This window comes from Nomascus leucogenys, chromosome 13, assembly GCF_006542625.1.
Source record: "Nomascus leucogenys isolate Asia chromosome 13, Asia_NLE_v1, whole genome shotgun sequence".
Lineage (NCBI taxonomy): Eukaryota > Metazoa > Chordata > Mammalia > Primates > Hylobatidae > Nomascus > Nomascus leucogenys.
Window position 1 is genome coordinate 14,989,518 of NC_044393.1, and position 59,022 is coordinate 15,048,539.

General features: G+C 42.6%; 1 protein-coding gene and 1 long non-coding RNA gene across 2 annotated transcripts; one reads left to right on the forward strand and one right to left on the reverse strand.

The window, feature by feature from the left end:
* Positions 1-1,155: 1,155 nt before the first annotated feature.
* On the reverse strand, positions 1,156-51,661 carry CSE1L (chromosome segregation 1 like). The gene is made up of 25 exons (XM_003252910.4): positions 51,468-51,661; positions 39,118-39,213; positions 34,311-34,453; positions 31,381-31,482; positions 31,164-31,309; positions 30,416-30,506; positions 28,897-29,004; positions 27,421-27,513; positions 25,283-25,450; positions 25,047-25,176; positions 22,942-23,007; positions 22,264-22,466; positions 20,733-20,817; positions 19,188-19,249; positions 13,415-13,551; positions 12,187-12,290; positions 9,176-9,273; positions 7,875-8,025; positions 7,526-7,734; positions 6,429-6,526; positions 6,246-6,331; positions 5,138-5,219; positions 3,805-3,951; positions 3,121-3,352; positions 1,156-1,743 (listed from the first exon to the last, which is right to left on the reverse strand). The coding sequence occupies exons 2-25, from the start codon at positions 39,200-39,202 to the stop codon at positions 1,654-1,656; spliced, it is 2,916 nt and encodes a 971-aa protein (XP_003252958.1). The 5' UTR covers positions 39,203-39,213; positions 51,468-51,661; the 3' UTR covers positions 1,156-1,653.
* Positions 51,662-51,754: 93 nt separating this feature from the next.
* LOC105740685 lies at positions 51,755-57,741 on the forward strand. The gene is made up of 3 exons (XR_001116759.2): positions 51,755-52,031; positions 54,837-55,059; positions 57,592-57,741. It is a non-coding gene; the product is annotated as an uncharacterized LOC105740685 (long non-coding RNA).
* The last annotated feature ends 1,281 nt before the right edge of the window (positions 57,742-59,022 follow it).

Here is a 59,022-nt window from a genome sequence, read left to right on the forward strand (position 1 = left end):
TTAGCCAGGCATGGTGATGTGTGCCTGTAATCCCAGCTACTCAGGAGGCTGAGGCAGGAGAATCGCTTGAACCTGGGAAGCGGAGGTTGCAGTCAGCTGAGATTGTGCCACTGCACTCCAGCCTGGGCAAGAGTGAGACTCCATCTCAAAAAAAAAAAAAAAAAAAATCAAAAAAATAAGAAAAACCATTCAAGTGCCTAAGATTAAAAAAGTTATTGCCACGTGCGGTGGCTCATGCCTGTAATCCCAGCACTTTGGGAGGCCAAGGCGGGCAGATTTTGAAGTCAGGAGTTCAAGACCAGCCTGACAAATATGGTGAAACCCCATCTCTACTAAAAATACAAAAATTAGCTGGGTGTGGTGGCGGACGCCTGTAATCCCAGCTACTCGAGAGGCTGAGGCAGGAGAATTGCTCAAACCCAGGAGGTGGAGGTTGCAGTGAGCTGAGATTGTGCCACTGCACTCCAGCCTGGTCAACAGAACAAGACTCTGTCTTGGGGGTTAAAAAAAAAAAAAAAAAAAAAAAAAAGATATCGATAACTCCTGTGACAAATCACTTGAGCTGGGAAGACAAAAGTTCCAGTTTAACTACACTGAATGGACAATGAACAATTCCAGCATAAACTGTGCCTCACAAAATTTAGATATTCTGATTCTTCATTCCTCAGAAACGAATGCTATACAATTCCATAGGCCAGGCCAAGGGAGGGAGCCAGTGCAACCAACCTCACCAGGCATCCTTTGCCGGATCCACCACCGGACTTCACGGTTCTAAGGTGTCAGGGTTTGAAAAGTTCCAAGTAACCTCCACTCTCCAGGGAAGAGCAGAGATGAAAGAGATCAAAACATCCAGTCTCAAGTACTCTCGACCTACACCCCATTAAGCGAGGCAGAGCATTTCTCCCAGAGGAGCCACCTACCCAAAACTCACACTGCCACCTAGGAACTGCTATAGAAAATGGTAGTAATTAAGCCCCAAATCTGTATTAATGTCCCCTTCCCCCATATAAAAAAAAAAGACTAAATAATCTGAGTTTACATGATTTAGAAATTAGGATTTTATAGAGTCCAGGAAAGGAAAAGGAAGAAATTTAAAGAAATTCTTCATTTTTATAAAAGCATGAGAGAGCACCGAAAACCTGTCCTTAAGATGTCTTAGGTACATATTTTAGGATTTTTATTGCTGATTACAGATGTGAAACTATGAAATGTGCACTGCTTGGCAAGTAACACAAGTAATTCTTATTCACATTTCCAATAAAAGCGTAAGCAGACAAAAAATACAAAGGACGAGAAATACAAATAGCAACAGCTTCAAAACAAAAGGATTTAGTAAAAAAGTCTCCACAGTGTCCGTCAAAATTTAAGACTATCCAAACCGTGCAAATGCTCAACGCAAACCAACGCCACACACTGAACTATTAATACTTGCCCCTTGAAGTTGCAAACTAGAAGCCACCCACATAAATGTATGATCACACAAACCAACTAATTTGCTCAAAGTTCAGGTTAAAGCAACATTTAATATCCTTTACAAGATGGAATTTGTGACAAGTTCAAAAAGAAAACTTGCTTTGTTTTAATGCAGCTGTGCTCAGAAGTCAGTGATTTCCTAGGAAACCATCTGGGTTTAGCCAATTAGAAAAATGCAGTTTAAATCAGTGTCACACTGGCTGCCTGAAGGTACCCTTGGAGATACTGGAGCGCTTCTGCATTCAGGCTGGTGCTCACCATTGATGGAACCTACGAGAGATGGGAAACACACACTGGCTGTTGGAGATCTTGGTGCACCAATACAAACCCCATCTTCTACGGGAGAGCTGCCACAGCTCTGGGAAGAGCAGCCAGTCATTAATCACCATCCAAAGATTCTCCAGAAACTCAACTGCTTTTATACCTTCAAAAATAGGTCTAACGAATAGATCCATAAGGAATTACTATTATTAGGTGTGATGGTGGTATTGTGGTTAAAAGTCCTTACTGGTTAATGATGTAGAATAAGGTACTTACGGGTGAAACGTATGATGTCTAAGACTTGCTCAATACAGAGAATAAAAGGAGAAACAAATGAAACAAAACTGGCAAGATATTGGTAATTATTGAAGCTGGGCACATGCAGGCTTCATTATGCTCTTTCTATATATGTTTGAAAGTCTCCGTAATAATACAATGAAAAAATATATATACATATATATACACACACCACACACATACACATTTTTTAAGAAACAGGACCTCGCTCTGTTGCCCAGGCTGGACTGCAGTGGCACCATAATAGCTCACTGCAGCCCTGGCCTCCCAAAGCACTAGGACTACAGGCATAAACCACTGTGTCTGGCTTGAAAAATATATATTTTATCAGGTAACATGTAAGAACTCTATAATAAGTGCTGACAAAATGCAACTATACATTTATTATTAGGTTTATGCCATGATCTATTAATTTCTGAGTATGCTGCAATTAAAAAAAAAAAAACTGTGGCCAGGCTCACACTTGTAATCCCAGCACTTTGGGAGGCTGAGGGAGGAGGATGGCTTGAGCCCAGGAGTTGGAGACCAACCTGGACAACATAGGGAGACCCTGTCTCCACAAAAAAATAAAAAATTAGCTGGGTATAGTGGGTCCTAGCTACTTGGAAGGCTGAGGCAGGAGGATCACTTGAACCTGGGAGGTTGAGGCTGCAGTGAGCCATAATCGTACCACTGCATTCCAGCCTGGATAAGAGTGAGACCCTGTCTAACAAAATAAATAAATAAATATAAAAATAAAAAAATGCTACCACATTTTAATAGTAGATGGATTACTTCGATCTGGGAAATAAACTCTATAATAAGTGCTGACAAAATGCAACTACACAGCCATTAATACATTTCTATTGAAGGGATTTTTCCTCCTTTGTTCTCACTCCTAAATCCATTCACTTAAAATATATTTGTAGTACATAATACAAGAAAAAAAGGGCTCAGTGTTTTTAATTAAAGAAAATAAGCTTGCTGTAACTCAATGAGATTTAGTTTTATTACGCCCACCAATGAAAACAGACACCAGAACAAATACTATCCTTTTGCCCTCCCATTAAAGTCTCCATTTATCACAGAGTTCTTTGACAACACACTTACCCTTCCTGGACAGGCGGTAGACAACTTGTGAAGTGACTGTGCCAGGTGAATTTTGGGGTTGTTCACCATTTGACCTACAGGATCATGCTCTTTTTTCCCAGCAAATGCCAACTGTGAGAAGGCAGTCTGATATCCTGGTGTATCTTCTATGTCAATAAAATGTTCCTCATCTGGAATGGTATCATCTTCGGGTAACTCAAAAAGGCCAATCAAAGACTGTAATAATGGAGTCCTGGATTGGAAGAAAGCAAGAGATAAAAAGATCAAGAAAATACTCGGAAGACTTAAAAGCAACAATTGCTCAGAGACACAAAATTACAGACTCATAGTCTCAAGAATAAAAGGGGATCTTTGAAATTAAGATGGTTCTTTTCTTGGCTTATTCAGTTCTTCCCCTTAAAGATATGTCAGTTTAGTTGGGCTTCTGTCATAAAATTGTCTTAGAGATCACCTAGATCAGACTCTTAAAGGGGTCCATGAATCCCCCTGAAAAAGAACCAGGAAACAAGATCATTCTAGGCCCAGAAGGATCCAGAAATCATGTCTTGGATCTGATGGTTGCTTGTGGAGAAGCTGAGATCAGACCAAAATTCTCTTGGCCCCCAAGAGAATAAGCTTTGTTAATTTTGCAGTCATATGGGAAAGAAGCTATAACTTACAAAAACATTAAAATGAAGTACTTACCACAGCTTGGTATACTCAGTGTCCATCATTGGGGGACATTCTGTTAGTAATTTGGTTATGCCAACCGCACAGATCTTTTTCTCTACATTTCCAGATACTTTCTGAATTTCAGGAATAATAATTTTTTCCAAAACCATTCCAAACATTCTATTAAAGCAAAATAAATCAACTCAGTATTAGATTACCACTATAATGAAATAGTAAAATGCTTAGATGTTATTTAGTTACTTCTTATAATAAATTACTAAATAACAAGACTGCTGTTTTTGATCAGCTGAAGAGACTGAAAGTCAAAACATAAAAAAACCCCATCACACCCTCTACCCTGTAGCCAAATACCATAATCTCTTTTTTTTTTTTTTTTTTGAGACGGAGTTTCGCTCTTGTTGCCCAGGCTGGAGTGTTCTTTATCTTATCGTTGTAATTGTTTTATTCCCTACTAATGGGAAATGCCACCTAAATACATTCTTTGCATATATACCAGATAAGTCAAAAACAAAGTTAATTTATTGGTCCTAAGTATTTCTCATTTGAAAAATTCTGCTGTGTTTGCATTAGCAGCACATATACTAAAATTGGAACGATAGGAGAAGATTAGCATGATTTTTTTAAAAAAGGGGGAAGGAAAATTCTGCTGTTAGGTTTTTTTAAATTATACTTTAAGTTCTAGGGTACATGTGCACAACGTGCAGGTTTGTTACATATGTATACGTGTGCCAAGTTGGTTTGCTGTACCCATTAACTCGTCATTTACATTAGGTATTTCTCCTAATGCTATCCCTCCCTCTGCCCTCCCTCCCCCTGCCCCCCACCCCACGACAGGCCCCGGAGTGTGATGTTCCCCGCCCTGTGTCCAAGTGTTCTCATTGTTCAATTCCCACCTATGAGTGAGAACATGTGGTGTTTTCTGCTTTTAGTTTTAATAAGGCAGGCTCCTGGAGACAACACTGACCATTTAACATAATATAGAACACTGGCTGTGGAGAATGCCAGTGTGTAGAGTACAGGGTCCTCTAATCTAGAGGATTAGAAAAATGATTCCAGGGTGTTTTTTCTTTTTTTGAGATGGAGTCTCACTATATTGCCCAGGCTGGTCTCAAACTCCTGAGCTTTCTCCCTCCTCAGCCTCCTGGAGTGTTGGGATTACGGGCATGAGCCACCACGCTGGGCCAGGATTACTTTTTCTTTACACCCAATACCTAAGAATATTTTGAAAACCATAGACACTATCTGCATACCAAGAACCACAACATCATCTATAAGACAGAGATACTGATTTGTACTAAAAAAAAGTCAGAACATTTTCTTCCTTTAAAAAATAATAAAAACTTACTTTGGTTGTATGCCATCAAATATTTCTTGTAGTGCTAGTGCCCCATATTTTATGCAATACAAATTAATAAAGACTAAAAAACCTGTTGAAAGAAGATGCAGAATATCAGCATAGAGAACTCACGCACTGAACTGGTAACTGATAAGTCTGCAAAATAAACCTATGCATAATCATTAACATCCAAAGGCTGTGGTATCAATACTTGCCTTCTAGTAAATAGAAAACTTGTCTTTCTATCATAGACCTTTACATGCTGTCTGTCTTTGATTTATATTTCCTTATAATATTCTCTCTATTGAAAAAATGTTTTGGTATCCAACCATAAACCAACCTCTGGAACACAGTATGACTGACACTAACTTAATGTTTGGAGAACACAAACATCTTAAAATATTTTCTTTTTTCTTGTGAGAAGGTTTCACTCTATCACGTAGGCTGGGTGCAGTAGCATGATCACAGCTCACGCAGCCTTAACTTCCCAGGCTCAAGTGATCCTGCCACCTCAGCCTCCTGAGTAGCTGGGACTACAGGCACACACCACCATGGTTGGCTGTTTTGTAGAGACAGGGTCTTACCATGTTGCCCAGGCTGGTCTTTAACTCCTGGGCTCAATGAATACTCCCACTTTCACCTCCCAAAGTGCTGGGATTACAGATGAGAGCCACCGCACCAGGCCCTTAAAATATTTTTTTTTTTTTTTTTTTTTGAGACAGGGTCTCACTCTATCACCTAGGATGGAGTGCAGTGGGTGTGATCTTGGTTCACTGCAGCCTCAACCTCTGGGACTTAGGTGATGCTCCCACCTCAGCCTCCCAAGCAGCTGGGACTACAGGCACATGCCACCATGCCTGGCTAATTTTTTTGTACTTTTCATAGGGACAGGGTTTCACCATGTTGCCCAGGCTGGTCTCGAACTCCTGAGCTCAAGCGATCCGCCTCCCTTGGCCACCCAAAGTGCTGCGATTACAGGCGTGAACCGCCACACGTGGCCAAGTATTTTTGCATAAAGTTTAAAATGGATAAAAAATGTATCTGCAACCATAAAGTCTAAGGGTTTTAGCTACCTTCTTTCATTACTTCTGCAGAACATCCAGATTATTTTACTTACTCTTGATAAACTTGGTTGTTTTGGAATTCTGAAGTCTCTGGAATAGCAGAATGAAGATTTGTTTCCTATATTGGTCAACTGATTCACTAAAGAATTAAAAAAAATCAACGATATAAATTTAGCACTTTTCTGAGCACCTGACAAAATTTCTAAATAAATGCAGAAAGTTCTAGTTATACTCACGGAGGCATGTGCTCTATTATACTGTTTAGAAGATAAAAACCTTGGTGGTCATTTGCTTTGGATGCAATCAGCTTCTGAAAGACACCTAGTAACCCAGGCTGTTAAGAAATGAGAGCCAACAGAAAATAGTTAACAAACAGGAATAATTATTCGAAAAGTTAAACATAATATATGTCTTAAAACAGAGTTCATACTGTAATAATCTATCCTTTTCTCTTTAATTATTTCTGAAACATATGGGGAAAAATTCCTCCCACATAGCCATTAATTTTTTTTTTTTTTTTTTGAGACGGAGTTTCACTCTTGTTGCCCAGGCTGGAGTGCAATGGGGCGATCTTGGCTCACTGCAACCTCTGCTTCCCAGGTTCAAGCGATTCTCCTGCCTCAGGCTTCTGAATAGCTGGGATTACAGATATGTGCCGCCACACCCACCTGATTTTTATTTTTAGTAGAGATGGGGTTTCGCCATGTTGGCCAGGCTGGTCTTGAACTCCTGACCTCAGGTGATCCGCCCACCTCAGCCTCCCAAAGTGCTGAGATTACAGGTGTGAGCCACCACGCCCGACCAAAGTTAAGTTCTTAAAATCAACATGTTTGGCTCTGTTTTTAAAATTTTCAATCATGGATATAAAAAAAGGATATAGAATTCTAATAAAACATACCATAACATTTTCTACTAATTATTTCCCTTATTATTATTATTATTATTATTTTTTTAAGAGACAGGGTCTAGCTCTGTTGCCCAGGATGGAGTGCAATGGTGAGATCATGGCTCACTGCAGCCTTAAACTCCTGGGCTCAAGCGACCCTCTCACCTTAGCCTCCCAAGTAGATGGGACCATAGGCATGGTCCACTGTGTCCAGCTAATTAAAAAGCTTTTTTTCCCTTTGTAGAGATAGATCTCACCACGTTGCCCAGGCTGGTCTTAAACTCCTGGGCTCAAGGGATCCTCCCACTAGAGGCTCCCAAAGTGGTGGGCTTGAGCCACTGCCCCCAGCCTTAAATTTATTTTAAATAAAAAAATTTCAAACATCTGCCATACCCAGTTTCTCCAAGCTACTTTATAAAATTACAGTTATATCAAAACCTGACTCACAATTTTGTCAGCTGCAGCACTTGCTATTGTGTTTGAACCACGTTCTAAGAATGCTTGGAGAAGCCTCACTAGAGCAGGAATATTTCCTGTTCTTTCCCAAAGCACTGGCTGAAGGAGATGAGGAAATAAGGCCATATAGGAAGACGGGATGTCATTTTTGTGTGTTTCCAGAAGCAAAGACATCACTTGAAAGACATACGGAATAAATTCTGTTGATAAAAGTAAAAACAGAGCTGTGAGCTTCAGAGGGAATGACTGACACAAAAGGCCCACATCGCTTAGGTAGGCTGCATTTTATAGCCATGTTAATTTTATTCCATTACAAAGAAAATAATTCCCGTTAACTTACCTTGCACATCATTTTGTAAGATTTCAGTAAACACCAAAAACAAAGCCTCTTCAAAATTTACAACAGCAGCAGGGTTAGCTTTGCAGGTTATTCTTATGGATAAGCATATTGCTTCAAACATGTAGTGATTAAAGTGAGGTTTGCTTGGGTTCTGAAATTAAAAAAAAAAAAAGCTAATTATACTAATAATCCACACCTAACCTTTATAAAACACATTTAAAACAGAGGCCATCTTATTTTTTAAAAATCAAAACAAAAAAACACCAATTACACCAATCTAGTGCTTGTTCATTTGAATTTTTTTTTAATGGCCCAAAGTCCACCATGAAAAAAATACTTCAGAGTTACAGAGTTGCTTATACAAACCTCAGCTCCCAGAGCTGTAAGTAACTTGTCTTAAACCCACGTGCCCTTGCAGAGAAGAAATACTAAGTCCTAGTAATGCCACTAAAGGCCTTAACTTCTGTGGGCCTCAATGTCTATGTCTACTGAGTGATGATCCCCCAAATGAGTAGTTTTTCATGTTCTTTTTAAGCAACAAAACCCCGTTTTTCTTTAAACAAGTTCTTGGAAGGCTATTAGCATACAAATCTGACTCAATCAGAACATGAGATTGTATACATATGGGAGGCGGAGACTTGGGTTCCCTTCCCTCTCCATCCCTCAAGGCCCTAAGTGGTCCAAAGACCCTTAGCCCTAACTCGGTTGAACAATAATCATTCTGTTCTCCAAAATCCCTCCAACACTTCCTATGAATTGATCTAATTCTCATAAGATCAAGAATAGCATCTAAAAAGGAATTCTGTCAGCCTTAAATGGATTTTTTATTTTCTAAAACTTAGTGTTAATAAACATGAATCTAAGTATCTGTAAAATTTTGATCAAAGAGTAAACTTTCCTTTTGAGAAATAAGAGTAAGGAAGAAAAGACAACACAAAGGATTTTAATCATCACTTCATAGAAGTCCAGACAGCCTCTTTTATATCCATTTAGTGCAAAGCCTACTTAACTCCATTTAAGGTAATTTTGGATCATCTGCACTTTCTTTTTCTACAATAAACATGTTACTTTTGTTATGAGAATGAAAATGTATTCAAGCTTCTAGCATACACTTAAAGGTGACTGCTATTATGTCTCCAATCTAACAGCATGCCCACACTTTCAGAAAAGTCCATTAGCAGCTGGTCAGTAAGAATTCACAGACCTTCTCTAAAGCTTCACGTAATGCCAAAGAGTTCTGAGGCCCAAACAGTTTGGAGCAAATAAAAAAGGAACCCCACTTTCAAAATTGGCTCTATTACCTTACTAACAGCTAATAGCTTCTGTGTAAGCTGAGTGATGAGAGTAGGGATGTAGGGGATTATGGCTTCTTGTAGGAGAGAAAAACTTCTCATGATAGCTGTAAAATATAAAAACAGCAAAAACAAATAGAATTTAGTTAAACTTCAGAATAAGAGAGCAACTGGGGGGAAAAAAGCACACTAATTCATCAACTAAATTTTAAGATGCTTAGACAACCCCAAGATAGCTCTCTACATTTAAAAATAATCTAAATTTCCCTTCCTTTTAAAATTAGGACAGGGGTTGGCAACAAAATTTAGCTGGGAAATACTGAGTATTTCTAGAAGGCTCAAGGTTTAAAAAATAATTAACTAACGAGGTTGACTAAGAGGAAGAAACAGTGAGCTGACATGAATGGAGCAGGTGAGTCTGAGAGAGAACTGTTTGGGGTCTCTTTCTCTTAGAAATCAGTAGCAGAGGCCATGCTTGGTGGCTCACACCTGTAACCCCAGCACTTTGGGAGGCCGAGGCTGGCGGATCACTTGAGGCCAGAGTTTGAGACCAACTTGGCTAACATGGCGAAACCCATCTCCATTAAAAATAGCAAAATTAGGCCAGGTGCGGTGGCTCACGCTTGTAATCCCAGCACTTTGGGAGGCCGAGGCGGGCGGATCACGAGGTCAGGAGATCGAGACCATGGTGAAACCCTGTCTCTACTAAAAAATACAAAAAATTAGCCGGGCGTGGTGGCGGGTGCCTGTAGTCCCAGCTACCCGGAGAGGCTGAGGCAGGAAAATGGCGTGAACCCGGGAGGCGGAGCTTGCAGTGAGCCGAGATTGCGCCACTGCACTCCAGCCTGGGTGACAGAGCGAGACTCCGTCTCAAAAAAAAAAAAATAGCAAAATTAGCCAGGTATGTGGTGCACGTCTGTAGTCCCAGCTACTTGGGAGGCTGAGGCATGAGAATCACTTGAACCTGGCAAGTGGAGGCTGCAGTGAGCCAAGATCATGCCACTGCACTCCAGCCTGGGAGACAGAGCAAGACTCTCTCTCTCTCTCTCAAAAAAAAAAAGAAAAAAAAAAAAAAGAAAAAAGAAAAAAAAAGAAATCAGCATTAGAAAATGTTTAGCCCTAGCCTAAAGGAAACACGATCACAAACTACAGGAAACTGAAAGAGAAAACTGCCTATCCACCTCCCTCAAAAAAAAGGGAGATTAGGAGCCTAAAAAAATTCTAAAAATACATGTAAAGCTACAGAGAGTCCAAATTGCAAAAATATTGCTCAAAAGACCATAAATGGGTTAAAAATAGGAAGCATGGGAGAAAAATAAATTTGTCAGCTAAAAATGTATGAAAGCTCTCTTTCCACAAATAACATTTCCAAAATAAATGTTTACTAAGCAGAGCCCCAAATACATGCCAAGCACAAAGGACAGAAAGCTATCTGCTCTTGCCTCCTGAACTTTGCACGTTTCCTCCTCTACCATAGCCAAAGACTCATCCACCCTTCAACAGATTGCTACCTATCCCTTACACCTAACATTTGGTTAGGTCATATCTCAGCTCAGACATCACTTCCTAGAGAAAATCCTTCCCTGACCTGGGTTAAAAGGGTTAGAAGATAAATTGGTGCTCCTCCACTAGGCTGGCGCAGAATTATTTCATTCACTCATACAACTGTACAGAGAAGGTATTACATACTGTGTATTTTTCCATACCCTAAAAACACAGTAATGAAGATTACAGACTAGTTAGCTGCTCTCATAGAAATGGACATTAAGGCCGGGCGCAGTGGCTCACAGCTGTAATCTCAGCACTTTGGGAGGCCGAGGCGGATGGATCACCTGAGGTAGGGAGTTCAAGACCAGCCTGACCAACATGCAGAAACCCTGTCTCTACTAAAAATACAAAATTAGCTGGGCGTGGTAGCACACGCCTGTAATCCCAGCTACTCGGGAGGCTGAGGCAGGCGAATCGCTTGAACCCAGGAGAGTGAGGCTGCAGTGAGCTGAGATTGCGCCATTGCACTCCAGCCTGGGCAACAAGAGTGAAACTCTATCTCCACAAAAAAAAAAAAAAAAAAAAAAAAAAAGACATTAAACAACAGTTAATTACACAATTATACATCATTGTTGGGGGAAGGATTGTGTTGGAAACATACACCCAGATACACACATCCACTCTAGGATTTCTGATCCAGACTAGAAGGATCAGGGAGTTTCTCTGAAAAGTGCTTCCTACGACCCAATGCGCTAGGCTTTTGGGATGTGACAGTGAAAAACACTGAGACTGTCTCTAAATTCAGAGCTGGCATCAGGACACCCAACTAATGTAGTGCCTGGTGGATAGATACATCAGCCTGTGTCCTTGGCAGTATGTAAGAAGACACGATTTGTGTAGAGTCTACCACAGGCCCCACATTTCACCCCTACCTAGGTGAGCATGCAGTTAATAAATGTTGCATGATCTCTTCTTTGCCTTAAAGAAACTCAATCTAGGGAAGGAAAAAAAGGCTTTGCTACATTTTCTGTAATGAGAGGTTCCATATCAAATTAAGATTACTGTTGGCCAGGTGCAGTGGCCTCTAATCCCAGCACTTTGGGAGGCTCAGGCAGGCAGATATTTGAGGTCAGGAGTTTGAGACCAGCCTGGCCAACATGGCAAAACCCTGTCTCTACTAAAAATACAAAAATTAACCGGGCATGGTGGAGTGTGCCTGTAATCCCCAGTTACTCGGGAGGCTGAGGCAGGAGAATCGCTTGAACCCAGGAGGAAGAGGTGGCAGTGAGCTGAGATCAAGCCACTGCACTTCAGCCTGGGCAACAGAGCAAGGCTCCATCTCAAAAAAAAAAAAGATTACTGTTAATAGTAAACAAGATAATGTTTTTCATTTTGAAATATCTAAACTAACTTACTACTTGGTAAACATTATATGGTTCATAGACTGTATAACCTGAAGTATAACTCAGAGTGCTCACCCTCACAATCTGAGATTGGATACCTGTAGTCTGCACACCAAGGAAACAGCCTACCTTTCATAATATATTCATTTTCTGAAGAGCCAGGAAGTGTGAGAGCTTTGAAAAGGTTTGTTAGCAGAATCTCAACAAACGGTGCGATTTCTGCAGCTGTAAAGCTATAGATGAAAAAACAGCTTTCAGTCACTACCAACTCTTGAGCTTGTCACTGCGGATTACCCTTGGCAACCACTATGTCACCCTTCTCAGCATAAAACTGAGTCATCTCCCACCACTGACAATTGATAGACAGTTTAGGAAAATAATTTTTTTTACATGTGCTCATGTTAGGCTCCTAAGAAGGCACATCGAGAACCAAACACAACTGAACCAAAAAACCAGCTAAACCCAACAACATCTAAAGTTGAAACAGTTGTCCCTGGTTTGTATCTATTACCACTGAGAACAGAACTCAGAATCTCAGGGGCCTCTGTCATTTATTTTGTTTTTGGAGGTGGAGCAAGATTCAGAACATTTTTCTGCATAAATTCTGGGCCTGAATATAGGTACTGGCTTGACTCACCTCAAAGGATGTCCTTTCTACCCTTAACTGGCCACTGAGAGTATCTGTACTTCAAGTTCTTGATGAAGGAAAGAACCTAGAACCGTTTTCCATCTCTTACCCAAAGCTCAGTTTCAAGAAATAATACTGTTGAATAGTGGCCTGAAAGACATGCAGACCATCCATTCCTCTACGTTTCATCCTTGGTTCAGGCCAGAAGAGCTATTTTCTTGGCCCCTAGTGAATTACTTTCATTCGGTTAGGTCATATCTCAGAAGTAAGTGACATTACGCAAATAGCCACATGAAAATAACTGTTACATGATGTTGCTGAGAACACTACTACTACTATTGTACAGTATTCTCTGCTTTAACTTTTATCTCATAGACCCTGTGAAAATTTTAACTCCCCAAGTTTCCCTCTTTGCCTTGGCTGCTAAGAGACTCCAAATAAAATTTGGAGTTTCTTGAACTACTATATAGGATCCTTTGACACACATTTCTGTTTATTAACTTTATCCCAGTTATTTTCCTTGGCTCCAGTTTATTTAATTGTATTGTCATAATGCAGCTATTTTAGTAAGCAGCCTCAAATCCTTTTAGAATGAGACAGAGTATAAAGGAATAAAAAGCAGACATTTGTTTTCCTACTAGTGAAATTATGAAAACATTCAGACGTATCTTTGACCAGCACAGTACAGCCCCTACCCCAGGCTAAAAAACTTTAGAATGAAATACTCACAGAGTGGCATTGTTAGGCCCTCGCATAGTAAAGAGCCGTTCAAGAGCATGAGCTGCATAAGTATGAACAACAATACTTTCAGCTTGAAGATGATTAATCAAGAGAGGAATCGAGACTAAAAGATGTTCTTTTGGCACCTAAAAAACACAATAATACACATGCTCTAAATGCAATGATTCCATATTTGAGCAAAAGACAATTGGAAGAGAAGGGCCTGTTGATTTAAATAACAATTTGCTATTTTTAAGCTCTGTTATAATAGGAGATGATGCTGCCCAGAAATCAAAACTTTTACTTGCACATAATGGTGCAATTTCCACTTTCTAAATTCTCCTTTTGAGAGCACAAAACTATGAAGATAACATCTATGAGGATAAATCAACATACCATAAAATAATAATATCACAGAGAAGCAGACTAAGATTTCACCAAACTTAAGAATCATCACTAGCAGATATTTCTTAAAAAAGTTATTTAACCTTTTTGTGTCTCATTTTTTGTTCTCTTCCCACCCCCAAAAAGCAACAAATACAAGAACAATCTTCATTAAAAACCTCTAAATTTGAAACATTCATTAGTCTAAACTAGAAAAGCCTGCTGGGTGTGGTGGTTCATTCCTGTCTATAATCCCAGTACTCTCGGAAGCCAAGGTAGAACAATTGCTTAAGCCCAGGAGCTCAAGACCAGCCTGGGCAACATAGAGAGACCCCATCTCTATAAAAAAAAAATTAAATAAAAAATTAGCTGGGCATGGTAGTGAATTCCTGTAGTCCCAGCAACTTGAGAGGCTGAGGTAGCTGGATCGCTTTAGGCACTAAATGAATAACTCAAAAATGATGTTAGGCCGGGCACAGTGGCTCACGCCTGTAATCCCAGCACTTTGGGAGGCCCAGGCGGATGGATCACGAGGTCATGAGATCGAGACCATCCTGGCTAACATGGTGAAACCCCGTCTCTACTAAAAATACAAAAAATTAGCCAGACGTGGTGGCATGTGCCTGTAGTCCCAGCTACTCGGGAAGCTGGGGCAGAAGAATCACTTCAACCCAGGAGGCGGAGGTTGCAGTGAGCCGAGACTGCACCACCGCACTCCAGCGTGGGCAACAGAGCAAGACTCCATCTCAGAAAAAAAAAAAAAAGATGTTAGTCTCAAAAAAAAAAAAAAAAAAAAAAAGTTAAGGACAAACAGTCATGAAGTAGCTGGGTATGGTGGAGCATGCCCGTAATCCCATCAACTAGGGAGGCTAAGGCAGGAGGATCGCTTGAGTCCAGAACTTCCTGGCTGAAGTAAGCTATGATTGCACCACTGCACTCCAGCCTGGGCAACAGAGCAAGACCCCATTCTCAAAATAAAACAGAAAAGGCTGGGCGCGGTGGCTCACGCCTGTAATCCCAGCACTTTGGGAGGCCAAGGCGGGTGGATCACAATGTCAGGGGATTGAGACCATCCTGGCTAACACAGTGAAACCCCGTCTCTACTAAAAAATACAAAAAAAATTAGCCAGGCATAGTGGCGGTCGCCTGTAGTCCCAGCTACTCGCGAGGCTGAGGCAGGAGAATGGCATGAACCCAGAAGGCAAAGCTTGCAGTGAGCCAAGATCGTGCCACTGCATGACTTGATCGTGTCACTGCACTGAGGACAGAGCGAAGACTCCATCTCAAAACAAAGAAACAAATAAAAAACAGAAAAATGAAACCCATAGTATGATGTCATTTATACAAACAAAAATTTAAAACCTAGGCCAGGCGTGGTGAATCACGACTGTAATCCCAGCATTTTGGGAGGCCAAGGCGGGTGCATCACCTGAGGTGAGGAGTTCGAGACCAGCCAGGCCAAGATGGTGAAACTCTGTCTCTACCAAAAAATTGCTGGGCGTGGTGGTGGGCACCTGCAGTCTCAGCTACTTGGGAAGCTGAGGCAGGAGAATGGCTTGAACCTGGGCAACAGAGCAAGACTCCATCTAAAAAAAAAAGAATTAAAACCTACATGATACTAAATGATTTTTGCAGAAACATAGTAGTGAGAGCGTAAGAAAAGCACTTCCATGGGTGTAAAATACACTGACTTCATTACAGTAATTACCTATAGAGAGAAAGGGACTGACTGGGTAGGAAGCACCTGGAGTACCTCCACTGTATATGTATCTATAAATAAATATGGCCTGGAGTTTTAAGATTTGTGAGGATTATTTCAGTAATCATCATACTGTTTTATTCCTGCTTGTGTGTTTAAAATATTTTGCAAGACGGCACCATTGTTACTGGGCAAAGACATCAAAGGAATAAGATGAGTGTACATTTTGATTTTTTTCTCAGTACAATTAAAGTGACCTAGGCGTTAAGAATCAGAAGAAAAACTACATGTTCTCTAAAAATCAAGACCAATAATCAGATAGAAAAATGGGCAAAAGAATATGAATTCAGGGCCGGGCGTGGTGGCTCACGCTTGTAATCCCAGCACTTTGGGAGGCTGAGGCGGGCGGATCACGAGGTCAGGAGATCGAGACCACAGTGAAACCCCGTCTCTACTAAAAATACAAAAAATTAGCCGGGCGTGGTGGCGGGCGCCTGTAGTCCCAGCTACTCAGAGAGGCTGAGGCAGGAGAATGGCGTGAACCCGGGAGGCAGAGCTTGCAGTGAGCCAAGATCGTGCCACTGCACTCCAGCCTGGGCGACAGAGCAAGACTCCGTCTCAAAAAAAAAAAAAAAAAAAAAGAATATGAATTCACAGTTCACAGAAAAGAAATGAAAATGGACCCTTCAAATGGAAAGATGCTTAACTGAACTCAAAATAAAACAAATGTAAATTAAAACTGCAATGAGATACCATTTAAGATTGGCAAAATTCCAACATTCTCTAACTGGGGAAGCAGGTATTCTCTATAGTTTTTCTCAATTGATTTTTTAAAAGTAATGCAATGTGGCTGGGTGTGGTGGCACGTGCCTGGGTTCCAGCTACTCAGGAGGCTGAAAGTGGGAGGACTGCTTGAGCCCAGGAGTTCAAGGCTGCAGTGAGCTGTGGTCAAGTCACTGCACTCCAGCCTGGGCGACAGAATGAGACCCTGTTTCAAAAAATATAGAAATGGGCCAGGTGTGGTAGCTCACGCCTATAATCTCAGCACTTTCAGAGGCCGAGGCAGGGGTGGATCACCTGAGGTCAGGAGTTTGAGAGCAGCCTGGCCAACATGGTGAAACCCTGTCTCTTCTAACAACACAAAAATTAGCTGGGCATGGTGGCAGGCACCTGTAATCCCAGCTACTCAGAAGGCTGAGGCAGGAGAATCACTTGAACCTGGGAGGCGGAGGCTGCAGTGAGCCGAGATCGCACCACTGTACTCCAGCCTGGGCAACAGAGCGAGACTACCTCTCAAAAAAAGAGAGAGAAAGAAACAATAAACTAAGTAAAAAATATAAAAAATTAACCAAGTGGTGTGGCACACACCTATAGTCTTGGCTACTCAGGGAGGCTTAGGCAAAAGGGCCGCTTGAGCCTACAAGTTCAAGGCTGCAGTGAGCTATGATCATAGTAGTTCACTCTAGACTGGGCGACAGACAGTGAGACCTTGTCTCAAAAATAAATGAATAAGGCTGGGCGCAGTGGCTCACGCCTGTAATCCTAGCACTTTGGGAGGCCGAGGCAGGCGGATCGCCTGAGGTCAGGAGTTCGGGACCAGCCTGACCAACATGGAGAAACCCCGTTTCTACTAAAAATACAAAATTAGCCAGGAGTGGTGGTGGATGCCTGTAATCCCAGCTACTCAGGAGGCTGAGGCAAGAGAATCGCTTGAACTCGGGAGACACATGTTGCAGTGAGCTGAGATTGTTCCATTGCCTGGGCAACAAGAGCAAAACTCTTGTCTCCAAAAAAAAGAAGAATAAAACAAAAATAAACAAATAAATAAAATGGCAAAATTTCTATTATGTAAAGTATATCTCAATTTTTAAAATGCTATTTAAAAAATGTTGACAATGTAACGTTCTCCTTCATCTGAATCCACTGATCTGTCTTAACATCATTAAAAATGGATAACCAGGGCCAGGCGTGATGCCTGATGCCTGTAAATCCAGCTACTTGGGACGCTGAGGCAGGAGAATTTGCGTGAACCCAGGAGGCGGAGCTTGCAGTGAGGGAAAAAAAAAAAAAAAAAAAAACCAGAACAGATATTGTGTATATCCTGATAAAATGAAACAAAGTATACCTATGATGCTTTCTTGTGTCACCCCCGACCAAGGAATCTAAGTCTAATCAAGCCCCCAGATTTACCAATATAGAAATATGGGGACTAGAGGGACAGCATAAACTTCAGGAGACCCTTGAACAACACAGGTTTGAGTCTTGCTCTGTTGTCTAGGCTGGAGTGCAATGGCACGATCTTGGCTCACTGCAACCTGCGCCTCCTGGGTTCAAGTGATTCTCATGACTCAGCCTCCCGAGTAGATGGGATTACAGGCATGTGCCACCACATCCAGCTAATTTTTGTATTTTTAGTAGAGATGGGGTTTCGTCATGTTGGCCAAGGTGGTCTCGAACTCCTGACCTCAAATGATCTGCCTGCTTCAGCCTCTCAAAGTGTTGGGATTACAGGCACAAGCCACCGTGCCTGGCTGGATTTGTTTTAGACCAAATGCAAATAGAAAACACAGTATTCCTGGGATGCAAAATCTGTATGTGGAAGGCTGGCTTTTCATATATGAGGATTCCACAGGGCCAAATGTGGGACCTAAGTATGCATCAATTTTGGGATATTCAGGCGTCCTGGAACCAATATCCCTTGAATACTGAGGGATGACTGTATACCATTAGGATGCAATCAGCCAAAAGTAAAATGTGATAAAGTCTCTAAGATAAATGAGTGTTTTCTCCAACAACAAGCATAAGAAAGGGTAGAGTCCAGGTGCAGTGGCTCACGGCTGTAATCCCAGCACTTTGGGAGGCCAAGGCTGGTGGATCACCTGAGGTCAGGAGTTTGAGACCAGCCTGGCCAACATGTGGAAACCCCATCTCTACTAAAAATACAAAAAATTAGCCAGGCGTGGTGGCAGATGCCTGTAATCCCAGCTACTAGGGAGGCCGAGGCAGGAGAATCACTTGAACCTGGAAGGCAGAGGTTACAGTGAGCTGAGACCACGCCATTGCATTCTAGCCTGGATGACAGAGTGAGATCCATCTCAAAAAAATAAAAATAAATAAATAAATAAAAGGAAAGGAAGGCAGTTGGGTGCAGTGGCTCACACCTGTAGTCCCAGCACTTTGGGAGGCCGAGGTGGGCAGATCACCTGAGGTCAGGAGTTTGAGACCAGCCTGGCCAACATGGGGAAACTCCGTCTCTGCTGAAAATACAAAAAATTAGCTAGGTGTGGTGGCAGGTGCCTGTAATCCTAGCTATTCCGGAGGCTGAGACAGGAGAATCACGTGAACCCAGGAGATAGAGGTTGCAGTGAGCCAAGATGGTGCCACTGCACTCCAGCCTGGGTGACAGAATGAGACTCCATCTCAAACAAAAAGCGGGAGAGAAGGACTTCTCTGTTGTAAATTAAGAGACTTAAGGGACAATCAACTGTAAGCAATGTGTAGACATTATCTAGATCCCAATTCTATTATTGCAAAAAGACATCTGAGGAAAATTAAGCATGGTCTAAAATTCTAAGTTATAAAGAAATCACTGTTAATTTTGTTAGATGTGGATATAAAATGACTGCACAGTAGACGAGAAGGTGGTACATAATAAAACTCTTAAAGAGATTAAGTGGCGTGTAACAAAAAGCTACTTACTTGATTTCTAAAAATCATAATATATTTGATACCGTCAGCTTTAAGGACAGGAAATTCATTCACTATTAAAAAAACAGAAAGCCATCGTTACTTAAGTGGTAAGGATCATTACTTCCAAATTAGTGACATCATCAGAGTTATAAAAAAAGACAAAATGTCAAGTAATTAAAGCACAGTTAATTATATTATGATTTACTATTTAGCCATTAATTTTGGTAGGATTATAAATAATTTTATTTTTCCCCATGCCTGTTTCATGACGAAGGAACACATATTATATAATTGAGTAAAAATGAGCTGGACCATGCATCAGTGAGCATGTCTACCTACATTTCCAGAAGTGAAGCTATTCTGAATTAGAAACATGTCTCTCTAGCTGGAATTTGCTTTACATTATTCTAGTAGGTAGGGAAATAAATTAATGAAAGGAATAGATCACTAAATGTTAATAATTCTTGAAGCTAGATGACAGTCACATGGGAGCTCATTACAATATTCTCTTCACCTTTGGGTGTATATAAATTTCCTACATTAAATTTTTTTTTTAGAAAAGGAATATATCTGGATATAGATCAATATATTCATAAACATCAGAAACTATCCTTAATTTTTTTTTTTGAGACGGAGTCTCGCTCTGTATCCCAGGCTAGAGTGCAGTGGCACGATCTCAGCTCACTGCAACCCCACCACCTGCATTCAAGCGATTCTCCTGCCTCAGCCTCCCGAATAGCTGGGATTACAGGCACGCGCCACCACGCCCGGCTAGTTTTTGTATTTTTAGTAGAGACGGGATTTCACCATTTTGGCCGGGCTGGTCTCAATCTCTTGACCTCATGATCCTCCCACCTTAGCCTCCCAAAGTGCTGGGATTACAGGTGTGAGCCACTGCGTGCGGTCAAAAGATATCCTTAATATTTATCAATTTTCTAGTACTTTGAAATGTACTCCAAGTTTTAAGAATTCATCCTTCAAATAAAAAAGGAAGCCAATGTATAATTCTTATTTATACACTAGGTAGCAAAGCTGAGTTACAGTTTAGTTGTACTTATTCCTATTTTCCTCCTAATCAAGCAATATTTTCTTTATCAATAATTAATTTCACATGGATAAGATCTGAGGAAATCATTTGAGATTTTATTCAATAAAAGAAATAATAGGCAAGGCATGGAGGCTCACGCCTGCAATCCCAGCACGTTGGGAGGCCGACGCAGGTGGATCACCTGAGGTCAGGAGTTTGAGACCAGCCTGGCCAACACGGGGATACCCTGTCTCTACTAAAAATACAAAAATTAGCCGGGCATGGTGGTACGTGCCTGTAGTCCCAGCTGCTTGGGATGCTGAGGCAGGAGAATCGCTTGAACCCAGGAGGTGGGAGTTGCAGTGAGCGGAGACTGCGCCACCACACTCCAGCCTGGCTAACAGAGTAAGACACCATCTCAAAAGAAAAAAAAAAAAGAACGAAAGGGAACAAGGATAGGAAGCTGTGTTTTGAATTGCAGGTATAGTGTGGTAAGCTGTAAAGAAAGCAAGAATTTCACAACTCACCATTAGCTGATTTTAAATCAGGGAGGATGTGATTCACAAAGAACTCAGTTAGGTTTACAAGTTCATTTGCTTGTGTAATTCCATGCTGAAAAGCAAATTCATAACATGGTAAAATAACAAAATACCTGTATATATCTACCACATTAGAAATTCAGACAATTTTAGAAAACCACGTTAAAATGGAGATGAACACTTCAAAATACAAACTGCTCATGTATAAAATGAGACTGTACTGGCTGTGTACAGGAGCTCACGGCTGTAATCCCAGCACTTTGGGGGGCTGAGGCAAGTAGATGACTTGAAGTCAGGAGTTCAAGACTAGCCTGGCCAACATGGCAAAACCCCGTCTCTACTAAAAACACAAAAAATTAGCCAGGTGTAGTTGCATGCACCTGTAATTCTAGCTACTCGGGAAGCTGAGGCACGAGAATTGCTTGAACCTGGGAGGCAGAGGTTGCAGTAATCTGAGATGTTGCCATTGCATTCCAGCCTGGATGACAGAGCAAGACAACGTCTCAAAAAAAAAAAAAAAAAAAAGAGATGAACACTTCAAAACACAAACTGCTTAGGCCAGGCACGGTGGCTCACGCTTGTAATCCCAGCACTTTGGGAGGCCGAGGCAGGTGGATCACCTGAGGTCAGGAGTTCAAGCTCAGCCTGACCAACATGGAGAAACCCCGTCTCTACTAAAAATACAAAATTAGCCAGGGTGGTGGTGCATGCCTGTAATCCCAGCTACTCAGGAGGCTGAGGCAGGAGAATCGCTTAAACCCGGGAAATGGAGGTTGCAGTGAGCCAAGATCGTGCCATTGCACTCCAGCTTGGGCAACAAGAGTGAAACTCCGTCTCAAAACAAAACAAAACAACAACAACAAAACACAAACTGCTTACGTATAAAATATAAAATAAGACTATATTGTCTAGGCACGGTGGCTCACACCTGTATCCCAGCACTCTGGGAGGCTGAGGTGTGAGGGTCACACGAGGTCAGGAATTTGAGACCAGCCTGGCCCATATGGTGAAACCCTGTCTCTACTAAAAATACAAAAATTAGCCAGGTGTGGTAGTGCACACTTGTAATCCCAGTTACTTGGGAGGCTGAGGCAGGAGAGTCGTTCAAACTCAGGATGTGGAGGTTGCAGTGAGCTGAGATCGCGCCATTGCACTCCAGCCTGGTGACAAAGCGAGACTCTGTCTCAAAAATATAAAAATGTAAAATAAGACTATACTAATAGACAATAAAGAAACTTTCCTAAATTAAAGAATAGCTAAGTTTAAGTTAAGCATATTTTATACAGCAGGTCTCAGCTAAGGTAACAAGTGTGGCATCTATCAATTTTCTGGTCTATAAGAAACTTAAGTGCTCAATACATCAACATAAAGCCATCTTCAGAGATTATATAAATCTGAATCAGAATTAATAGGTTATCTGGCAGAGTAGGCTCTATTATCACAGACGTTATTTCTTTTTGACTTGTGTGGGTGTCACTGATGTCTGTTTTAGAAACAAAACCACATTAAAAATATTTACCTTCTGTGTTTGGGCTTTTGATGCCAAAGATGTCACTAGGTAGATGGCTGCATCTTTGTGTTTCCAGTTGACAGATGGATTTTTTGCGTATTCCTGCAGCATGGAATTAACATAACCAGAGAAGATTCCTGTCACAGGTCCCTCAAAAAACTTGCATAATCCTCGTACCAGATCACAAGCAGCCCTGCGTCTAGTATCAATATCTATGGAATGAAAAGAAAATATATTATGGGGGAAAAAAACCAACCACCAACAAACTGGCCCAATTTATAAGAAAACAAATTGCCTGGAATAATTTGGCTATGATTGTAAAACGAAAAAAAAAAAAGAACGAAAAACAAAGGGCCACCCAATAGCTATCAGCAACACAAACAATGAAAAAAACATTCCCCCCCACCCCAAGAAATACAAAATCAAAACGAAACTAAAGAGGTCACAGAATCACAGAATTTTGATAAATACTAACTATGTAAGAATAGACAAATGATTCAACTTTTGATATTTTCATTCAGGTCATATAAGAGCTTTTTAAGACAAGTTGAAGAAGGACAACAGTTCTCAATGAAAGCCTGCTGAAAAAACACTCTTATTCTCAATCCCACTTCTCCCATTTACTAGAAAGAGAACCTTAAAACTGGCTTGCTAAGAGACTAGTAACTAAAAAACCAAGATACACACCAGATCCTTCCAAATCTCTCCTTATGTACTCCTCAGAATTATCTTCAAATGCTTCTTCATCAGCAGCTACAAGGAGAGATATTTCAGATAACACACCAAAAGACATCACTGTACAGCTGAGAATATAGAAGAGTATGTAGAACTGCCTTGTTCTACAGCAAAGAATTCTTTCCCATCAGATGACAACTTCATATACTCTGAATCATTATCTAGAGCAGCAAATGCTACTCTGAAAGGTGAGGTATTAGGTAATTCACACAACTATGAGATAGGCTCACTTGTTCTAATGTGACAGTTTCCCCAGAACTGGATTACACCTGCAACTGTCAAAAATGTTAGGGATCAATATCAGAATGCTAACTTTTAATTTCACCAAATAAGAACATTAAAAAACCAACAACCTAATTTTAATCACTATTATTTCATTAAAGTCATTTCAACAACAAATAAGTAGAGTGGACAATGTCAGATCTGGCCGGCATGGTGGCTCGCGCATGTAACCTAGCACTTTGGGAGGCTGAAATGGGAGGATCGCTTGAGCACAGGAGTTTGAGACCAGCCTGGTCAACACAGCGAGATCTCATCTCTATTTTTATCACATAAACTAAAAAAAAAAAGTCTGTACACACACACACAGTTGTGTGATCATGTCTCACTGCAGCCTCCACCTCCTGAGCTCAAGCAAAACTCCCACCTAAGCCACTTGAGTACCTGGGACCACAGGCCCATGCCACCATACCCAACTGATTTATTTCTTGTAGAGATAAGGTTTCGCCATTTTGGCCAGGCTGGTCTTGAACTCCTGGGCTCAAGTGTTCTACCTCAGCCTCCCAAAGTGCTGGGATTAAAGGTATGGGCCACCACACCCAGCAAGAAGATTTATCGTTTAAACATATTTTTATGAAAACACAACAGGAAATGAAATCTCACACTATATTGTCCTTAATTTCCTTATTTTGTTCCAGATGTAATTTGAGAACCACTGATCTAATAACTATTTTGATATAAAACACAATCTTGGCCGGGCATGGTGGCTCATGCCTGTAATCCCAGCACTTTGGGAGGCTGAGGCAGAAGGATTGTTTGAAGCCAGGAGTTCGAGACCAGCCTGCGCAACATAGGAAGACCCCCATCTTTATAAAAAATAAAAAATTAGCTGAGCATGGTGGTGCACGTCTGTAGTCCCAGCTACTGAGGAGGCCGGGGTGGGAGGATGACTTGAGCCTGGGAAGTTGAGGTTGCAGTAAGCTATAACTGTGCTACTGCACTCCAGCATGGGTGACAGAGTGAGACCCTGTCCCCCAAACAAAAAACACAATCCCTCCCACCTTCATTACTTGTTCTTCACAACTGTTAGAACGAGGACATACATGTTATAAATATAGGCTCTTAGCACTATAGTTTAACCTTGAGCACAAACTAAGTGGGCTTCAACCTTGTATTTATAAAGTTATTATTTCTATTCTCAAGTCGATTGTTTAAAAACAGCTATTTCTGGGCGAGGTGGCTCAGAAATGCAATCCCAGCACTTTGGGAGCCTAAAGTGGGTGGACTGCTTGAGCTCAAGAGTTTGAGACTACCCTGAACAACATGGTGAAACCCTGTCTCTACCAAAAATACAAGAAACTAGCCAGGCATGGTGATGTGTGTCTCTGGTCCCAGCTACTCAGAAGGCTGAGGTAGGAGGATCACTTGAGCCTGGGAGGCTAAGGTTGCAGCTGAGCCAAGATTGCACCACTGCACTCCAGCCTGGGTGACAGAGCAAGACCCCTGTCTCGAATAGATATATAAATAAAGAAAGCCAGCTAAAAATTCATTGAAGCAATAAACGAAACAAAATCAAATTCTTTCTCTAAATAGAAATTCCAGATAGTTTATCTTCTTAGTGTAAAGGAATTTTTGAAGTCTTATTTAATATTTCCATGAGAAAATCCTCACAGGGCACAACAAAACTCATTACAGATACTACATTTTCTGTCTTGGTTTAGAAAATAAGAAATAAATGATATACAAGTTTTATCCAGTAATAAATGAATTAGACTGAATATGTTACAAAAAAACATAGACTTAGTAAATTTATACTAATATACTTTTGCCATAATTACCTCTAAATTCCATGTTAGGCACAATAACCTTTTCACAGATACTCGTCAGCGTGTTCTGGTCCTCAAATAGATTCTTATAATGAGGTCTCTCACAAACTGAAGCCAGAAATTGAATTGCATTACTTACCAACTGGAACAAAACACAAAAATATTTTTAAAAGCAAAACTCAACAGCTTATTTCTTGGGGGAGACAGGGAGAGAATGTCTTTTAATTATGTCTCCACCATCATCTTACCAAATCATATTTAACCTCTTGACCCGTTGTAACTAGTAAATTCCAGATGGCTGTAACAAAACGAGGCAGGTATCGCTGGAATTCTTCATCGTACTTTTGTGCATAGAGTGCGGCATTATCACAAATCTGGGATTTTAAGAGCTCCAATAAGCCGGCTTCCTCTTCATCCTCACATAAAAGAAAACAAAAACTCCAACATACAACTCTAATGCTAACATAAATAAGAGTAACTGAAATTCCTGAACTAGACTCTTTATCAATTAAATCCAAATCAAATCAGTTACTGTAAACTACAGCTATGCCACCATCAATCTTTTCACCAAGTCTTTCAAATAAGTTGCTGAATTACAAAATATTTCCATATTAGATTCAAACAGTATATTCTGGCTGAGTGTAGTGGCTCACACCGGTAATCCCAACCCTCTGGGAGGCTGAGGCTGGAGGATGGCTTGAGGCCAGGAATAGTTTTTTTTTTTTTTTTTTGAGATGGAGTCTCGTTCTGTTGCCCAAGCTGAGTGCAGTGGCGTGATCTCAGCTCACTGCAAGCTCTGCCTCCTGGGTTCACGCCATTCTGCTGCCTCAGCCTCCCGAGTATCTGGGACTACAGGGGCCTGCCATCGCGCCTGGCTAATTTTTGTACTTGTTTTTTTTTAGTAGAGACGGGGTTTCACCATGTTAGCCAGGATAGCCAGGATGGCCTCAGCCTCCCAAAGTGCTGGGATTACAGGTGTGGGCCACTGCACCCGGCCAAGCCCAGGAATTTTGAGTCTAGCCTGGGCAACACAGCAAGTCCCCAAAATAAAAAAAATCAGCTGGGCATGGTGGTGCACACCCATAGTCCCAGCTACTTGGGAGGGCTGAGGTGGGAGGATCACTTGAGCCCAGGGAGGTCGAAGCTGCAGTAAGCCATGATCATGCCACTGTACTCCAGCCTTGGTGACAGAGTGAGACAGGGGAAGACATCAGAGTGAGAACAAAAACCAAAGCCAAAACCAAAACTCCCTCACACTGATTACTCAAGGCATAAATAGTGATGTAAGACGACACAAGGAGCACACAGTTAACTGGGCAAAAAGGTCCTTGTAAGAATTCTATCCAAAAAATTTCCTTGTGACTTTTGTGTGAAGAAAAGTTTTGTTTTCTGAAGGAGTGTTTTTCTCTCCCATTGGACTGAAATAATTATTTTATGAGAGCTACATCTTTTAAAGTTCCTATTAATACAGTCAAACTGAGACAAAATCTGTTGTACAACGATAGTAACAATTTCTTTCTGTACCCCACTCTTAAAACCTGATTCGAATCACCAATTCTAATTTTTAGTTTATTTGGTATTTCTCTTCGGGAAGAAGGTAACAAATATATCAACAAATGAGTAGCACAGAATAAGTGTTATATGTTTAAAAGTACACAATATAAAACCCATATCAGAAATCTTTACAAATTACAATCTTTTACCATTTTCTCTCTTTCTCGAGCTGTGGATAATTTTTTCTTCTTTTGAGACGAGGTCTCCCTCTGTCTCCCAGGCTGGAGTGCAGTGGCATGGTCACAGCACATTGCAGCCTTGCCCTCCTGGGCTCAAGGTCAAGGGATCCTCACAACTAAGCCTTCTGAGTAGCTGTGACCATTAGCATGAGCCAACATGTCTGGCTAATTTTATTTTATTTTTTTGTAGCGATGGGGGTCTGCTTACATTGCCCAGGCTGGTCTTGAACTCCTGGGCTCAAGGGATCCTCCCACCTTGGCTGCCCAAAGTGCTGGGATTACAGGTGTGAACCACCATGCTTAGCCAGATGATTTTTAAAAAGGGGCTACCATTATAGAGTTTTAAGTTTTTTTAGTATCTTCAATGAAAAATAATTTTATTTCATGAAATATCCACAACGTGACTACTTTAAAGACTTACTTTCAATAATGTAATGAAACAGCCTTATCTGTATACTATGGCTTAAGCCAGGCCCATGACAAGAGTAATTCTGTATACTACACACACCAAACATGTAACATCAAATAGAATCAAATATTATTACAGTATTGAAATTTTATATTTTAACAATGCAAGAGTAAACACGTTTCCAGATTGTAGCCAAATAGCTCTTAATGAAAAAGACCACTCAGACAACATTTTAAATACTTACATCAGTTTGTAAAAGCTTATTATCCAATGTTAAGAGAGTATGAAAATTATTCATCCAAGTTTCCATATTATCTTCAAAAAATTCAGGGAGATCCTACAGAATAAACGCTGACTTGAAACTTTTGATTAAAATATTAAGAACACTATTTTTATAAGTTCCCTCACCACGTGGACAAAACATTTTTTACATAGGCTTCACAGCCTGAGCATTACCTATTCTGACAAGAATTCTCTGCTCCAGCTCCATCTGGCAGCTGCATAAAGCATTTTGACTTCTGCCTCTGTTTGTATGCTATAAATAATGCCACCTCTAGTTCTCGTCCTAATCTAAATCTTCCTTCAAGGTTCAGCTAAGACTATATGAAGACTTTCCTTACAAAGCTCAAGCTCAGTGCATACTAATACATCCCCTTTCTTTTCTGAACTACGTTTATTGTGAGATGACCACCAAGGCAGACAAACTAATTGTCTTATAGTTACTGATTTCTTGTGGCATAGTACTGCCTTCTTAATGAGGGTACAAGTCCCCTGAGGGCAGATTATGCCTCTTTCCTTGGTCTTCCTGCCGGACAAGTTATCAAGAGCTTCATTAAACCTGACTTCTCAGAATTCAAAAGGTGTAAGCAAAAACAGTAGTACTCATTTAAGTAAGAACTTCTCAAACTGCTATCCAGCTGAACACTGATGTGGGACATGTCCTTTTGGGCTGTTCATCTCCTATTCTAGCTAAAACAACCCAATTTCCTTTTGGGGAATGCTTTCCCTACCACTATGAGTTTATTCATGTTGTGAAGATAAGTCCAGGTCCCGGCTACAAACAATGAATGGGCTAGGTCCTCCTTGCATCGCAGTATAGCAACAATTTGTACCAATTAACACCCCTTTCTTGGTCCTGAATCTTGAATTAATGATTTAAGAACAGAAAGAATGATTGGAGGCCACTATCTCAGTAGCAACAGGGTAACTAGGCATTCCCTGCTATAGCCCTGTGGCTGTTTCCTCTGAAATACTATTAGTTCTTACCCTTTCAAAGTCTGGTACTTCAAGCCTTTTGTCTCCCTCATATGGCTTCCAATAAAGTCCTTTTGTGTAAGCTGGACAGCAAACCCTAACCAAAACATGATTCCCCAAATGTTAATACCCATATAAATGAACAAAAGAGGAAGGCCTCAGAAATCTAGCTTCTTAATGCCACCAGTAAAACAGTGTACACGGTGACTCTCCAAGAGTGAGTTAGGATGTGGGGTTTTGCTAACCTACTAGATATAAGAGAATACTGCTTTTTTCCATGAAACATCTCATTAGCATCTGTAGGAACTACTGTAAAACAGAACACTATAGATAAATAGGGGGAGTCAGAAAAAACCTTTTCTTTCAGAAAAATCAATGCTGGCAAAAAAGTCTTTATCAAACAGAAAGAAAACTCTATTTAAAATCAAAGAGTAAGAACCAAAAGCAAGAAATCAAATGAACTTACCTGAAAGTTTAAACTATAGAACAATTTTGAGATCAGGATCAGGGAAGAAAACAGAATCCTCAGGGCAGAGGCATCATTTGCATGGGTACTGCAGAGTTCAATAGTGGCCTTGGAAAGGAATTTAGCAACATGGTTTTAGTGCATCGTTAAACCCAGCATGCTGATCTTAGTGAAATAGCTTTGCACTAAGCTGAGACTATTCATATTGTATTTATTTATTTATTTTTTTAGAGACGGAGTCTCGCTCTGTCGCCCAGGCTGGAGCGCAGTGGCACAATCTTGGCTCACTGCAAGCTCTGCCTCCTGGGTTCACGCCATTCTCCTGCCTCAGCCTCCCAAGTAGCTGGGACTACAGGTGCCTGCCACCACGCCTGGCTAATTTTTTTTTTTTTTTTGTATTTTTAGTAGACACAGGGTTTCACCATGTTAGCCAGGGTGGTCTCGATCTCCTGACCTCATGATCCACCTGCCTCAGCCTCTCAAAGTGCTGGAATTACAGGCGTGAGCTACCATGCCCAGCCTTGGCTTTTAAATAATATACAGTCACTTAAGAGATTGTGAAAAATAAGTTAAAGTATGTATTTTTGAATTGTTCATAATGGCACTAAAAAGTCCAACGTTAATATTCTGAACTACGTCTTCCCAATCTGTGCATATATAAAAATATATTACACAAAACTATATGCTCTTATTAAACAATTCATCTGCCACTTGGTATTTAGGTTGTTTCCAATTCTTTATTATTCTAAATGCAATTAACAGGTTTTACTGGCCAGGCCCAGTGGCACAGGATGTAATCCCAGCATACTCGGAGAACTGCTTGAACCCTGGAGGCAGAGGTTGCAGTGAGCAGAAGCGAAACTCCATCTTAAAAAAAAAAAAAAAAAAAAAAAAAAAGGCAGCCAGGCATGGTAGTGTGCACCTGTAGTCTTAGCTACTTGGAATGCTGAGGTGGGAGAATCACCTGAGCTTGGGTAGCTGAGGCTGCAGTGAGCTATAATCATGCCCCACTGCACTCCAGCCTGGGCAATGAGAGTGAGACCCTGTCTTTAAAAAAGAAAAAAGAAAGAAAGTATATATATATTTCTTTAAATCTTATAGGATTCTCACAAACGCCAAGAACACATTGAGGAAAGTATCCTGTAAACTGTAAAATAATGTATAAATACATAAATTAATTAAACTCCAAACATAGTCAAATAAAAATATGTATTTCTTCCGTTAGAGACACATACTCAAATACTTGGGTGAAATGATATGATGCTTGGGATTTGCTTTTATAATATTCCTAAGAAAGGGAACAGAGAAAATAAAACGTTGCTAACCATTAAATTTGTGTAATAATAGACGGGAGTTCACTATAGCATCTCTATTTCTGTGTAGGTTTGAAATTTTTCAAAAGAAATGCTCTAAACATTAACTATCAAATAAGCTTTCAAAGCATTCTCTTAACATGTATACAAACATTCAAGCAATTTAAAATATTAATTTAAAAATATCACCAAGATACATTCCATACCTTAAAAAGATTAGTCAAAGGCAAAGCAAAGGCATCCAGAACAAGTTTAATTTCAGTCCATAACTCGTTTGACTTAAATTCATGACGGTATCTAGAAAATTAAGGTAAAACAGATAAATTTACAAGTTTTTTTTATTTACTCACTTTAGGTCTTCAAGGAGAGATGCTGATTGGACATCTGTGAATAGATGGTTTTCTGAAATTCAAAGGGAATTCAGGAATTCTTGTTTTTTTTTTTTTTTTTTTTTTTGAGACAGAGTCTTGCTCTGCTGCCCAGGCTGGAGTGCAGTGGTTCGATCTCGGCTCACTGCAGCCTCCACCTCCCAGGCTCAAGTGATTCTCCTGTCTCAGCCTCCCGAGTAGCTGGGATGACAGGCACATACCACCACGCCTGGCTAGTTTTTTTGTATTTTTAGTAGAGACGGGGTTTTACCATGTTGGCCAGGCTGGTCTCGAACTCCTGACCTCAGGTGATCCGCCCACTTTGCCCTCCTAAAGTGCTAGGATTACAGGTGTGAGCCACTGTGCCCAGCCAGTTTTCTTTTTAAAGGAATCAAGCAGTTTATCAAGACTAAGTATTTCATAGGTAATAGAACAATATGAAATAAACATCCTAGTTGAGAAGAAACAAACACAATAGAGAAACTTCTGCTCTCATTCCAGGATGATCATATTCAAACGTAACTGTTTACACAAGCAAATAAAACTTTAAAAAGTATTTTAAAAACATGAATCTATGCATGAATACCTTTTAAATAATGAATGTGCTGTACGGAGGACTCCATTAATAACATGGAAATCTCCACTCTGAAAGCGATTCACCATTTCTGTCAGCAAGTCAGGCCATTTCTGTGGAAAATCTTCTCTGCCAATAATGCTAATTGCATCACTTAACTAGGAGAGGAAAAGATTAATTAGATCAGAGCTTTACAGAGGAGCCCATCTAAAAAGCAGAGCGACATTACCTGCTTCTGAATTTGCTCTGGGCTGCTAAGCATCAAGTGCACTATGTTGGCTTTAATGGCCACTCGATCGGCTTCACAAATTTTGTTTGGTTCATCTTCAACCTAAAAGCAAAGCAGTAACTGAGGAATTAACACAAAATCCACATTCATGTCCACGTGACTTTAGGTAAAACATAACTGTTTTTTTATTTACTAATTTTCTAAGAAAACAAATAGAGGAAGGTTTGGTCTTTCTTCAGTTTCCCGCTACATGAATGGGTCACAGATTTCTTCAATAATCTGATGACAGGGTGAATCCTTTTCCCAGAAAAATGTACATTCCCTCCCAAATGCAAATATTTTACACACAAATTAGTGAACTTCCCTTACTCCTTGATGCCAATTAAGAATTTCCATTTTAGGCTGGGCGCAGTGGCTCACGCCTGTAATCCCAGCACTTTCAGAGGCCAGGGCAGGTGGATCACCTGAGGTCAGGAGTTTGAGACCAGCCTGGCCAACATGGTGAAACCATGTCTCTACTAAACATACAAAAATTAGCTGGACATGGTGGCAGGCACCTGTAATCCCAGTTACTCGGGAGGCTGAGGCAGGAGAATCGCTTGAACCCGGGAGGCGGAGGTTGCAGGGAGCCGAGATGGTGCCACTACACTCCAGCCTGGGCAACAAGAGTGACTCTGTCTCCAAAAAAAAAAAAAAATTTCCATTTTAGGCCAGGTGCGATGGCTCACTCAAGGTCAGGAGTTTGAGACCAGCCTGGCCAACATGGTGAAACCATTTCTACTAAAAATACAAAATTAGCTGGACATGGTGGTGGGCACCTGTAACACTAGCTATTCAGGAGGCTGAGGCAGGAGAATCATATGAACCTGAGAGGCAGAGGCTGCAATGAGCCAAGATCACACCACTGCATTCCAGCCTGGGTGACAGAGCAAGACTCTGTCTCAAAAAAAAAAAAAAAAAAAATTTCATTTTATATGTAAATTAATCAGGACACATAATTAAAATCTTTATACATAATATGCTACTTAATCCACACACATCCTCAAAAGCTTCAATTTAACTCTCACTTTAGAACAAAAATCTTTCCAATTTTTTTTATTCTTTTTTTTTTTGAGACTGGGTTTCCATCTGTCACCCAGGCTGGAGTGTAGCACACAACCTTGGCTCACTGCAGCCTTCACCTCCCAGACTCAGACAATCCCTCCCACTGCAGCCTCCCAAGGATCACAGATGCACACCACACACAACCACACCTGGCTAATTTTAAATTTTTTGTAGAGAAGGGGGTCTCACTTTGTTGTCCAGGCTGGTCTCCAACTCCTGGCCTCAAGCAATCCTCCCATCTGAGCCTCCTAAAGTGCTGGGATTACAGGCGTGAGCCACCATACCCAGTTCTCTATGAAAATTTCTTGACCATTACTAGTTAGAATGCATCCTAGATTATATCACCCAAAGAGATTCTGTAAGTCTCACTAGTTTTACAAACCAAAACAGAGGGAGAGGGCTGGCATGTCTACCAGTAGAGATGGACTTTTAAACATTCTGAGATTTAAAAGACAGTATCTGGCACTGTTGCCCAAGCTGAAGTGCAGTAGCACGATCTCAGTTCATTGCAACCTCTGCCTCCCAGGCACAAGCGATCCCCCCATCTCAGCCTCCCTAATGGCTGGGACTACAGGTGTGCACCACCATATGCCTGGCTGATTTTTGTATTTTTTGTAAAGATGGGGTCTCACTTTATTGCCCAAGCTGGTCTTGAATTGCTGAGCTCAAGCAATCCACCCACCTCAGCCTCCCAAAGTGCTGAAATTACAGGCATGGGCCACCAAGCCCGGCCTCTAAGGTTTCTTTACCACTCATGGTGATACTTGAGAAATCATACAGGCTTAAACAATATTTACTCTCTCTTTTATGGAATGAGAAAAAAAAGTAAGACTCTAAGAAGTTTTTGAGCAGTTTAAAGTTGACTTTTTAGATAAACTGATGATTTTTGTCAACTGCTAATACTTTGTAACATCGTAACTGCTATCACTGTAGAAAAGCCTCATCTTTTTCTCTATCATGAGCCAGGCCTTCTCAACCTTAGCATCACTGACATTTTGGCTCAGATAATTCTTTGTTGTGGGAAGCTATCTTGTTCATTGTAGGATGCTTAGCAGCATCTCTGGCCTCTACCCACTAGATTCCAGTAGCAATCCTCCAGCTATGATGTCTCCAAATATACTGCCAAATGTCCCCTGGTGAGCCAAACTGCCCCCAGTTGAGAACCACTATCCTAAGCTAAGGAAAAAAATGCCTGTTTCTTAATTTATAATTTACTAATCATTAAACCTGTTATAAAATAGGTTTAATCTCAAAATTAGTATATATATACACATCCCACAAGACATAGGGCAAGATACCTTATCAAAAATTTGAAATCTAAATTATTTTGCATTCTGCAAATTTTCTATGTATCTGGTTTCTTCTCAGCTTTATTTTTCCAACATCAGAAATCACTTCATTTATTCAGACTGTCTTCCCACAATTTCTCTTCAGTAGGCGGTGAGTAAAGCGTAAATTCCAAACATAATGGAGATTAAGACCAAGTCTCACTCCCTAGCAACCCGAGGTATGAAGCTGGACAAATTTATATAAATTCAAATGAAATAACAGAAGCTTTGGAAAAGGGTCCTGTTTAATTTTATCTCTGATCCATATCTGAATCCTTTTTTTTTGAGACAAGGTCTCATTCTGTCACTAAAAGGCTAGAGTACAGTGGTGCAATCGTAGTTCACTGCAGCCTTAAACTCCTGGACTCAAGTGATCCTTCCGCCTCAGCCTCCAGAGTAGTTGGGACTACAAGCACGTGCCTTATCTTTGAAGAACACTGCTTATATAAACCTTATAAACATACAGGGTATTAAATTATGTATTCACAAAATACTTACAATTCTCCAGTTCCTTTTAATATAGTTTTTGAATGTTACTGAAGCACATACTTTGATAACATTATCCTGGGACTTTTCCAGTAATGTCAAAAGCAACAGTGGATAATTCTGATTTCCTTCCACAGATTCAAGAAATTTCTCAGCTGTAAAATAATTTTCATGTTAGAAGACTAAGATAAAAATCTTTCCACCTTATATATATCAAATATATATATATAAAATATATATATATCAAAAAAAGAGAAAAGATTAGGTTATTTGTGGGTCTACAGGGCCTCACTTTTCTTATCTATTAAGTGGATTATATGTTACATTAAACTTATATAATGCTTCAGTTTTCAAATCGCTTTACCATCAGTTAACTCACATGATTCTTACAAACCTATAAAGTGGCCTAATTGGATGATCATCTCATCTGCAAGAGAAGCTGCTTCCCAGAGAGATTAAGTGACTTCAAGACTTCATATACCCATGTCTTATTTCAGAAAGGAGTATTATTATTAGTAGTAGTAATATTTCTTTAATAGGCTAGTGATGAAGAGCAAATGAGTCAATTCATCCTAATATATTATTATTAGCCATATGGGTCCAGCGATTTACATATATATATATATATATATAAATATATATATAAAATTATAAAATTTCATTTAGTTGTCACTATTACCCAGAAAAGTAGATAGCATTTAAAAAACCAAGGCAGTAGATAGCATTTAAAAAACAAGATTAAGTAACTTGTTCAAGATCACACAGCTAGGCTTCACTACTGAGAAAGTTTTAGTGCAGTCCTTAGTCTACCTTACCAGCCCTAAGCTTTCTTGTCAAACTAAAAAAAAAACCTAAAAATTTCTTAATACCAGCAATGAATTTATCCAAAAAATTTACCAATATATTTTCGACCCAGATTACATTCTGGGATAAATTTCCTAGGTTAATGATCACATGTGATGGCAATACAGTATTTCTCGTAATTTTTTTCTACCTTTGGCTTCACAGGGCAACACCCAATATTCCAATATTTTTTGAAAAATTAATTTCATGTATCATTTAACACCTTCCCTCTTTCTGATTGAGTCCCAAGAGTTTCACTGATATTTTCAAACTCTCCTTCCTTTGTGCTTATCATGTCTTTCTTGAAGGATGAGGACTGTTAAACTGAAAAATGTTTTCCAGGAGGGGACATACTATGGTTTTATATGAGTACAGAACAATTTGTTTCCTCCACTTAGTAGCCAGCATTTTGTACAGGGCAACACACTACATCCATGATTTGAGGAAAAGCCCATATAAATTGCCAAGTCTCTTTACTAAATTGTAATCAATATCCAGGAAGTGAGTTTGAGTCTGTTCCTTTCTGTGTTCATTTCTTCCAACTTACCACAGTATTCATATGCATATGTTTCTGCACACTCAAGGAGTCTCAAAAGGTCTAGTCGAGTCAGTCTAGTCAGCCAGTCTCAATACCTGAGAAATGCCATGTTCCTAACTTCCTAGAAACACCAGATTATTTTTATACTCTGTCTTGAATTCATAAAGCAACAGAACCCTTGCCTCACACATTATTAAAAAAAAATAATAATTGGCCGGGTGCGGTGGCTCACGCCTGTAATCCCAGCACCATGGGAGGCCGAGACGAGTGGATCACGAGGTCAGGAGATGGAGACCATCCTAGCTAACACAGTGAAACCCCATCTCTACTAAAAATACAAAAAATTAGGCGGGTGTGGTGGCGGGCACCTGTAGTCCCAGCTACTCGGGAGGCTGAGGCACAAGAATGGCGTGAACCCGGGAGGTGGAGCTTGCAGTGAGCTGAGATGGCGCCACTGCACTCCAGCCTGGGCGAGAGAGTGACTCCGTCTCAAAAATAAATAAATAAATAAATAAAAGTAATAATAATAATTCTTCTGCCAGGCACGGTGGCTCACGCCTGTAACCCCAGCACTTTGGGAGGCCGAGGCGGGTGGATCACGAGGTCAGGAGATGGAGACCACCCTGGCTAACACGGTGAAACCCTGTCTCTACTAAAAATACAAAAAATTAGGCGGGCGTGGTGGTGGGCGCCTGTAGTCCCAGCTACTGGGGAGGCTGAGGCTGGAGAATGGCGTGGACCCGGGAGGCGGAGCTTGCAGTAAGCCAAGATGGCGCCACTGCACTCTAGCCTGGGCAACAGAGGGAGACTGTCTCCAAAAAAAAAAAAATTTTAATAGTGTTGGCAACGGCTTTCTTTGAAAGTCTAAGAAGATTAAAGATTAGAGCCATTAACTTCCCTTTATCCAGGAACACATTACTTCTTTACACACTAATAAACTAATTTTCCCTCTCAGAAATCACAAAGACTTTTCTAGAATAGGATAGATGCACTAACATGTTCACGATTCTAGTCATCATACATAATATATAACACACATTCTCTTCCTCATGGAACCCTTCCAACATCCTCTATGAGCATGCACATTGGTAAGTTTTGAAGAAACAGGTTAAGAGCATTTTAATATGGCCCATATCAAGGATCAATAACTGACTGCTCACAGGATATATCCGGCCCAGAAGTGGTTTGGCTTGCACTGTATTTCAAATTTTTTTTTTTTTTTTTTGAGATGAAGTCTCACTCTGTCACCTAGGCTGGTGTGCAGCTGGGTGATCTTGGCTCACTGCAACCTCTGCCTCCTGGGTTCAAGTGATTCTTGCACCTCAGCCTCCCAAGTAGCTGGGATTACAGGCACATGCTACCATGCCCAGCTAATTTTTGTATTTTTAGTAAAGACAGGGTTTCACGATGTTGGCCAGGCTGGTCTCAAACTCCTGACCTCAGGTGATCTGCCCTCCTGGGCCTCCCAAAGTGCTGGGATTACAGGCGTAGCACATGTGCCTGGCCAATTTTTTTTCTTTTGAGACGGAGTCTTGCTCTGTCACCAGGCTGGAGTGCAGTGGCCTCAGTTAACTGCAACCTCCGCTTCCTGAGTTCAAGCAATTCTCCTGCCTCAGCCTCCCAAGTACCTGGGACTACAGCCGTGCACCACCACGCCCAGCTAATTTTTGTATTTTTAGTAGAGACAGGGTTTCACCACACTGGCCAGGATGGTCTAGATCTCTTGACCTCGTGATCCGCCTGCCTTGGCTTCCCAAAATGCTGGGATTACAGGCATGAGCAAATGCACCTGGCCTTTTTTTTTTTTTTTAAAAGACAAGATTTCCCTCTGTCACCCAGGCTAGAGTGCACTGACATGATCATAACTCACTGCAGCTCCAACCTCTTGGGTGTAAGTGAAGCTTTTTGCCTCAGCCTCCCCAGTTGCTAGGACTACAGGCACACATCATCACACTTGGCTAATTTTTAAATTTTCTGTAGAGACAGAGTCTTGCTATGTTGCCCAGGCTGGTCTCAAACTCCTGGACTCAAGCGATCTTCCTGCCTTGGCCTCCCAAATTACTCGGATTAAAGGCGTGATCACCATCCCTGGCTGTGTTTCAAAAATTTTTTTTTTTTTTTTTGGGGACTACGTCTCGCTCTGTCACCCAGGCTGGAGTGCAATGGAGCGATCTCAACTCACTGCAACCTCCACCTCCCAGGTTCAAGCAATTCTCCTGCCTCAGCCTCTCGAGTAGCTGGGACTACAGGTGTGTGCCACCATGCCCGGCTGAGTTTTTGTATTTTTTAGTAGAAACGGGGTTTCACCATATAGCCAGGATGGTCTCGATCTCCTGACCTCGTGATCCGCCCACCTCGGCCTCCCAAAGTGCTGGGATTACAAGCGTGAGCCACCGCGCCCGGCCCCAAAATCTTTTGAAGTTACTTGCTAACATTTAAAAATGAGGGCACTTCATATAAATATCCTTATTTTTCAAGCAAAATTGGAAATCTGATCTTGCAAAACTAGTCTGAATCTCCAAAATTAGCTAGTTCCAAAAAGTACTTGCCACTTAATCAGGGCATGTATTCTCCTGATATTACCAGTCTCCACTTGGCCTATCTCCCTCATTTAACTTAACATCTGAGTCCTCAGAACACCCGAGTACAAAATTTTAATTCTAAGTTTAATTCTGGTCAGATTCAGGAAGGAAAAAAAAAGCTCTAGGTCTTAAACTATATTAGTTAAATCAAACCCAACAGAAAATTAAGAGACAGTAACTGATTACTTGGTTTCATTCACTTAATCACTTTTTAGGCAATTACTCTCCTTTCTATGACCTAATTATTTTATCTCTAAAGCAGGCATTTTTTTTTTCTTTTTGAGATGGAGTCTTGCTCTGTCGCCCAGGCTGGAGTGCAGTGGCGCAATCTCGGCTCACTGCAAGCTCTGCCTCCCGGGTTCATGCCATTCTCCTGCCTCAGCCTCCTGAGTAGCTGGGACCACAGGCGCCCGCCACCACACCCAGCTAATTTTTTGTATTTTTAGTAGAGACGGGGTTTCACCGTGTTAGCCAGGATGGTCTCCATCTCCTGACCTCGTGATCCGCCTGCCTTGGCCTCCCAAAGTGCTGGGATTACAGGCGTGGGCCACCGCATCCCCCATCCGGCATGTTTTAAGTAGGTATTTTGGAAAAAGTCAAAGACAAAGCATTCTAAACATGTCAGTACTTTTTATCCCTAAACTAGTACTTTTTAATCCCAGAAGATGCCAAAAAAAGCTATTTTACTCAAAAAAACAACACACCATGGTATAGCAGCTGTAACACTTATAAACTATGCTTGAGAACCCAAGTATGAATCTTTTAAAAATATATTTATAAGGAGGCAGATAATACACAGGTTTCTCTCACCTGCCCTGAAGGAATTAATCAACCAAAAAACGTTTATTTTCTTTACCTGGACGTCGGATGGCAGGATCAGGATCAAGGGTTTTCTTTAAATATTCTGTTAGTGTTTGCAAATTTGCATCGCTGAGTTCCATTGCTATAGGATCTAAAATATAAAATGAGGTTTGGGTAACTGGTCACTTAGAGAAAAAGTGATTTACATTTAAAAAAATCCGTTTATATTATGGGTCTTTCTCTCTGAAGTCATCCATCTGTTGTTTTTTATATGGGCAGTAAACCTGACTGAGACAAGAGCCCAGCAAATGACATGTGCCTTTTTCCCCAAAAACAACAGTGAGACAATTCTGTGATAAGCGAGATGAAAAAAAATCCCAAAACTTCAAAAATACAGTCATAGAAAAAAATGCTGAAGGACCGCTCGAAGTCACCACGAAGTTTATATGATTTAATGCTATGGGAAAGGGCTAATAAAGGTTAAGAAAAAAAAAATCACTGGAGGAACTTATTAAAGAAGCCCCATAAGGAGCCCGGGCACAGTGGCTCAGACCTGTAAATCTCGACACTTTGGGAGGCTGAGGCGGGTGGATTCCTTGAGCTCAGGAGTTAAGAGACCAGCCTGTCAACAGGGCGAGACCCCGTCTCTACCAAAACTACAAAAAAATTGAAGCCGGGCATGGTGGCTCATGCCTGTAATCCCAGCACTTTCGGAGGCTGAGGCAGGCGGATCACCTGAGGTCAAGAATTTGAGACCAGCCTGGTCAACATGGTAAAATCCCGTCTCTACTAAAAATACAAAAATTAGCTGGACATGGTGGCAGGAGCCTGTAATCTCAGGCGGCTGAGGCAGAAGAATCGCTTGAATCCGGGAGGCAAAGGTTTCAGTGAGCTGAGATCGCACCATTGCACTGCAGCCTGGGCGATAAGAGCAAAATTCCGTCTCAAAACCAACCAACCAACCCAAAAAATTAGCCAGGCGTGGTAGTGGGCACCTTCGGTCCCAGCTACTCGGAAGGCTGAGGTGGGAAGATGTCTTGAGCCTGGGTGCAGAGGTTGCAGTGAGCTGAGATGGTGCCACTGCACTCCAACTTGGGTGACGGAGCAAGACCCTGTCTCAAAAAAAAAAAAAAAAAAAAAAAAGCCCCACAATGAGAAATTAAAACTTTAAACAGCAAATAAACATCCCACATAAAGTTCTGAGATTAAAGAAACAAGAAATTCCTTCATGTACAACATGTAATCGCAAATACTACAAACAATGTGCTAAGAATTTGCATCTAGGGAGATAAATTCTAGAGTTCAGAAGATGACAGCTAAGATTATGATTCTAGAAGTTTTCATATTTAAGGCTTAAACAAAACTAAATCACAGAATATGCTTATGACTGACCAAAAAACTTCACATATAACAGATGATAAATTAAAAAAAAATTTTTGTAGAGACAGGGTCTCACAATGTTGCCCAAGTTGGTCTCAAACTCCTGGACTCAAGTGATCCTCCTGCCTTGGCCTCCCAATGTGCTAGGATTACAGGCGTGAGCCACCGTGCCCAGCCCACAAATTTTAAGCTAACTAAATGGCCTACATCGATTTAACTAGTAACAACATAGGCTAAGAAATACACAGTTCAAGAGATTTATTGTACAACAAGATGACTATAATAATGTATTGTACACTTGAAAATTACTGGGTATATTTTCAGTGCTTTCACCACACACACACACACACACACACCCCAAGCATGTGATGTAATATATATGTTAATTAGCTTGATTTAGCCATTATACAATGTATACATATTTCAAAACATGTATACCACAAATATATACAATTCTGTCAATTAAAAATGGAAAAAAAAAAAAGGAGTCTGAACCCACCCAATTAAAAGGAAAATGAAAAAAAAACCACAGAAACAGCACATACACAGAGTACAAGTGTCAGATGTGCATGATTACCAACAGACCACAAATCCTGGGAATCTTATCAATTGAGCTTTATGGTCTTCAAGTTGTTGGTGAGATGATAAAATTAGGTGCAAACTGAGGGAACTTTTTGGGGGTGACAGTGTTCTAAAATTGGACTGTGGTGACACATGCATAACCTACATAAATTTACTAACATTTCCCAAACAGTTCACTTAAAATAGATAAATCTTATATAAATTCTACTTCAATAAAGCTATTTTAGGCCGGGCATGGTGGCTCACGCCTGTAATCCCAGCACTTTGGGAGGCTGAGGCGGGTGATCACCTGAGGTCAGGAGTTTGAGACCAGCCTGGCCAACATGGTGAATCCTGTCTCTACTAAAAATACAAAATCAGCCCGGCGTGGTGGCATGTACCTGTAATCCCAGTTACTTGGGTGGCTGAGGCAGGAGAATCGCTTGAACCTGGAGGCAGAAGCTGCAGTGAACCAAGACTGTGCCACTGCACTCCAGCCTCAGAAAGAGTGAGACTTTGTCTCAAAAAAAAAAAAAAAAAAGCAATTTTAGAAAACTCCACTTATGCTTAGATCCCATTAGGCAGCTTTTAGATATATAGCCACACGTAGATGGGAAAGTGGAGCCCTTTCAGGGAAATCATGCACCAAATTAACCAGAGGTTTCTATGAAAAAGAAAAAAATTAAACACACAATTTTTGTAAAATGTAAAAAAGGTCAGTGGAAAAAGTTCAAGGATATCATAATTCAAATTATGCAAAAAAACTTCACATATAGAAGAAAACAAAAAACACACTCCAAAATGTAGAACAGTGATAACATCTAGGTGATAGATATAAGGAGAGTTTTATTCTTTTCATACTTTTCTAATCTTACAATCACATATCTATTATACATTTACAGTCAGGAAGTTAAAAAAATTTATTATTTTTTCAGACAGAGTCTTGCTCTGTGGGCCAGGCTGGACTGCAGGGGCATGATCATAGCTCACCACAGCCTCAACCTCCAGGGCTCAAGCCCCAACCTCCCACCTCAGCCTCTTAAGTAGCTGGGACTACAGGCGCAATCAACCATGCCTGGCTAATTTTTGTATTTTTTGTACTGATGGGGTTTCACCATACTGCGCAGGCTGGTCTTGAACTCCTGACCTCAAGCAATTTTCCTGCCTCGGCATCCCAAAGCACTGGGATTACAGGCATGAGCCACCACGCCGGGACCCATTTATTTTTAAAATGTCTATGACAATATGCAATGAAGTTCCTGTCCTAGAAGGAGCTTCTGTAACAGTTCGGAAGACAAGACACAACTGAAATGCCAAGTACAGGCCTATATACCCTTTACTAAAGTGATGAAATCCAAAAATCAAAAAACTGAAAAGTTTGTTTTTTTAACAAGTTTGTGGCAAACTCACTTGGCAACAAAACCTGCCTGAACTGCCTGAGGCTATCAACATAGATTTATCTCACTTAGTATGCAAATTTGTTTCACTAAAGAAATATCAATACATTTGATTACAGGGTGCAACCCCAAGCCCCACTAGGGATGTTGTGTAATCCACAGTACATGCATCCAAAAAAAAAAATCCCAAATTCTGAAACATTTGTCCTCTGAACTGCCAAATGAATCACAAAGACAGCACCTTAAACGTTAGAAAGTTAAGAAGGGAGTCACGGGGTTATTCGGCCATCCAAGAGTTTCCCAGAGCCTGAGCCTTGAGCTGAACCTTGAAAAATATGTATATTTGAATAGGCAAAGTAGAATGACGGCGCATCTGCCAAAATGAATTGTGAGAGCAAAGTAACAGAGATGGAAAGAGAGAATAGTGGACTAGGAGATCAAGATCAGATCATATAGGTTCCTCCATACTTGGCTGAAGAGTGCCATGATTTAATGTATGGGGAAGCCATGAAGGTTTTCTGAAGTGGGTAAAAATGTAATGAAAGTGGAGTAGAGGACCTTTGGGCTGGTAATGGTTTGCAGAATGGGGGAAGTGTCACATGCATGAACCAGGTACATGATGCTAGATGTTTTCATAGGCTTCATATCATTTATTCCACACAACCATTTTACACACAAAAAAGGGCACTCAGGTTGACTAAGTCATATATGATTAATAAATAAATGAAGATCAGATTTAAATCAGCCCAACTCCATAGTTCTACCCTCTTTCTATTACCCAAGGCTGCCTCTTAGGTGGAAATGACAGAGGGCTGACCGAGAGTGAAAGCACTCACAACATAATAGAAAGGCTGATGTGAAAAGAGGGCAGCCAGAGGACAACTGAGCAGCGGCGAGCCAGAAAATAAGAAAACGTTATCTAATGCTGTGCTTATGCATATGCAGGGCACTCCCCAACAGCCAGAAACCCCAACCTTCTAAAGAGGATTATCTGTATTCTACATGCTGCAGTCCTTCCCCTTAATTAGAAAATGTGTTTATCACAGGAAGCTAATGTTCTGACTGACTGAGTAGATCCCACCACCTATCTAATCACTCCCTCTAATCCAGGTGTACCACTCTATAGGTGTGAAAATCAAGTCCCATTAAACCACACATACAATCTATTGGGAGGCTACACCCTTTATGGTTTTTTATATCACAAGTTTGGAAAATGCTACACGTTATATCCTGCCCCACTTTGGAGATTCACAATACAAAGCACTTTAAACTCAAAAAGTTACTGGTTTACATCAATTAATCCAGAGTCTCCACTGGTGGGAGGCTGAGGCAGACAGATCGCTTGAGCCCAGGAGTTCAAGACCTGCCTGGGCAACATGGCAAAACCCCATCTCTACTAAAAATACAAAAAATTAGCCAGTGTGGTGGTGTGGCCCTGTAGTCCTAGCTACTTGGGAGGCTGAGTGGGAGGATTGCCCAGTCTCTCCTATTATTTGGCTATAGAACCCCTTTTCAATAGAACACACTTTGGAAAGCAATGATTTAATCCATTTATTTTCCTATTCCTTTTTTTCTGTGTTGAAATGGTGGATCGGTTATGAAATCATGAAAGTTTGGGCCACGTGTGGTGGCTCACACCTATAATCCCAGCACTCTGGGAGGCTGAGAAGGGCAGATCACTCACCTGAGGTCAGGAGTTTGAAACCAGCCTGGCCAACACGGTGAAACCCCGTCTCTACTAAAAATTAGCCATGCATGGTAGCACATGCCTGTAATCCCAGCTACTCTGGAGGCTGAGGCAGGAGAATTGCTTGAACCCGGGAGGCAGAGGTTGCAATGAGGCGAGATTGAGCCATTATTGCACTCCAGCCTGGGCAACAAGAGAGAAACTCAGTCTCCAAAAAAAAAAAAAGTTACTTTGCTGTGGTCAAGTTATATCATTAACATCAGTGTATCTGAGTTAAAGGAAATTGGCCTTTCTTTGCCATATGCAAATTTCTTCTACCTTTGGGGATTCATGCAAGGCAGATTGTTAGAAACTTGGGTGGGGAGGGTGCAGGGGGAGATTTACAGATCTATTTTGTCTTTTTTTTTTTTTTTTTTAAAGAGACAGGGGGTCTCAATGTATTGTCCAGATTGTATTCTAACTCCTGAGCTCAAGCAATCCTCCTGCCTCAGCCTCTGGAATAGCTGGGACTAAAGGCATATGCCACCACACAGGGCTTATTTTCTTGATTTTTAAAAATACACTTCTTAATAAATTTGCATTTCACTGTCTTCATTATGTTTCTCTAGCATTTGTATATTTCTCAACTGAAACTCCTTAGATTCCTCATAATTACTTGTATTAAACACCCAAACTCCTGGCCAGGTGCGGTGGCTGACACCTGTTAGCCCAGCACTTTGGGAGGCCAAGGCAGATGGATTGCTTTAGCCGGCTTGAGACCAGCCTGGGCTAACACAGCAAGACCCTGTCTCTACTAAAAATACAAAAAATTAGCCAGGTGTGGTGGCACACACCTGTAGATCCAGCAAGTTGAGACTGCTGTGAGTTGTGATCAGGCCACTGTACTACACACTGGGCAATGGGAGTGAGACCCTATCTCCAAAACAACCACCACCACCACCACCACCAACACCAAATCCCTTACCACAGCAGAGTCTAAGCAATCTGGCATCTATTGACCTCATCTCCTACCTCCTCCTGGCTCTTGCTACATTCCAGGCACAAAAGCCTTCTGTTCTACAAACTGGCCACAAGAGTTCTCCCTGACCATAATAATGCTCATCCTCTAATTTGATAATGGACACCATTCAGCACTCAGCCCACTGTCAACTCTTCAAAAAGGCCTTCTACGATTACCATCTACATCATCCTTGTTTTAGCAATTACCCTCATTTGAAATCATCTTCAACTTCTTTGTCGTCTCATACACACACTAGACTGCAAGCTCCTGAGGGCAGGGACTTTTGTCTGTATGCTCAGGCCTTCACCATTACCTGGCACACAGTACATATTTAGTAAGCATTTGTTGTATGAACTAAAGGATAAGTCACAACATGTCAGTCACCCAGCAAAACATGAGTTTCCAGTCAAGACTGGAGACTATCCCTTCAGATCAATCATTAGCAGCCCCAACATAATGTGGGAACTCAGTTGCATGAATGTCAGATGAACAAATGACCAACTTAACTGCCACAACTAAATCTGTCTATTCAAAAGCACTTCAAGAAAGTGAATTTTTAGATTTGTTTTGGCCTGGCAGAATGGCTCATGCCTGTAATCCCAGCGCTTTGGAAGGCCGAGGCAGAAGGATCACTTGAGGCTAGGATTTCAAGACCAGCGTGGGCAACATAGTGAGACCCTGTCTTTACAATAAATAAAAAAAATTAGCCAGGCATGGTGGCGAGCACTTGTGGTCTCAGCTGCTCTGGAGGCTGAGGCAGAAGGACTGGTTAAGCCCAGAATTTTAAGGCTGCAGTGAGCTATGATCATGCCATTGCATTCTAATCTGGGCAACAGAGTGAGACTCTGTCTCTGAAAAAAGATAAGATTTATCCTGTATTACCTGTTCAAACATGCCAGTGATTTTACTTTTGTTTCAGGGTTCTGTACTTACTGTTCCCTCTGCCTATGGAAAGCTACAAGGTTCGCACTGCCCACTTCATTCTCATTCAGGACTCTTGTTTTTTTTTGGAGACAGGGGTCTTTGCTCTGTCACCCAGGCTGGAGTGCAGTGGCGTGATCTCAGCTCACTGCAGCCCCTGCCTCCAAGGTTCAAGCAATTCTGCCTCAACTTCCCAAGTAGCTGGGACTACAGGTGTGTGCCACCACGCCCAGCTGAGTTTTGTACTTATAGTAGAGATGTGGCTTCACCGTGTTGGCCAGGCTAATCTCAAACTCTTGACCTCAGGTGATCTGCCCGCCTCAGCCTCCCAAAGTGCTGGGATTACAGGCATGAGCCACCGTGCCCTGCCTGGAAGGACTCTTCAAATGTCATCTTTTTTTCAGAGATGCCTTGCTGCACCATCCTATCTAAAAGAGCATTCACCTCAGTTACTCTCCATGCCCTTACTCTACTATTTTCCAAGTAAATTTTATCAGGCATATTAATTTCTTTTGTCATTTACTGTGCTTCTCTCTGCACTAGATTGTAAACTCCATTGATAGTAGGCACTTTATGGTTTGTTCACTGCTCTCTCCCCAGAACCTTACAATAGTGATGAGCACCCATTATATATTTGTTGTACTATTTTAAAAAGCTAGATACCTTTGATGTTTCCATCAAAAATATTATTCTTCATCTTTATTTTGGTTGGTTGACTGTGTCAAACAGAAAGAGGTGGACACAACCTTTTAGATTCTAAAACCACAACAGGCTGAGCAAGGTGGCTCACTTCTGTAATCCCAACACTTTGGAAGGCGGAGATGGGACGATTGCTTGACCCCAAGGGACCATTCAAGACCAGACTTGGCAACAATAGTGAGATCCTGTCTCTACAAAAAATTTAAAAAATGGCCGGGCGCGGTGGCTCACGCTTGTAATCCCAGCACTTTGGGAGGCTGAGGCGGGTGGATCACGAGGTCAGGAGATCGAGACCACGGTGAAACCCCGTCTCTACTAAAAATACAAAAAATTGGCCGGGCGTGGTGGCGGGCGCCTGTAGTCCCAGCTAATCGGAGAGGCTGAGGCAGGAGAATGGCGTGAACCCGGGAGGTGGAGCTTGCAGTGAGCCGAGATTGCGCCACTGCACTCCAGCCTGGGCGACAGAGCGAGACTCCGTCTCAAAAAAAAAAAAAAAAAAAAATTTAAAAAATTAGCTGGGCTCAGGCCCGGCGCAGTGGCTCATGTCTGTAATACCAGCACTTTGGGAGGCCGAGGCGGGCAGATCACCTGAGGTCAGGAGTTCGAGACCAGCCTGACCAATGTGATGAAACCCTGTCTCTACTAAAAATACAAAAAAAAAAAAAAAAAAAAAAAAAAAAATTAGCCGGGCGTGGTGGCATGCGCCTGTAATCCCAGCTACTCAGGAGGCTGAGACAGGAGAATTGCTTGAACCCAGGAGGCAGAGGTTTCAATGAGCCAAGATTGCACCGTTGCACTCTAGCTCTAGCCTGGGCAACAAAAGTGAAACTCCATCTCAAAAAAAAAAAAAAAAAAAAAAAAAAAAAAAAAAAAAAAAAATTAGCTGAGCTTGGTGATACCCTCCTGTGGTCCTAGCTACTAGGGAAGTTGAGGCAGGAGGATTGCTTGAGCCCGGGAGGTCTAGGCTGCAATAAGCTGAGGTCTTGCCACTGCAGTCCAGTCTGGGTGACTGAATGAAACCCTGTCTCCAAAAATAAAATAAAATAAAATAAAAATAAATAAAACCACATAATAGAATGAAACCTAAAATGATGAAGTTGAGGTGCTAGGGTAGGACTATTTTTAAGTTTAAAAAAAAGTAAGGGGTTATATAAATATGCATGTTATAATCCCTCAAAGTTAAAATACTACATAGATCCCAGAATCTTAATATTCTTTTTTGAGACAGGGTCTGGGTCTGTTACCTAGGCTGGAGAAATGCAGTGGTGTAATTCTGGCCCACTGAAACCTCTGCCTCCTGGGCTCAAGCCATCCTCCTACTTCAACCTCCCAAGTAGCTGGGACTACAGGCACACACCACCACACCTAGCTAATTTTTGTGTTGTTTCTGTAGACGGGGTTCCCATGTTGCCCAGGCTGGTATGGAACTCCTGAGCTCAAGTGATCCGCCCACCTTGGCCTTCCAAAGTTTATTCTTTGGGAATATTCTTTAAGGAACTATTTGTCAACAAATCCTTTTTATATCGCCTTACTGATATAGTCTATAAAACCGAATTCTAAGCTTATACTTGATTTGAGAATATAAGAGAAATCAGGGACTTTTAGAGAACATTTTACAGGTATTCATAATTATCAACAAGATCAAGCTCTAATTATCTTATGCGACCACAAGTAAAGGTACTTTGACACTCTGAAATATTAGCAATATATAAATGCAAAAAGTGCTACTGATCTAAAAATGACTCAAACTAGAAACAAAAAATTCATTTTGGCCAGGTAGGGGACTCATGCCTGTAATCCCAGCTCTTTGGGAGGCCAAGGTAAACAGATTGGTTGAGTCCAGGAGTTTGAGACCAACCTGGGCAACATGGTGAAACCCTATCTCTACAAAAAAAAATATAAAAATTAGTTGAGTGTGGTGGTGCACGCCTGTAGTCCTAGCTACTCGGGAGGCTGAGGTAGGAGGATAGACTGAGCCCAGGTCAGCCCAGGCAACACAGTGAGATGGTGTCTCAAAAAAAAAAAAAAGGGAGGGAGAAGAGAATTCATTTTTATCACCTTTAAATGAGGGGGTGATACTTTTCTTTCTCCACGTAACTATCTTTGGAAATCTCTACCAATACACAATTAAAAAATTTAAAGAAGCATCACAATAAATCAGTTAAGACAGACATCTAAATTTCCAAGTTCTTCTTGTTGAATGAATAGCCAGACCTAAGTCTAGCATCTTCCCACAGGCCTTCAGTTACAGGTGGAGATTTCTGGAATAAAAGCTTTACTTTCCAAAGCCATCTCACAGACATCTGTGACATAAGCTGACCCAAGATGTCTGCCTTTTTCTTAGGTATGTCCTCAACACATTAGAGAACCATTCCCAAGGCCTTACATTTGGGAAGAGGGAAAGAGATCCAATGAATGAAAACTATCTGGCACCCACATATGAAGAACATATCCCAACACCTCAACTTACCCTCTGCTTTCTAACCATAGGAATATACCACTTAGAATCAAATCCAAACTCCTTACATTGCCTACAAAGCCTTCCATAATCCAGGTCCTGGATACTTCTCCCTTCTTCACATAACACTCTAGGAACCTAAGATATTCCTCAAATATTTCAATATTCCAAGCCGGTTCCCGTCCTTGAGCCTTCTATTCCCTCTACCTGGAATGTTCTGCCCCTCACCTTTTAATGGCTGGTCTCTATCCAAATGTCACCTCCTCAGAAAAGCCTTCTTCACCTGTCACATAATTCTGTCACTATCTGAAATTATCTAATGTTTTTTCTTTCGCCCACGAGAATACATGGTCCTCAAGGGAAGGGACCTTGTCCATTTTTGTTTTTTCACTATATTCCCAGAGATTAAGTGGATGCTCAATAAAGTTATTAAATGAATAAAGAAACAAATTAATTCCAAAACTAGAGCATTGCTCTTGCATCCATCCAATCCTGTCCCAGACCCCAACCAGCAGAAGTAATCAGAAGGGGAGAGAGACTTCCCTTGCACTGATGGTAAGAAGTGAAAGATAAAGGGTTGTAGGAGGGGAGAGACTAGGTCCATTAGGATCCTCTGAAAGCATGCCAAAAAAAAAAAAGAGAGACACACACACAAAGAAAGGCCAAAGATCTGACTATGTGGGCCCAAGGTGAAGACCAAAAGGGCAATTGGTGGAATCCAAGACTAAAGGGTCCCCTTCTGTGCCTCCAAGGAAGAATAATACTTGGGCATCTACCATGTGGCAAGCACAGGTGGGATGGCACCCACCAGAGACAGAGAAGCAAGACAGACAAGGTCTTTGCTCTCAAAGAGCTTACATTCTAGCAGTTGAGAAAGGTAACAAACAAGTAAGCAATAAGTAATTGTTAGTAAATGCTATGAAGTAACTAAAACCAGGTGATGTTGATGGAGAGCCATGGAAGAAAGGTCCTAGAGAGGTTGATTAGGCAGCCTGACCAACGTGGTGAAACCCCATCTCTAACAAAAATACAAAAATTAGCCGGGTGTGGTGGCGCGTACCTGTAGTCTCAGCTATTCAGGAGGCTGAGGCAGGAGAATCGCTTGAATCCGGGAGGCGGAGGTTGCAGTGAGTTGAGATCGCGCTACTGCACTCCAGCCTGGGGGGCAGAGCGAGACTCTCTCTCTCTCTCAAAAAAAAAAAAAGAAGAGGTTGGTTAGGGGAGGCCTACGGTGAGGGAAACTTGGGAGAGGGGGCCTGCCTTGCAAAAATGATGTTGGTAATTTCCCAGCAAACAAAAGGCACGTGCAAATAATTTTAAATCGGAATAAGCCTGGAATATGGAAGAAACAGCCACAATGGCTGAGGAGAAAGATGGGTGGGAGAGATGAATAAACAACCGTCAGCTCCCAGGGAACCTTTGTAAACCACGGTAAATAACTCAGCGCATCCTCAAAGCCACTTTACGAGGTAGATTCTGTTATTAACCCCATTTTGCAGCTAAGGAAATGGAGGCTCAGTGAGATGAGGTGACCAGCCTCAAGTTACACCCCTGAAAACAGGCTACGTCTGGAATGAACCCAGGCGATCTAATTCCAAAGTCTATGCTCCGAACCACCACAGCACAGCGTTTCTCCCAAAATGAGGAAACCTCCCAGTTACAGGGGATTTCTACGTCCCGGGTGTACCGACTAGAATTCTCACAAACAATTCAGCAAAGTGAGATCACGAAGCCCGTTTTACAGTCAGGGATTCAAGTACAGAGGTTAGAGAAGGGTGAGTTCGGGGGCTTCACTAGAGTTAGGGCAAGGGGCGATCGCGCGGCAGCCGCAGCTCCACGCGCCCGCAGTCCCCGCCCGGGCAGGCCTCGCCGCCGCACACCCAGCTCGCGCGGCTGGCAGCCCCCGTCGCAGAGAATGGACACGAGAGCGCGACCAATAAGGAGCGGCCTTCCCGAGCGGAGAGGCGGCGGCGCAGCCAATCAGCGCCGTGATGGAGAGGAAAGGGCGGGCAATCCGCAGGCTCGCGTTAGGCCGCGCCTCAGTTGCCCTCACCCCTCACAGGCCCTGGGGCCGCCAAGCCTAGGCCAGACACCTCGGACGCCGCGAGGCGCGGCAAGCGCTGCCTAGGGAAGACGAAGACCTTGCCTGAGCGCATCGCCCGAGCCCCGGGCCCACATTCCGCTCTTGCCTAGAGGCGCGGTTCTCACTCCCTAGCGCTCGTTAGTACCGGGAGCGCCTCATCCCTTCCTCAGCTGGGCCCCAAGAGCCACTCTGGTAGGCCGTGCACGCCCCGCGCCTCACCTCGTGGGGATACAGAAACGGAGGAGGGAACCCCAGCCGCGGACCGTAGCTGGCACTACCCGCTCCTGCCGCCGCTCCGCCTCACATTCAAACCCCGGCAAAATGGCGCGACAGCGAGCCTGAGGCCAGAGAGCATGCGCGAGCGGCCCGCTGCAGGGGGCGGGGCCAGGAATGCTCTGGCCTCACCCAAGTTCGAAGGGCCAATCCGGGCCTCGCTCTGTTTCTGCGCTGATGTCACAAGTGACAATGCTCTTTGGCTCTGACCATGCCAGCAGGCTTCACGGTTCCCGTTTTCTAAAGAGGAACACAGATTCAGCGAGCGGCTGCTGGCTTGTGACCTATTTTGATGTCAGGGCTTGGCACGTAGGAGGTGTTCAATGTTGATCGATCCAAGGTCATGCGCACAGGGTCTAAGACGGAAGAGAACTTCCTGCCCCTCTTGGAGCTTCTATTTTAGAGGGAGACACGGCCAGACAGGTCTCGAACTCCTGGCCTCAAGTGATCCGCACACCTTGGCCTTCCAAAATGCTGGGATTCCAGGCGTGAGCCACCGCGCCTGGCCTGGTATGTAAGTTTGGGTACTCTTATTACAGCCCACAAACCATATGGGATCTGGCCCCTGCCAGCCTGCCTGCCCTCATCACTTTCCGCTTCCCTCCTCTCTTCACTCTCACTCAGCTCCTCCACCCCGCCTTCTTCCTATTCCTCTAAGCTCCAAGCTTATTTCCACTTTAGAGCATTTATACTTGCTGTTCCCTGTGCTGGGATGTTCTAGATTCCTGAATGACTGGCTCCTTCTTTACATTTAGGTTCCAGCTCAAATGTCACCTCCACAAAGAGGCCTATCTGAAATTGCCCACTCACCACCACCCAGCACACAAATTAGGGTTGCCAGGTTTAGCAAATAAAATGCAGGCTGCCCAGGTCAATGTAAATTTTAGAAAAAAATTTATAATTTTCTAGTATAAATACTGTATAGGATATATTTATACTTAAAAATCATGCATTGCTTATCTGAAATTCACATTGAACTGGGTGCCCAGTATTTGATCTGGTAACCCTATTTCCATGGGTCACAAGCCAGCAGCCGCTTGCTGAATCTGTGTTCCTCATTATGGTATTTATCACTCTTCAACTAATTGTCTCTTCTTTGTTTATTTTGTTCTTCCTTCCGCCTCTGCCCTCCTCCCCCCATCCATAACCTAAGGGATTCTATAAAGCAAGGGCTTTTCTTTTTTTTTTTTTTTTTTTTTAAGACAGTCTTGCTCTGTCGCCCAGGCTGGAGGGCTGGGTGCAGTGGCGCTATCATGGCTCACTGCAACCTCTGCCTCCCAGGTTCAAGCGATTCTCCTGACTCAGCCTCCCAAGTAGCTGGGACTACAGGTGCCTGCCACCATGCCTCGCTAATTTTTGTATTTTTAGTAGACAGGGTTTCACCATATTGGGCAGGCTGGTCTTGAACTCCTGAACTTGTGATCCGCCAGCCTTGGCCTCCCAAAGTGCTGGGATTACAGGCGTGAGCCACCGCACCTGGCCAGGGCTTTTTTTTTTTTTTTTTTTCTTTTAAGAGACAGGGTCTTGCTCTGTCACCCAGGCTGCAGTGCAATGGCACAATCATAGCTCATTGCATCCTCGACCTCCTAGGCTAAAGCAATCCTCCCACCTCAGCCTCCTGAGTAGCTAGGACTACAGGTGCCTGCCACCACACCTGGCTAATTTTGAATTTTTTTTGTAGAGATGAGCTCTCACTGTGTTGCCCAGGCAAACTCCTGGCCTCAAGTGATCCTCCCACCTCAGCCTCCTAAAGCACTGGGATAGGGCTGGGCATGGTGGCTCACACCTGTAATCCCAGTGATTTGGGAGACCGAGGCGGGCAGATCACCCGAGGTCGGGAGTTTGAGACCTGACCAACATGGAGAAACCCCGTCTCTACTAAAAATACAAAATTAGCCGGGCGTGGTGGTGCATGCCTGCAATCCCAGCTACTTGGGAGGCTGAGGCAGGAGAATCGTTTGAACCCGGGAGGCAGAGGTTGTGGTGAGCTGAGATCTCGCCATTGCACTCCAGCCTGGGCAACAAGAGCGAAACTCCATCTCAAAAAAAGTAAGTCCTGGGATTACAGGTGTGAGCCACTGCACTTAGCCCCGTATTGATGGTATTCACAGCTGTACCCCCAGCACTAGGCACACAGTAGCTGCTCAATAAATGTTTGTTGCATGTTGAATGAAATGCTGTATATAAATAAGTGAAGTCCATGGAGAAAGGTACATGAGTGAAAGACACTGGTGAGGCCGGGCGCGGTGGCTTACGCCTGTAATCCCAGCACTTTGGAAGGCTGAGGCAGGCGGATCATGAGGTCAGGAGATCGAGACCATCCTGGCCAACATGGTAAAACCCTGTCTCTACAAAAATACAAAAATTAGCCCGATGTGGTGGCATGCGCCTGTAGTCCCAGCTACTCAGGAGGCTGAGGCAGGAGAATCGCTTGAATCCGGGAGGCAGAGGCTGCAGTGAGCCGAGATCGAGCCACTGCACTCCAGCCTGGGTGATGGCGAGACCGTGTCTCAAAAAAAAAAATACATAAATAAAATAAAAATAAAAATAAACCGGCCGGGCGCGGTGGCTCACGCTTGTAATCCCAGCACTTTGGGAGGCCGAGGCGGGCAGATCACGAGGTCAGGAGATTGAGACCACGGTGAAACCCCGTCTCTACTAAAAATACAAAAAATTAGCCGGGCGTGGTGGCAGGCGCCTGTAGTCCCAGCTACTTGGAGAGGTTGAGGCAGGAGAATGGCGTGAACCCGGGAGGCGGAGCTTGCAGTGAGCCGAGATTGCGCCACTGCACTCCAGCCTGGGCGACAGAGTGAGACTCCGTTTCAAAAAAAAAAAATAAATAAATAAATAAATAAACCATGATGGTCAGAAGACGGTGGAACATTTAAAAAAAAAAAAGACATTGGTGAAAAAGATGTATTTTTACTATTGCAGCAATAGTACCAGTAATCACCAGTAATCGTCTTAATCGTTCTAATCTGCTTTTTTTTTTTTTTGAGACAGAGTCTCACACTGTTGCGCAGGCTGGAGTGCAGTGGTGTGATCTCGGCTCACTGCAAGCTCCACCTCCTGGGTTCACGCCATTCTCCTGCCTCAGCCTCTGGAGCAGCTGGGACTACAGGCGCCCACCACCATGCCCAGCTAATTTTTTGTATTCTTAGTAGAGACAGGGTTTCACCGTGTTAGCCAGGATGGTCTTGATCTCCTGACCTCATGATCTGCCCGCCTCGGCCTCCCAAAGTGCTGGGATTACAGGTGGGAGCCACCACGCCCGGCCCACTAATCTGCTGTAATATAATTAACATGTTCCTCTAGTCCTAGAGAGAATGAGCCTGGTGACTTTACCATTTTCCACCTCTAAGAGCCAATCGCAAAGGAGGCTGGCTGGCATCTTGTGTCTGTCTAGCATCTCTGCCAGTTTCTGTAGAAAACCCTCAAGCTGTGCCAAGACGATCGTCTGTGGACACAGCTCTTGGTGTCACGGGGTGTCTCCTCCTACTGCCTATCGCCCTTTGCAGCCACTGGAATAATCATGCAGGTGAGAGCCACAGAAAGGCTGAGTGTTCTTCTCCACTCTGCGTGGTTCATGGGTGACAGCTAAAGATTCCCTTGGGAATCCTCCCCACCCCAGCTCCACTACATGCACATACTCCTGGGGCTTGCTACAACTCTTAACAGACTGTGTTGGAAACCAAAGAAAACAATTCATCCACTTCAAGGAGCAGGAGACTAAGTATTCATTCATGTAGTTTCCTTTCTTTCTAAACCCTTATAAAACAATCTGTCTAGGTCGGGCGCGGTGGCTCACGCCTGTAATCCCAACACTTTGGGAGGACAGGATGGGTCACCCGAGGTCAGGAGTTCGAGACCAGTCTGGCCAACATGGTGAAACCCCATCTCTACTAAAAATACAAAAATTAGCCGGGTGTGGTGGTGGGCACCTGTAATCCCAGCTACTTGGGAGGCTGAGGCAGGAGAATCACTTGAACCTGGGAGGTAGAAGTTGCAGTGAGCTGAGGTCGTGCCACTGCACTCCAGCCTGGGCGACAAAGCGAGATTCTGTACCCCTGCGCAAAAACAAAAAAAAACCCCAATCTGTCTAATGTAAGGAAAGACATTCTGAAAAGACACATTGTCTATGGTGTGCTCCTTGAGGAAGATAACTTTACATTTTATTTGGATCCAGAAAGGCATGGACACATCTGGTTATGCTGGGAAAGAACAAGTCTTATGTCTCAATCTCGCTTTTAAAGCCCAACTGAGATGCAGAAGAGTGTTAACAGCTAACATTGAGAAGTATCTTACTGTTGTTTCTTATCTTTTTTAAAACGGAGGCACTTTAATTTTTTTTTTTTTGAGATGGAATCTCACTCTGTTGCCCAGGCTGTACAGTGGCGCAATTTTGGCTCACTACAACCTCCGCCTCCCAGGTTCAAGCAATTCTCCTGCCTCAGCCTCCCAAGTAGCTGAGACTACAGGTACCCACTACCACACTCAGCTACTTTTTGTATTTTTAGTAGAGATGGTTTCACCATGTTGGCCAGGCTGGTCTTGACCTAGCCTCAGGTGATCTGCACGCCTCGGCCTCCCAAAATGCTGGGATTACAGGCATGAGCCACTGCACCTGGCCTATTTCTGTTTAAATATATGTTTATATGTTATAAAAATCTACACGTTTGAGACTAGCCTGACCAACATGGTGAAACCCCATCTCTACTAAAAATATGAAAATTAGCCGGGCATGGTAGTGCATGCCTGTAATCTCAGCTACTCAGGAGGCTGAGGCAGGAGAATTGCTTGAACCCAGGAGGCAGAGGTTGCAGTGAGCTGAGATTGTGCCATTGCACTCCAGCTGGGCAACAGAGCGAGACTCCATCTCAAAAAAACAAAAAAATCTACTCATACAAAATGGGAAATCTCCTTTATTAATTAGGATATAAGTTGTAGGTAATATATTATGTCCTCTATTTCCTTATTTTATATTTTTTTAATTAAAAAAATTTAAATGTATATATCTAAATTTTTTTGTAGGGATTGGGTCTTTCTGTGTTGCCCAGATTGGTCTCAAACCTCTGGGTTCAACTGTTCCACTCACCTTGGCCTCCCAAAATGCTGGGATTACAGTGGCTCACTGCAATCTCCGCCTCCCAGGTTCAAGCGATTCTCCTGCTTCAGCCTCCCAAATAGCTGGGATTACAGGCATGTGCCACCACACCCAGCTAACTTTTGTGCTTTTAGTAGAGATGGGGTTTCACCATGTTGGTCAGGCTGGTCTTGAACTCCTGAACTCAGGTGATCTACCTGCCTCCGCCTCCCAAAGTGCCGGAATTACAGGTGTGAGGCACCACGCCTGACCTAGAAGTGTATTTTTCATGCTTCTTGATGGGAAATTATATTTTTTCCATCTCTTGAAGTGGGATTTTTAGACCTGCCTTAGACCTGGGCAAACCTGCAGACCTTTGCTGTGCCCTTGCTTTAGAGGGCTTCATCCTGGCCCTCCTCCAGCTGCTCCCTCCTGCCCGTGAGCCGAATGGGTGTGCACATCTAGAACACGTGCTACTCCCTTTGAGACCACACTGCAGTTGCACAGGGCCCTGGAATTCCCGACCCATAGGCCCCTGGCCTGTGGAGACCCTTGCCTGGGTCACTTCTTCAGAGGGGGGGCTGCACAGCAGCTTGTGAGCACTCCCATGCTGGAAAGGTGACTTGGGTCAGAAAGGGGTTTGCAAGGGGTTTGGACAGGACTGGGCTTCCATGCACACATGCAAAGCCTTATGGTGCAGGGTGAAGCCTGAGGTGGAGAGAGCAGGGTGCCGGTCTTGGGCCAGCCACCCGGTCCTGATGCTTTCTGGTGTGGAGCTCTGAGGAGCCTGAGAATTCCATCTTTGACCTGCTCTTCCAGATCTTTACAAAGGTACATTTATAAAGGAAGGAAGATAGAATGTCTTATTCAAAAGCTTTACATATAGTTTTTCAATGTTGACCCTCAGAGCATGTGAGCTGACATTTGTATTTCTGCCCTAGAGCCTGCAAATGTTAGTCCTGTGCTAAGTGTGTTCTCTGTCCACAGGAGCCAGGGCCCCCCATATTATCTACCGCTGTCCATCTGCTCTCCAGCATGTCACAGCAGCCCTTCCCCTGTGTGAGATTCCTCTCCAGGGCAAGACTGAGGGGAGCATCAAGGTTGCAGTGGAAGACATGAATTGGAAGTGGAGCTGGGCAGTTATTTATTTAAATAGAGACAAGGCTGAATGCAGTGGCTCACGCCTGTAATCCCAGCACTTTAGGAGGCTGAGGTGGGTAGACCACCTGAGGTCAGGAGTTCAAGACCAGCCTGGTCAACATGGCGAAATCCCGTCTCTACTAAAACTACAAAAATTAGCTGGGCGCGGTGACACGCACCTGTAGTCCCAGCTACTCAGGAGGCTGAGGCACAAGAATTGCTTGAACCTGGGAGGCCAAGATTGCAGTGAGCCAAGATTGCACTACTGCACTCCAGCCTGGGCGACAGAGCCAGACTCCATCTCAAAAAATATATAAATAAAAAGTAAATAAATAGAGACAAAGTCTCACTGTGTTGCCCAGGCTTGTCTCGAACTCCTGGGCTGAAGCAATCTGCCTGCCTTGGCCTCCCAGAGAGCTGGGGTTACAGGTGTGAGGCACGGTGCCAGGCTAGATCTGGGCAGTGTTTAGGAGGCGGGCTCTAGAGCCAGGCTGCAGGGCTTCAAATCCAGCTGAGTGTCCTAAGTCGCTTGTCAACCTCTCTGAGCCTGTACGTCTCTGTAAAAAGGAGGGATGCTGGTGATGATAATAGTACCTACTTTATGGGGGTTATTGTGCGAATTAATGGCTGAAGAATGGTTGAAATAGCAAGAGTCAAAAACATGATCAATATGGAAAGCCTAGCAGGAGAAAGTAATAAAGTTCATTGATGGGGAGATGGGGAGGGGGACAGATGGGGTCTCACCGTTTCTCAGGCTGGTCTCAAACTTCTGGCCTCAAGTGATCCTCCTGCCTTAGCCTCCCAGAGTGTTGGGATTATAGGCATGAGCCACTGTGCCCAGCCATTAAATTCTCCTTCTTTCCTTTCGGTGGAAGGGAAGGGAGAAGTGAGACTTTACCAGGAGTCCACGGAATGTGGCCCAAAGGCCAAGGACAGAATAACTTCCAGGACTCTCTCAGAGGGCAGCAGGAGCCTAGGGCTGCTTTCTGCCTATGACAGTTGTGCAGTAGAAGTGGGTCTTCAGAGGCTGGGCGTAGTGTCTCAGGCCTGTAATCCCAGCACCTTGGGAGGCAGAGGCGGGCAAATCACCTGAGGTCAGGAGTTTGAGACCAGCCTGGTCAACATGGTGAAAGCCAGTCTCTACTAAAAATACAAAAATTAGCCAAGTAATTTTTTTTTTCTTTTTTTGAGGAGTCTTGCTCTGTTGCCCAGGCTGGAGTGCAGTGGTGTGATCTCAGCTCACTGCAACCTCAGCCTCCCAGGTTCAAGTGATTCTTG

What these genes read in the sequence shown, in the direction of transcription:
- CSE1L (XM_003252910.4), bottom strand. Translation starts at nt 39,202, where the DNA reads ATGGAACTCAGCGATGCAAATTTGCAAACACTAACAGAATATTTAAAG. An exon ending in ATAAGCTTTTACAAACTGAT is followed by an intron (nt 25,451 to 27,420) that starts GTAAGTATTTAA and finishes CTTTTATGTGAG; the next exon opens with GATGAAGAGGAAGCCGGCTT. An exon ending in GAGAGATTTGGAAGGATCTG is followed by an intron (nt 22,467 to 22,941) that starts GTGTGTATCTTG and finishes TTCATTCCATAG; the next exon opens with ATATTGATACTAGACGCAGG.